The sequence below is a fragment of the Pelecanus crispus genome, chromosome 9 (genome assembly GCF_030463565.1).
Source record: "Pelecanus crispus isolate bPelCri1 chromosome 9, bPelCri1.pri, whole genome shotgun sequence".
Taxonomy (NCBI): Eukaryota; Metazoa; Chordata; class Aves; order Pelecaniformes; family Pelecanidae; genus Pelecanus; species Pelecanus crispus.
The window spans coordinates 1,683,814-1,755,192 of record NC_134651.1 but is presented as its reverse complement, the minus strand read 5'-3'; the positions used below and the strand labels follow the sequence as shown (position 1 = coordinate 1,755,192).

Here is a 71,379-nt window from a genome sequence, read left to right as displayed (position 1 = left end):
TTCTGTGGTTGGGCTTCTCTACAAGTGATCATACAGGAGAATTCAAGATGAAGGTTCTGGAAAGGATAATCGATCTGTTAGAGCCTGGTTAGTTGGTTGGTTGTTTTTTTTAACCAGAAGTAGCCAATAACCTCTGTTTGCTCACCACTCTAATCAGATGTTGGAAACTAGACACGGAATTAAAGTAGTTCCTTTCTAATGTAGGTATATGACATTCACAGTGCTGGATTAGCAACTAATTTTGGATTGCTGACTACACTCTTGCATGAGCATGCAGTATTAAAATAGGCTTTACTGCTTCCTTTGTGTTGGTGGCTGCTTGCAGTGAGTTCTTTTGTGTCTGCATTTACCGTTCTGATGAATAACCTGTAGTAAAATCTCAGCTTCTGATTTTTTTGGGTTTTATTTTAAGTATACAACAGTCAACTTGCTAGGAGTAAGCCTGAAATATCTGGGAGTCAACTCAAAAAAAATCACTTGCTGGCTTGCTCCAGAGATGGGAGGTGGTATGCTTTTTTGAAAGAGCTTGCAAAGATCTTTCAGTAACAAACTCTTCCAGAGATATTTAAATTACCACCTGTGATAATCTGGAGCCATTTTGCATGAGACCCTCTGAAAAAGAATTCTAAACTCTGGTCACAATTTACATAAGGAATAGTTGAGGAGTGGGCTATTTTGGCCTTTGTGCTAAATAACACTGACCATGTGTGCATTTATTGTGAATATTTTTCCCTCGTTTTAGGGTAAAAAGTTGCCATACAGTCTTGGAGCAGATGCTGAGGAAGGAGAAGTTTCAGATGAGGATAGCGCTGATGAAATTGAAGATGACTGCAAACTAAAGCCCTGCTATGTACGTGCATATACACAGTTCCCAGAACTGTTACATCACTACATTTCTTACATGCGTACTCCATGATCCTACTTACAGTTGTTAGCAGATTAGATTTTTTAACTTTGATTTCTAAGTCAGGTCCTTAAGATACAGAGTTACGTAATTCCACATTTAGATATGGAATTGCATTGTTTGGAAATGCACGCTTTGTCATTTAAAACCTATAAATAACACATTTAAGTACTTTAGATACACAGGACTGAAAACATTGATGCCAGCACTATAAGCATGCCGGACTTTTTTCAGATACAAATGTGTAGTACTCAAAGCAGTGGCATGATGGAATTGCTACACAATTTCTAGATATGAAAGGAGACATAAATATGAAAAAAAATTGAAGTGTAAAACAGCGTTTTCAATCCTTCTGTTTCTTATTTTTTGACACTGAAGATTGCTTCCTGCTCCCTTTATTTCTTACCTCCACATTTATTTTTCAGCTGTTAATTTTAACAACGCTTTTCTTTTTTTTTTTTTTTTTTTTCTAAAAACTGAAACTGGTGTGCAATGCTAATACATGTTATCCAGCAGGTGCTTTTTTACAGTCAGGAGGCAGCCTCGCTTCACCAGTTCAAACTTTTGAACAAAATAAATACTATCTAGGGAGATGCAGAAAGAATAGATCAAATTCAAATTAATATTTAGCAACTATAGTGTTTATCTCTACTTTTGAATGTAGTCTGGGGACTTTGCCTTGTTGCCATATGGAAACACCTATCTGTAGTTCTCATTAACTGGTTTTGGTTTGCATATTGGGCTTGTAATTTGTCTGTATCATTTGTGCCTGCTGTTAGCAACTGAAGGTTTTTCAGAATAGCTTGGGATTTGCTTTACAGGTAGGAGCAGTCCCCATCTGAACTGGTTCAGAGGAAGCGTATGTTTATGCCTGTTCTTCCCCTACCCTCGTGCTGCTAAAATGCTAGTGTCAGCAAGATCTTTTTGAGATTCAAGTACACCACACAGAAGGGCTGATTTGATTTGATTTGATTTCCCCCTGCCCCCTAAAATAAGCAAACCCCCTTTATGCTACTGGACAAAATCATGATTAATTCATTTCTTAAGTATTTAGAGGTTAGATTGCACTTGGATTTCATTCAACCCCTATGTTCCACAAGATAGTCTCATATAGAAGTACAGCCTTGCAGTGAACTCTTGAAGCATAGGATAAAATCAGCCTGCTCAGTGACTCAGAATGTTGTATTTCTGTTAGTATTTACTACGGAATTGGAAATAGTTGGCATTAACTAATTTATGAGGAAGCTTGAAGACTCCCAATCCCATAAATCTTTACGAATATGATTGAAGTACAGGTACAAACGTCCACAGGTGTAAGATCAGGAGGAAAAGTGTATATTGAATGAACATAACTCTAATTATGGGTATAGTAAGATGAGATAAGATTGCTCAAGCAGCTCTGTTATATATGTTATAATGCCTGAGCCATTGTTACGCGCTGTTCAATAGGAGCGGTCTGTGTAATCCACATGTGCTTCACAACACGGCTTGAGCACGTCTGATGAGATGATGCTTTCGTCAACAGAAAGACCTAAGACAAAATTTGGCAATCCTTAAAGCCAGTGCAAAACACAGTACATCTTTGGGGCTAGAGAGGGAACATGCTAGGCCAGAACAGTTGCTTTCCTCTCCTGTCTCTGGAGAGGTCTCACACCCCACGGACAGAGGAACGCTAGCTGCATGCTGTTGTTTTTTAAGATCCATTTTTATTTTAAGCGCCTTATGTAAGAGACTAGTTTGTGTCCATATAGTCCGTACGACTGTTGTTAACAGTAATTGCTTCCTCTGTCTTGCCATTTGGAGCAGGAATCTAATGATGCTTAGGTTGTCTGATATTTTGGAGGAAGTGTGTAAGTGCATTAGCTAGAATTCATGCCATCGCCTGAAGAGAAGGTCAGACTTGTGACTGTTTTGAAAGAAAGACCTAACACCGGGGCCAGGTTCTGGGGTGATCTACGTGATGGACCGTGCTTTGGTGAGGCAGGGTAAATTGTATGTCAGGACGACTAAAGAGAAAAAAAGAAAATGGAAATGGCAGTAAAAGCCACCAACAGAAAAGGCAAAATGAGGCAGGATTATGCAAGAAGCTTTTTCTTGCACAGAGAAAGGAAATGTTGGGAGCGCTGCCTGGCCTGAAGCGTGCGTAATGCTCCCTCAGGCTGTCCCAGGGGTGATGGACGTAACAATCTACTTTAACTGGATTTCCTAATGTCTTTCAGAGTAATGGTGCGACTGAGCACCAGGTGGAATCTTTTATAAGAACAAAACTGGAATCTCTGATAAAAGAATCCCAAATCAGAGACAAAGAAGATCCTGACAGCTTCACTGTGAGAGCACTGCTAAAGGCAACTCATGAGGGTTTAAATGTTAACCTAAAACAGGTACATGGGTTTTTCCTCTTTGCATGTTCTGTTGAATATTAGATAATGCAACGTGTATCACACATTTTTCTGATGAGAAAGCTGATAACTTGTGAACAACTTCTGAGAGTTTGTTTTATCCATATGAAAACTTGGAACTATTATTATCTAATGAGAGAATGTGAATGGTCAAATGTGAAGAGTATGTTGTTTCAATATGTTCTAATCTGGTTTATTCCTTGTAAGACTTGGAAGCAACTAATTCAGTAAGTAGCAATATTGCAAGCATGTGTCAAGCAATTTGGTTTGTGTCCACGTTATTGGGGAAGGATCCTTTTTCTGTTGCCTTAGTCCTACCAAGACTGGCCGTGATAACTGAAAGCGCTGTCTGCCTGTAATGCTGACGGCTGTTTTGTACGGCACTAAAGCACAGGATTCTGCTCCTACTGCCCTAAGCAAGGTTCTGTTTTTTCATGCCCAGACTGTTTTATATCAAGAACGGTATGTTTCTTTTTCCTTTTTGACATCAAACTATTTTTGTAAAACAGTAAAATGTATCGTAATTTTGAGTACCTCAATAGACAGGACCTTGAATGCATGCTTACCACGCTTTCACCTCAACCAGACGCAAACCCCAGTTATGTTAAATTACAGAGTGAATTGTTCTGGGGGGGATGTGCCTACTCTGTAACCGGTGTAGTCTTAAAAAAGTCAAGTACATGTAGCTCTGCTTTCTGCACATCTTCCCACTCCGTAGGGTTTATGTAGTTCTTGTCAATCCCTTTCTCCAAGGCTGGACCTGTGAGAGTTTTGCCTGAAGCCAGGCTTGACTACAGAAAACATATTCTACTTGTGCTGATGCTTGAGAAACCTGGTCAAAGCTGCATTGTGGTGGGAAGAGGCTGTAACAATGCAAAGGACGGAGCCGTCTGACCCAACAGAGAAGGGTTATTTTCAGACTGTGGCTTTGCAGTCTAAGAACAGAGTCAGCTTGCCTGTTCCCTTTGGCCTTCATGAGGTCGGAAAAGTGGGATTTCAGAGAGCAAACTCCCCGTGTTAGTAAATATGATCAGATATGAGCAATTTCAGTATTATTTTGAGTTAGAATAATTATATTTGGTTTGTTCTCTGGTGCCTGGAAAAATGGTTGACCCCTAGCTGGCATTGGAGGGGGCAGGGAGTTTCGTTTAAAGAACACAAATTTCCATAAGGTGTTTGTGTTGGATATGATGGCTGAGATTACCCATTACATGTCATTGACAGGACCAGAATACTGAAAATACTTCAGTAACGCAACTGCGTTATTCAAACATCTGTCAGTAATATAAAGTGATAGAATTTTCTAATTGACTTATTTTACATCGTTAAGGGACATTTAGAGATCTCTTTCCTTGCTGCAACAGTCCTGTGTGAAGACTGATTATATGTCACTGTTGTTTTCAAGGGTCTTAAAGTAATACAGAGCTGAACAAATAGTAAGTTAAAACAACTGGAAAATTAACTTTTATCAACCGTTGACCTAGATGGGAGAAAACTAAATTGTTAAACATTGTGATGGTTTGTCAATTCTCATTATCTAGCTTTGTTTGGTGGTGGTGTAAAGCTCTTTTCTAGTAGTTACTGTGTAATTGATGTACCAGAAAGGGGTCTGTTGGGAAATTTTTCTACTTTTTTGCTGGTTGAATCTCATTTTCCTTCACTTCGTCACTGATGTGCCTTTCATTTTCCCAAAGACTTGCTGTTATTGGGGGTGGGGGAGAAATTAACAATGCAAGTTTATGTACTCATCTCCGATGATTATCAAGTGGGGGTTTTTGTGGGGAGGAAGGCAGGCAATGTGTATGGCACTGTCAGTCAGGCCTGATACTAGTTTGGATTTGCTGTTGGAACTGTCAACTCTCACTTATGTGAGGGAGACAAGTACTTTGTCTGCTAAGGTTTCCTTAGACATTTTACAGAGACTTTCAGCCTGAGCTAGGAACAAATCTTTGAACGTAGATACAGAGGTTATTGACTTTCTTGGATCTGAAGAAACCATCTAGTGCCTTTATCATTATGATAGCCAGAAGTGAATTCCAACCCAGCACTGAACAGGGAATAACTCGAGTTCATAGGACTTGCTGAAACACTGGGGAACATTCTGCAGCACCTTTAGGTCTTTGTTTTGCTCTTTAGAAGATGAAGGGATGTGCTTTTCTGACAGAAAAAGCTAGACGCTGCCAGGAATTATCAAACTGATGTCTAGGGGCATGGTTATAAATGTGAAACTTGGACTTCAGGCTGCCTATGAAAAGTCCAAATTTATCTGTAGGGGAGATTTCCCCCCCCCCCCCCCCCCCCCCCTTTCCTTTGTGGCTATTTTCAAGTACACTTTCAAATGTTCTTGTGTTTTGTTGCCTGTTTTTGCTAGACTGTTTTTTCTACATGGTTGGTTTTTGTCTTGAGTGTTAGTGTTAATATTTTTCCTTACTGTTAGAGGATTGCTAAGATATCAAGTATATAAAGAAATGAGAAAAGTCTTGTAATGAGATTTTGGATTTCAATTTGTGTTCACAGATCAGTGTATTGTGTTTAGACTTTAACTCACTTTCATTCTCATGTGCAATCGCTATACTTTTGTAATAGTGAATCAGGGTGAGGTACTTAAAGTTGAAACTTATATAAGTTTCAACTTGTCTTAGGTTGAAACTATGTCTTTGAGATACTGTAGCAGACTCCTTAAAGATACTTCTGAAAGTATCTAGTCACACTTTTTATTGCACTCTCTCTGCACAGAACCTGGACACAAAAGAAGGTGGAAAGAAGTCTCATAGTCGATCATTAATGAGCAACTTCGGTAAACACAAGGTAAGTAAAACAAGAGACTCAGCCTGATGTTCTGGATCTGACAGCACTCTGGAGACACTGGTTATGTTTTATTGCTTGAGACAAGCATGGTGTGTGTGGGGGCAGTGAGGAAAGACTACATGATTACGCTTGGTATATTTATTGCTGTTCAGAAGAATATAACTGCTAGCAGTATGGAGAACCCTTTAAAGATGATCACGCAAACTCCAAAAAAATCTTGCCTGACCAAAAAGATCATCTTTACTAATGATGTGGAATTGCTGATTTTCTGACCAAACTTGCAGCAGCAGAAGAGCACTGTAGACAAATGCCTTGCTGTATGCTTGTTTTCAAACCTCTGTCCACGCAGTTGACAATGTTCCGTTCACGGTCCAGTTTTACCCTGTTTCATACCCTGACAGCGCCAGGCAGAGCGTGCTCTTACTGTCTTTCCACTTGCTTTGAGGGGCTGCTGTGACTGAGTACTGGCTCTGGGCTTTGTAAAAATGTGTTCTTTTCTGATCTCTTCATGGTTTCGCCTATAGTATTTATATTTTTGTGTAGGTGCTAGGTCAAATTATCTGCTTCGCTAGGTCTTCGCTGTGGTGGCTCTATTGAACCAAGCAAGATCTAATATAATTCAAATGAGTGTGAGGTTTCGTTTCACAGCTGGATAGATAGCAGCCACCAAAAGGGACAGTGTGCCCATGTTTCCTCCCGTTCCCATATCCTGATAAATGTGTTCCTGTCATCCGCCTCCCCTATTCCCACACTCCCACAGTGCCTCAAGGCTTGGATTTATTGAACGTGTAGCTTCAGCATGAGCCGATTCAACTGAAAGCTTCCTTCCTCCCAGAGTCAATTAGCAAATACCAAGTAAATCAGCAGATAGGCTTGTCGTGAGACACGCATACGGCAGGTCTGCAGCCGAGTGACTGCCACCAGCGGCTTCCTCTGCCCCCAGCCTGCTAGACACCTCCATTCCTCTTCAGTGCTGTCCATGGTGAAAGCTGCAGCCGAGCAGGGAGCACGTTCTGTAATTTATAATCTGAGCAGCAGCTTAGGAAAACCAGCAATTATTAAATACTTCATAGAACTTAATCAGCCACCAGCTCATCTGTCCTGAAGCCAGCTAGGAGCCATCAAAAATTCTCTAGGCAGACAACACTAAGAGTCATATTTGCACTTCGATTATAAGCTTATATCAGTTTAAAGTGGCCATATTCCTTTCAGCAGCTTTAGCTAAGTGCACGTTATTCACTCAGTATGTGTTGAGATCTGTTTGTGTTGTGCATGATGGTGGACACTTCACATTGTAGCCTGTGCTCACTGATGGGAAAACAAATGCTGTGGAATGAGATGTCACAGACAAAAGTCAGCTACTAAAAACTGCTGGTTATGCCGAGGGCTGGAAAGTATGTCAATAATTTAATTACTTCAACTAGTTATCCTACTGGATATAGCAGGTTGGAAAGCCCATTCATTTCATCTCTGCTGAAAAAAAAAAATTGAGAGAGTATATATAGATTTTTTTTTTTTTTTTTTTAACTAAATAATAATTGTATTGTAGACTGAGGCAACAGGGATGTCCAGTAACTTCCCCCTTATGCCTTTCCAGCTAGAGAGATGCCTGGGAAGGATGGTTACTATTGATATTTTTGCAGGTATGGAATTATCCACCCAGGGATATTGACTTGAGATGTTTTCAGCCAGCTCTTGTGCCAGATGTATCCATGTATAAACTCTTTAAAAACTGCCAGTGGAGGGACGAAGACACTAAGGCTGGCAATTCCTGCAAGTTAAGGGCAGGAAACGTCCACAGTGCAGACCTTTGGATTCCAAAACTGAACTATGCAAATGATTTCCAGTATCTTTATTTCAGCACTGAACACAGCAAACTAAATTATGTACAAATTGGTGTATTGCAGCAGGAGAAAAGAAATCTGTGCTAAATTAGCATCTAGCCATATGAGCAAAAGGATAAGGAGCTCTCAGTTATATTGTTAATTACCTCTTGGTGAGAAGGGAATTAAAGAAACTCACTTGAAGCTACAGTTAGTGTCACAAAAGATATAGTATTGTTGAAACTGGAAACTAAATAATAGGTGCTTATGAAAAAAAAGGTGCTTTTGAGATTTTAATCTTTTTATCATAGCTATTTACTGTATCCTGTAATAAATTAGAATAATTTGAATGCTTGTATGTGTGGGTCAAAAGGCAGCAGAAAGATGATGTTTGAAAATTTTGCCCAGACTCTGTTCTCAACTCCATGAATGAATGTGTTAAATTTTCTAAATTGCGGGGGGGAGCATAGGTAGGTGGAAGCAATACACTGTACATTTAGCTCCTACTGTGTGGTGCTGTTTATTAAATGATGTGATCCATTAGAATATCAGCAGGACCAGCGCCAGTGTACTGGAGACAGTGGAGCAATGTTGTCCCCTCACGTCAAGAGGGAGCAGGGGAGGGAAGCTGCAGAATACGCAGTGGCCTGCAATGAATTGGCCAGTTTGCAGAAATAATTTATCTTCAGGCTTGTATTTGCTAGCCAGCAGATAAACCTGCTCCCTGGCTGCAGGCTTGGATCCTTGGAGTCAGATGGAGTGAGACCAGGGCACAGATGCTTTGTGCTGGCTTTCCTTCTCCATGTGTGGAAACACCTGGCGTACCACCCAGGGTTTTCTGCTGTCAAGCCCCCAGGCATCATTCTGCACCCTTATAGACACTGGTCCTGTGCTGTAAACCTGCTGCAGCTCCCCGACTCACCTGACATTAATCACAGTAATGTGAATTTTTAGAAGCACCCCATAAGCTGACACAGTTGTGCTCAATTCTTTCCCAACAGAAAGCTGTGAAGGCAGCATCCAAATACCATAGTGCATCAGATGATGAAGAAAGCCAGCAAAACTCTTCTGGGAAGGAAACCGGGCAGCTCCACAGGTGAGCTATGAATCACCATAGTTTTACAGCTCACTTAAAGCTAGAGGCATGTTACTACTACCAATATTTCTGTGTCACTGCCTCAGGGAAGTCTGTTCTTAAGAGCAGGTCACCTGTGACACTGCTGTTGGGGTATATATTTTGCTGTGACTGCTGGAGCCCGATATTTTGATTGTGTAGGTTTTCACAGGTTGCAAACAGCAATTACCCTTAAACTGAAAAGAAGTGTGATAGTAATACTCTTCTAATGGAAAAATGCCAATCTACATTTTGCATGCTGTAAATAGTGCTCAAAGAAAACTGTTTAGGCTAAATGAGGGTACATCACAGCCCAGCCAACTTTATTAGATCTGAGAACGCAAAGAAAAAGCAATCAAAAAAAGTGCCATTGAGAATGCATTTGTTGTCACTGAAGTGCTCCTGTTTCAGACACAGCTCAAAGCTGTCTGCCTTGTTTTTGTTGAGAAGAGTCATGGTGTAGCTATTTCATTATGTTTTAAATGAAAAAATTTCATTTGTGTGGTGTGACTATAGAGGTACAAGGGGAACAGTCATCTTGGAGCCCTCTCTAAGGAGGTTTGCCGCATGTGGTTCCTTGTTCACAGTTCTTTATTTCTTTATTCATGAGAAGAATAGAAAGGGGGATTGAAATAGGCTTTAAATATTGAAAAATTACAGATTTGTCTTATCTATTAAATATAACTCAGCAGACTGGCTCGTCGAAGAAAAACGGTGAAGCTGTGCCGAGCTCTGTCTGACCTAGTGGTGTACACGAATTCTGTGGCAGCCCAGGATATAGTAGATGACGGTAAGGCTGCTGGCACGAGACTTACACATGCCTTTTTTACTTTTCTGTTTGGATAGGGAACATGTCTGTGTTCTCAAGGTTTCCCTTGTTTTTCAAAGATGTTTTAAAAGCAGAGTAGTTAGTTACCTGTCCCATTTACTTAAATATGGAGAAAGAGTAAAGCACCACCTTTTCCTTCCTGAAGAAATATCCTTTCCCTTGGTTTCTTATGACATTCATGTTTTAGTAGCAATTTTAAAAATGAAGCTTTTTCAGGAGAGCCCTTTTCTAGTTTCACAGTTTTATGGAATTTGTCATCTTCTTGTAACGTTATCAATTTTAAGTAGCTTTTAGTAACATGATAGATTTGAATGGTGATAAACAGATGTGTTGCCTGTTCAGAAAGCGTGCAGTTGTTTCACTAAACGTGTTAGACGCAAAATGGAAATCAAGAAAGTTGCAGAGGGATTTGTGGGAAAGGTCACCAAATGTATGTGAACAAACTGTGTGTGAAATTCTGTAATTACTATAAAATTAATTCCTAATTTAATAGAATTTAATGGGACAAAATAAGGAGGGTGAAAGCAGTGTGGAGAAACAGAGTCCAAGAAATCCTACATGAACATAGTCTTGTAGAGTTTCAGTCTCATTCTGAGCTGAGGGACAGCTCAGCTTTTTCCACAGGTTGACGTGCAGTTAGGTGGTACTGCCGAACCCATCTGGTGGCTCCTGGCCCTCTGGAAAGGAGGGCCTGCTCATCACAGCACAGTACCGCAGCTGCCTTTCATCTAGATCTTGTGCTTTCCTGATCCTAACTGAAGAGATGGGCATGGAGAGATGGTACAGTTGAGTTGGTCTAAGTGCTCCCTCGAAGTTGGGCGCTCTTGCCTAGGAAACTCTTCTGGTCAGTTGTTTTCCCAGAGGGCAGAGATGATCAAAGGGGGTCTGCCTAAGGGCATAAAATGCTGAGAGGGAAGACTTAGAAAAGATTTCTTGGATTATTTAGAGAAAGGATGAGTTTGCAGAAAGCTCTGTGAGAGAGAAATGGGTTGCGTGCAGCTATTAATGTGTTACAAGTGCAAAATCAGAGCCCTGCTGAGCCCGTCTTGCCCCCAGCTGTAAGCTCTTCAGTAAGATAGTTTTGGTCATGCTGCCATTGGTAGATTTCTCTATAGATTCTTTATAGCAATCATGTCTGGGGTTCTGCAGGAGAAAAGGCCCTAGCAATTAGTGTAAGCTCTTGCTTGGCTTTCCTTGTAAGTCTGGAACCTTGAGGGTAGAACAAAAGACCCTGCTGGAAGGGGAAACTGGTGCCCTGCAGTTACGTAATGTTCATGATTTGCATGTGACAAGACAATCTATCATTGTAACTTTGGACTAAGTCTAATGTTCCCCTTGATTAATACCAGTGCAGCTGAGGTCTGAGTTCAGGCCCCTGTCTCCTGGGATTGCTTTGTAACTTGTTTGTTGATTTAACAATACGCGCAGGTTCAACAGGGAATGTGCTATCATTCAGTGAAACAAGAGCCCACCAAGCAGTGCAGCAGAAGGCTGAACAGTTTATGCTTTACAACCAGAAACAACTTACAAGGGTCTATCCGTCAGCCTATCGGATTGACTCCAGCAATTTCAATCCTTTACCTTACTGGAATGTTGGTTGCCAGTTAGGTAGGTGTTGCATGACTAACTTACTTGCCACTTCTTGTGTGTGTGCTAAGTAAATATCTTACACCTAAGTCTTCTCTTTCAACAGTGGCACTAAACTACCAATCTGAGGGACGTGTGATGCAATTAAATGAGGCAAAATTTAGGGTAAACGGCAACTGTGGTTATGTCCTCAAACCTCAGCAGATGTGCAAAGGTAATGTCCCACTATACATTTATTACTGTAAGCATCAAGCCTTTCAGAAAATGTCTTTGTGGTGAAGTTGCCAAGACACAAGAAAGAAAAATCAGAACATACGTAGAATCTTTCATATTTCCATAAATTCATAAGCTTATTTTTACTTCAGCATTCATATATTTTTTGTCCTCAAAAAATGGCGTCTAACTCTCAGACTGTGTAAGTACCAGCATACAATCTCTTGCTGTTATCATAGATATATTTTGAGGGCTCCATCTTAATGTGTGTTTAAAAAAAGAAAAGGGCATCCTAGGATAGCCAACTGCAAGCAAGAAGAACAGGGTATGTAGTGGCCCAGGACCAGGTATCCAGGACTTGGTCCAGCTCTCAAGCAAGTCAGTGGAATTTTGTTCTCTTTAAAACAAATAGGTTCAGTCCTCAAAATGCTGTTCGAACAGGAGCCAGTGGTTTTCAGTGTTATGCAATGGCAATCCTTCCATATTTTGAGGACTTGGGATCTGATTGTGCCGCTGTATCTCTAAGTAATTTTCTTAATGTGGCCGTAAGAGGTAGTGGCATTGATTGAAAAGTACTTGAGAGAAATGGGAGAAGGACTTTGGGTAATTGAAGCAGGTACTGCTGCTGCAGGAAGCAGCTTACTCAAACCTAGTTGCTTGTTCTTGTTAACATCTAGGCAGCTGTGCAAGAAACATGATCAGAGTGGTGATCTGGGCTATAAGTGTTGGTTTTTTTGAAGCTACTACTTTACAGAAGAAAGGGGTTTTTTTTTCACATGAGTCTTAATCTTGCAAAACCGTACTATTAGAGGGGTTCTTTCTGTCTCTGAATCATGTAAATAAGGGCTGCTCAGCTCAGTAAAGGTTGTAAGAAAGTGGAATGGAATTTTAAAATTCATTAACAGCTGCTCCATACTCTGTGAGTTGCTTGCTAATGACTGGATTTTGGCTATATGTATGCATCTTGGAGGGTCATATTTAATCTGTGTATCTTTTTCCTTACACTTCTCATCCCTTGCCATCTTTTAGGCACATTCAACCCCTACTCTGCTGATCCACTTCCTGCCAGTCCTAAGAAGCAGCTTATTCTGAAAATCATCAGTGGACAGCAGCTACCTAAGCCTCCTGACTCAATGTTAGGAGACAGAGGAGAGGTAAGAGACTGATACCAGCAAATGCTTCCGTGAGAGGTCCTGGAGTGACATGGCAGTGTGTGACTCAAAGAAACTTCCTCCTTATTTAAATACACCAATAAACTTCAGATATTATCAAGCTTTTGGTCACTAAATGCTACATTTTTCCACAGAGTCTGTATCCCACACATGATGTTTAAGAACTAACTTGTTTCGTTAGTTAGTTCTTGTTTCGTATTTTGAGGGTGACTTCACCCTGGCCAAAGCTCTTGAGACTACAAACCATACGTCAGCTTACACTTCATAAAGCCATTTCCCGTGGTTGTGCTACATGAAAATTCATGAGAATCAAAGGCTTTGAATTCTTATATGAATTTAAATGACGTCTCTGCATGCATTTCCTTAAAAGTTGACCTTCACTTGTATCATTGGCTTGCTCTTACAATACTTTGTTTTTTAAAAATAGATAATAGATCCCTTTGTTGAGGTGGAAATTATTGGGTTACCTGTTGACTGCTGCAAAGATCAAACCAGGGTGGTTGATGACAATGGTAAGATAATCTAGCTGATTTCCTCTACTTAGAGTAAAATATTAAGTAATTATAAATGATTCATTAGCTGTGATTACTTCCCAAATTGCAAGGCTTTTTACCTGATGAAATCAAATTATTGTATTTTAATAAACAAATTCTGCTTTCTAGACAGAATTTCTGGTGTAGGGAGACAGACAAGCAAGAGGTGAAGGACAAGAACTGTTCAACACAGTATCTTTCTCCTGGATTGTTCTTAAATCTCCTTTATGCAGAAGTTCCAAATATTTTTATTTATTTATATAAAATACATGTATAACTTCAAATGAAATGAAAGCAGTTCATGTCCTAGGCAGTTTTACTGCCACCTCAGCCTTCATGGGAAGGAGATGAATAACAGAGTGGGATAGTCTGTTGCAGCAGGAGAGGTGGCCATCACTTCTTGGAGGCAGTTGCAAAACCATGGGGAAAAAAAGCAAGTAGTTGCTCTTTGTTTTGGACTATCTTTAACCTACCATAGTTTTGCAAAACAGCAGCTTGCCTTGGTTACCCCTGCCAGCTACCCAACCAGAACCGTTTTGTTTGTAAAAGCAGTCCAAGAGACAGATGTCTCACTTTTAATTACTTACATAATGGAGATTGAGAGCATCTAGATCTAGATGAGCAATAAGCAATGAGTATTCATTCGTGTATTGGGTCTGGTTGTTTCTTGCGCCTCTTGCTATGCATCATGAAAATTGAGGCTAGTCTCCCAAAATTTCTGCTTGTTTTACAGGGTTTAATCCTGTTTGGGAGGAAACACTCACTTTTACCATCCACATGCCTGAAATAGCTTTGGTGCGATTTCTGGTTTGGGACCATGACCCTATAGGGCGAGACTTTGTTGGACAAAGAACTCTGGCCTTTAGCAGCCTTGTGCCTGGTTAGTACCGCTTCTTTTCCTTTCCTTGAGATCTACCTGAAGAACAAACACCTTTGAACTTAAAATTGAAGATGAGGTTATCAACATAAGATATATGCCTATATCTCTGAGACTTCATGTATGAGCTTGGAGAATTCTCCAGGTATCTTAGGGTGGTATATTCACCATTACTTGAAGGAGTTTTGGGTATCTGTGCTTTTGGAAATTGCTGCTGGTGTCTTATTTATAACTTGGAGGCAATTTCATAGAATCTTAGAATCGTTTAGGTTGGAAAAGACCTTTAAGATCATCCAGTCCAACCATTGACCTAACATTACCAAGTCCACACTAAACCAGTTAAGGGTAGACTAGACTAAACCATGTCCTAAACTAAACTAAGCCATTTGTGCTTGGGGGCTTGGAAAACCTGTGAGATCATAAGATAACTTTTACTAAAGGCATAAGGTGGCTTACTGTATTTATTTCACTTTTATAGACAGTCATTGCCAGTTGCGTATAAAATGCAAACTGTTGATTCTTTGTGGTGCAATATATTTGTTTTACTAGGTTATCGTCATGTCTATTTAGAAGGACTCACAGAAGCATCCATATTTGTTCATATAACCATTAATGAGATCTATGGAAAGGTAGGTATATCTAGAAATTTAACGTCTCTTATGACTTTTTTGTTTTAATTCTTCTGATAAAAATGGATTTAAATGTACCACAGAACCTTACAGGATTTGTGTGGTTTCTAAATGACTCTTACAGCTTAGGTTCACGGCATTTTGTACATTGGATTAGCAGTACCTAACTAATAAGTAATCATGATCAGTAATAAAGCTTAAACAAATTATTCAGATCATACAGCAATGAAAAAGCACAATGTCTGATTCTCTCTTGCCCTCAACTTGATCTCCTCATTTATACTCATATCTGTGTAGGTATCTACATACACTGCTAAGCATCAGCATGCTGCAATTCCTTATCCGTAGTGTTTTCTCTGAGGAGCACTGAGCCAGGGCACCTGTTCACAGCACACCCATGTCCAGTAAAACCCTTGGTTCTCTCCGGCTGAGATCCCGCAGTAACAGCGCAGACACGCTTCTGTCGGAGCGCTCAGGAAGCAGAAGGATGTAGCTCATAGCGTGGGGGGGGTTCCTTGCAGGTGATCAGCAAGGAAAGCATAACATACCGGTATTCTAGTCTTGGCACACGGGTACTTATGAATGTTCTTACTGTTAGCACCTAATAATTATTGCGTCTAGATACAGTAAGTACATTTCTTCAGTGTGTTAAATTAATTTTATTTTAGAAGTAAATGTTGAGAACTGTAGCTGCACCAGAACATGGTATTTGACAAGCTATTTTTAGAAGCTAATTTAAGCTTTAAACCTTTTAGGTTGTAGTGCGTACATGTTGATTTTCTGCAAGATTACTAATTTTAAAATGTTTTTAAAACGAAAGTAAAAGCACAGTGCTTTTTCTCTGCATTTCTGCTTCAACTGCCTTCATGAGCAGCTTACAAGAGGTTTCTGGAGATAACTACCACAAAGAAATTAAGGCCGTATTCAACAGGATGCTAAAATAAATAGCCCTTTGTAGTGATTTTAAAAAAAGTAAAAACACACCAAAAGCCACAAACAAAAAAACCCCACCTTTATGAAGGGTATAGGTTGAAAAGAACAGTTAGTCCTCAATCTTTCTCCCTTCTGAGATGGTTTCAGAGAATGCCATGTCAAATACGTAAAACCACAGTTCTGTGAGCAGCCGAGGAAAGCTCCGTGGAACAGAGATAGAAGGTAACATAGACAAGGCCCAGGGGCTGAGGTTTGGTATAGTCCAGATCCTCACCTAACTCCACTACCTTTATCCTCGCTGATCCTGTTAGGTCACTGAATGATCTAATGGTGGCTCTGTAAACCACGCAGATGTCTCTCGCTCTTGGCACCCTTGTCTCGGTGCAGGGACCAGTGTTCCAAGGTACTCGTCTGCTCTTGCCTCCACAAGTGTTCCTCCCGCCAGGGAGGGCAGTGGCGAGGCAGTGGAGGGCACGGCACAGACCGTACCAGACCGGTGCATGCTCTGGGTGCAAAAAGAAGCTTTTAGTATTCAAGGTAGACTTTGTTGCTCTTAAATTAGTGTAGGAAGAAAAGCAGTAGTAAACAACTTGGAATGCATCTCCATGTATACCTAGATCTGTACACATCTGGGTACATGTGTGAAATCACATGCGGTTTTGGTGAGAGTCTGTAGGGGAGCCTGTTTGGCTATTGCTCTTGGCTCATGTGCTCTTCGAAGAAGAAATATACTCAAGAAAAATAGTAAAGAGTAGCTTCATAGGGAAGGCAAAAGAGGGGGGGAGAAGACCCATTGAGATCTGATCTCTGTATCACTTAGCCTGTTCATCTAACGCTTGCCTTAGTGATGGGCTGTATCACTTTTTCTAATGGAGGAACAAAGGCTGAATGCACATTTGCATCCTTGTAAGTGAGGATATGTGGTCAAGTTTCTGAGAGAGACTGACATTAGACTCATAAATAGTTTTAAATGATTTGCTGTAGAGGGGTTATATTTACAGCTGATGTACTAATACCTTATTTGCTTGTTTCACAGTGTTGAAAACATTAGCCAAATGTATTTGCATTTTTTTGCCTTTCAGTGGAGCCCTTTAATCCTCAATCCCAGTTACACAATATTGCACTTTCTAGGAGCCACAAAGGTAGACTTCATTAGCATGCACTTTGCACTTGCTGGGCACAGATTTTTCGAATGGTTCCTACTCGCATGATCTGCAGCTACCAAACTTACATCATTCTTCATTCAGACTCTGAAACATTTGAATATTGCTTTGATGAAGCCCATGCATAAAACTCCAAGTTAATGTGTAGCCTGTCACTGCAGTACACTTCTTACAGTCTTGTCATCTCTGCTTAGGAGACTTTGAGCAAACTTCTCTTGTAATTGTGGCAGGCTGCCATCCTAATGAGGAGAAATACAGGCATGCATGAATTCATGGAGACCTGTGCTGATAGTTCCTTGGTCAGAGTAGATGTGAATTGCTTGGTGTGAATTTTTGCTTTGCTGCATTTTTAACTTTGTCTTCATCACTCATAAATACTCTGAAAGCAGCCCTTTTCATTGTACTCATTATATAATGACACTAACTCACTCAAAACTGTGATTATTCTTGTCCTTTCAGAGTAAGCAGCTGATAGGACTCAGAGGGTTGTTTAACAAGAACCCTAAGCACAATTCTGCTGAAACCAGCGGGCACTATGTACGGAAGCGATCTATTGGTGATCGAATTCTCCGGCGCACAGCCAGCGCGCCAGCAAAAGGTAGAAAGAAAAGTAAGATGGGTTTTCTGGAAGCTACCGAAATTAAAGACAGTGCATCTGAACCAATAGACTTGAAAGACAAAGAAGGAGTTGTAAGGCGCACAAGCCGGAGTTTGCAAGCGCGTCCTGCTTCTATGCCCGTGGACAAATACCTTCTTGTAGGACTGCCCTGTCCAGAAGATGAAACTGCCCAAGATGCCAAAGGAAAAGAAAATGCATCTGGTAAGATGCTTCCAAAATTACTTTTGAACGTAGTAAGTTGAAATAGTCTGTTAAAGGCTTGGTTCTTCAGTCCCTATGCGAATAGCTTTATTCAACTCAAATAAGAGTTACTGGGCCAAATCGCATATGCTTAAGCTTGTAGTATTTTAACAGCTCCTTAAACTTTTTGATAAGTGACACCCTGGAAAGCTGTCTACACTCCAAACTAGGCAAATGAATTACAATAATTTCTGGAAGTGCTCTTAAAAGGACACTTGCCAAATTTCTTTTTGTAATTTAAGAACCAACCTTCAATTACACTTCATCAGTTTCTGGTTTGCTACTGTCCATTTACTTATGAAAACAGAGCTGCTGGCATGGTGGGGTTTTTCTTGCCATTTTCAAGGAGGAAGAACAGCATGCAGCATATGTGTTTGGAAATAGCATGTGTAAAGACTAATGCAGACTTTCAAATAGATGTAAAAGGGGTAAAAGTAGGTCAAGCTTTGGTTCCAACAGTCTTGATATTCTCCTCTTAACCTAGGTTACTTAATTTGATTAATTTATATGGAAAGCGTGTGTTAGGATAAAACCTTTGTCTTAAATTGTATTGTGTATCAATAATATAATTCTTAAAATAGCTTTTTTCTAAGTGTATTCAGCAATAATAGTCCTGGTTTTGAAATCCAGTTATTCCCATGGCTACAGCAAAGTTAGTGCTTGACCTACCTAATATTTGATTTCCTGGAATAATTAAGTCTAGGAAGCTTTGAATACAATGGCTGTAATTCATTAGACCTACTGTCTCCACTCTGAGCTTGTCCCTAGTCTAGCACGACTATACTGCATTTTGGGGCTGTTTTTTGTTTGTTTGGGAAGAGCATGTGCACTCATGCAGGCTGTCCCCACGAGGCTGCAGGGCGAGCCAGATCCTCAGCTTCTGGTCAGTTCTGACAGCACAGCGTTTCTGCAGTTAGTCCCGCAGGGCTCTTCCTCAGCTGGTGCAGGACAGCCAGAAGCATTGTCTGTCTTCCTTGGTAAGACCCAGAGAGCACACCGAGAGCCCCTCTTGGCCAGGGGGGTGACGGAAGTGCTGCTCGGCTCTGGATATTCTCAGCTGTGGAGCAGCAGCTTCCACCAACCACAGGAGCCACCCTACAATAGGAGAACTGGCAGGTACAGATGAGAACGTGTTGTTAGGCCACCTTTGTTCTACTTGCCCATATTAGTGGCTTTGAAAGAACAGGTAATCTGGGCATTGTCTTGTAAAAGAAGTTACTCAGGAGAAACAGCAAGCAAAATCAAACCAGTTCTTCCTCTGCCACCCTGAGAGGAAGACTGTAGACAGGAAAAAGGACATTCTTAGTAAAGGAAGTTAACTCTGAAATGCTATATTTTAAATTTAAAGATCCTTTAGGTAAGCCTGTGAAGATGATACAGCTCAGCCATTCTTTGCAATAAATTTAATCATTTCTTAGATATTTCTTCAGATGCTGCAGACAAAGACACAAAGTTCTTTTAGAAAAAACTTCCACGCTTTTTGGAGGTCAGAGGTATTCACTTAACCTTTGCAGAAAACACGGGCCCTGGTGAGATGACCTAAAAAGCTGTCACGGGGAATGAATCCTGCCCCTTCTAACTATGAGAGGACTAGATCCTCCTGTCCGTTGGAGTTTCTCTAGGCCTTGCTCCGTAACCCCTATGGAGGAGGACTGGCCATCTTAGACATAAGGAAATGAGACATGAAGAAGATGAAATTCCAGATGGAGTCCTCTCCTGTCCCTGAGGGACCTTCTCCCTTCTCTGTGCTGCCGGGCCATCCATGGCTTAGTGGTGGACATAAAGAAAAGCAGCTCAGGCCCCTTTTTTTTGTGGAAGCACTTGCCTTGAATCGCAGTAAGAAAAGGTACAACGCAGCCTCATGCACATACAGGAGTAGGCTTGGGTGTTCTCAGAAAGTAGGTTCAGCCCAAGTATTTCAGACTGGGAGGTGGCTTCACCCTCGGGGAGGTACTAGTCAGATGAGGTGTTCGTTATCACAGGATGCAGTGAAGAACGGAAGGGGCTGGCTGTCCAACAGAGACCTTTCTTGCTAAAATACTACGACCGAACATATCTCTACTGTCTCAATTGGAATTATGCCAAGTGGACAGTGTGCTGTCCTTTTTGTCCTCTGTTCTTTATAGAAAAAAAAAAATCTATAAAGAAATGTACGTCTCTTCCATCCTTATGTAGGAACACTGGAAAGCTTGGGGAGCTTCTCAGATTTTGGAGATGAGCCTTTAATACCATGTTCATCAAAAATAGCTCGTACTGTACCAGGGGGGTTCAGTCACTGTTACTGAATGATCAGGGCTTCTCTTGTTTCTTCCTAGTGTACCTGATTTCTAGCAAATGTAAGAAACAGTATATATTATGCCAAGCTTACTGCTGTAGTCCCTGCTCAATTAAAAGCTCCAAAGGAGTGAGTCATGGAGCTTGGATTTGCCATATAAAGACAAGTTAAGATTTGGTGGAGGAAATACCTAATGCGTATTTTTCATGCAATTCAAAACCTTGCTCTCTTATGAATACAGTATGCTGATAGAAGATCAAAAATTAAATCCTTAAATTGTAACATTTTACAATATCTACATGTAAAAAACCACTGTCTGGAGTCCATCTACTTGATTCTTTTTACTCGGCTCTTTTAAGCATGCATCTTGTTTCACAGTATTATGTGTTTTAACAGAGCTGTTTTGTTCTGTCTTTATTGCCATGCTTCTTTATAGTACAAATCTGAATAGGAACACAGCTGAAGGTAATACCATGTGCAAGCTATGATATGGTACCTCATTAACATTATTTGCAACAAATATTACATCACGTGCTTGATGTAATAGACATTCAAAGGAAGTTTCAATGAAGTGCCTGCAGTTGTATTTTTCCATTTATTCATATCACACAGATAATTTGTACTAAACCTGCACAACCCCATAATTAAGTTCTGTCACAACTGTACCTAATTTTGCATTCTCCATTTGTCTGTCTAAGGACAAAATAGTTGTTAATAAAAGGAACACAATATTGTCTGCAACTAATATGTTTCTTATTTAATTTAGCCAACAGTGATGACAATACAAATGAGAAGGAAACAAACTTGAACGAATCTGTTTTTACATGTTCTGAGAAAACAGGAAATACTTCAAATTCGGCATCTCAATTTAAGAAGGCAAATGACCAGAAGGAGACCACAGTTGACTCTTCAGTACCACCTCTGCAGGAGCAACCTGAAAATTTAGTTTTTGCAAGTGGTGTGGCTGAAACAAATCACCTTGTAGACTACCAGGAAAACAATCTTTCTGATGAAACTGTCCCTCTAATGCAGGGCTCTGGTTTTGAAATTTCCACAGAAAAAACAAATGACAGAAACTGTGCAGACAATAAAAAGGAAGATGACACAAAAGGTTCTAAGGAGGAGAAAAGAACTCTTGTGGGGACTTCCCTTTCTCAAAACATAGAGATGGAAGATCACAAATATGACATCATCAAGAAAAGCACTGCAGCACCTCTTTCTTTGACAGATATTTCTTCTACCATTTGCTCTGATGTTCCTGATTTGCACTCCACTTCAACCATGCAAGACAGTGACATTTCTCGCCTTATAGATGCAGTTTCTTTAGCAAATGAGAGCGAGATGGATAGCGCTGTCTCGGCTCTGATCGGACAGTTTGATGTCACAGATGACCAAACTAACCTTACCGCAGTCTCAAGCCTCCATGGCGCTAGCAGCCAGACCTTCAGTGTGATGGCTGCACACCCACACATGCTTACTGCGGGTCTTGACAGTCCCTGTAAGCACAACTTTACTACCACAAAATCCATCAAATCCCCTTTATTCTCAACTCCAGATACTACCATGTTCTCCAGCCCTGAGACGGCAGAGTATTCTGTGTATGCGATCATCCATGAGGCGACTCTTACACCAACTTGTGAATGTAAGACCCACAGTGAATTAGTCTGCAAGAAAAAGTTAAACGGTATAGAAAATAATTTGCCTAGCTGTCCTTGTCCTTCACCTCTCTCTTTGCGAAATGCAAATCCCAAAAGAAAATGTGGAACAAGCTGGGAAGCCCCCGAATCTGCCAGTTCTTTTGCTTCCAATAGCCTCATCTTTGCGGAGACACTTGTTGACCCTCCCACTGGTGAAAATTCAGAAAGCAGCAGCCTTGTAGAAGTAGATGGGGATTCTCCAGATCTCTTGGTAACTGCGTGTGAGTACAAAAGGGAAGACATGAGCCAGTTGGCTTCCCCTTTGAAACTGAGGCAAAAGCAGGACACTGGGCATGGTGGTGAGAGGACCTCTGGGAATAGCGCAACTGTTGAGCTCTGTGCCGCTGCCCCGGACTGCTCGGATAACTTTAGGACTGCAGGGAATCAGCTCCCTTTTCCAACATGTGAAAACAGCTTTTTGTATCATCGTCATTCAGATAAGCAAAAAAATGTAATGTGTACCTCTGAGAGATCCCAGCTCAACATACACTCACCGGTGCTCAAAAATGCCTTGGCTTTCCCACCTCCGTCAGCCATCAAGCAGACTAGCCCTTGCAAATCCAAGAGTCTCGGTGACTTGACATCAGAGGATATTTCCTGCAATTTTGAAAGTAAGTATCAATACATAAGTAGAAGCTTTATCTCATCAGGCATGAGAGATAAGAAACTTGCTGCTATGAGGAATATGAGACCACATTCTACAGATGCTCTGACGGAACAGCTGAGGAAGCTGGTGTCCCTGGACCAGGAGGACAGCCGTCAAACGCTGTACTCCAGGCAGATTGACGACGACTGCCCAAAGGCACTGGTCAGAAAACTCTCATCCAGAAGCCAGAGCAGAGTGCGGAATATCGCCAGCCGTGCCAAGGAGAGGCAGGAGGCTGCCAGCAAGCAAAAATCTTCTAACACAGGTAGCATAGCAGGTGTCGTCCTTCGGAACAAGCCCTCAGCATCTCCTCACGTTATCAACAGGCACTCAACAGGCTCGTACATAGCCAGGTACCTGAATGGCTTCCCTGGGGAGGACGCGGAGGGACGAGGAATACCGGAGGGCGCCTGCGCCGCTTTGCACTACGGCTGTAGCGACCAGTTGTACGCACACAATTCTGTTGTGCAGCTGGAACCCAGTAGTGATGATAAGCCTGAAATTTATTTCCTGCTGAGACTGTAGATTGTATAAATGTACGTCTTCAATATTTACAAACTATTTCATTGAAATGAAGGATTTTTAGCAAGAAACACTGTTTTGAGGGTTTAAATTATTTAGAAATGCAATTTCAAGCTAGTGATTCAGTCACGATTTAACGTGCCCTTTCCTGTCAGAGCTTGTGTAAATAGAAACCGTGTTCCATCCTTATGTATGTATTACTTTGATTTAGAAATTATAAAGTGAAGTAGTCTGGGGACTATCTGCATGCAGTAAGCAGTTGTAGCGTTTTGTATTTGTAATGCATGTCATCTTTAAGTCGAGCACATCTGTGCTCAAAAGCCTGACACTGCAATGAATACAATAGTATTCTGTTTTCCTGATGTCCTATCCTGCTGGCTGGAAAAACATTTTTAGTGATCACTTTTGGCCTTTTGTGCAAATTCTGCTAAGCATAGTGCTTTCTGTTACTGGTAACATCCTTGGGGTTGGGCTGCTGAACTAGGACTCATTCTGCCCAACAAGCAGCAGTCTCAGAATGAGACCCTTCGTTAGCATCACTGTTTTCACTCTGACTTGTGCTTAATTGTTAATTTTACATGTTTCCATGTATGAACTATGATTCTACAGCAAACGATTTGTAGAATTAGGGTTAGTCCAAATTTGTGAGTAATGTGTAGGTTTGTCTTCTGCCCGCTCTGTGAAGTATAGTAACAGTTGTCTTCCTTCTTGGTCACAGGACAGAGTGGAATGTGGGAATAATTCTGCATTTATGAGTGGAAAACACTTAATTTCTGCATATTTTGTTATGTGTTTTTGCTGTTGGTTGTATGTGTAGCTTCAGTACAGTAGCAGATCTGTTTTCTGTATATTTGTAATTTTATTGCTAAATTGTTGACAGTCAGTGGAATATTTAAAGCTGACATGATAGAGTACCTATTTTGACTGTCCATCTTCATCTTTTTCTATGAATGCTGAAAGTGAATTGAGTGAGTAATCTCAAACACCTGAAGCTTCCCTGTAGGGAACAACATAGCTTTATTTTGGTTTCAAGATATTCTTTGCCTTTGCTGTAAGTTTTTTTCTTATATGTAAAAGACATACCTTTTTCCTCTTGCTTTTGTAATGCAGAGTATTATTATTCTTGAAAACATCATTAAAATAGATTTTTTAAGCACTTGGTTACATGTTTACTGAAACTGTAGCAAATACAATTATGCTTAAACTAACAGTGGTGATTGCAGACATCTGTCTTGTCATGAGCTTGCAATAAGGGATTAGAAGGGGAAAAAAAGTCCGTCATTTCACATGATGGTAATAGTTCTTAGCTAGAAATGTGCAGCTGAGCTCTTTCTCTTTTCTGGATAGGAAGCCATGTTTACTGAGTATGTCTAACTGCCTGCATATTCCCATTTTGTTCCACTAAGGGTGTAACAGATGCAACTGGCTGTTGTTTCGATCGCTTGGGAGAGAACAGTGTATTTTCGAAATAAAAAGCATTTTTTCATGGAGGAACAGAACCAGATACTGGATTAATCCTTTGAGCTTTGGACCTGAATTTCTATCTCGGTATTTGTGACACAATTTGGAAGGTGTGGTTGAAGTCATCTCTAACTTCAGGGAAATTCAGAAGCTCCGTGCCTTGCCGTGTCGGAACAGGCCAGTACTTCTTGAGAAAGAGATGGTTTCAGCTTTCGACTTGCCTGTAGCTTGTCTGCTGTGGTAGTTTAGGGACAGTTTCCAAGTGGAAGAGTGGATGTGTGCAAGCTGTGACCCGCTCTGCTGAATGCTGCGTGCCACAGAAGCTCACATGGTGTATCCAGATACATTTATTTGTATTAGTAGAACCTCTACATTCTTTAGAAATAACTGCCATTAAAAGTGCCTTGTAATTAAGCAAATGATACAATCATTTGCAGGAGATGAAAAAACTAATTTTGACTTGAAGGTTGTTTCTAGCTTTAATTGGAATTAATTTAGAAAAGTTGTATGGTGTGTGCAGGAGGTCAGAATAGAGTATTGCAGTGGTCTCTCATGACTTACTTTCCTCTTAATTTTAGGAGTTGATTCAGATGCGGCCAGTTCTTCGTGTGAAAGTGAAATTTGAATAGTGAAATAGGGCAGGATTTCTGTAGTGTAGACTCAAGCCAAAGGAAGATCTGGCTGAGTAGTCTTTCCTGTCTCACTCAGCTTAGTGTTGTTTTTTCTGTCTCACTGAGACTCAGATTATATTTTGTTTGCACAAGTTTCTTTTTGGTGGTGTAGCATTGGGGTGTGCCAACACCTTCTAACTTCTCAGTGTTGGAATACTCTGAGCCTTGAAGAACTTGAGCCAGAGTATTCAAGATGCTCAAAGGTCTTGTGATCTAGCACAGGTGAGAAGGCAAAGAGTACTTACGTCAACTGCCATTAATTTCTGTTCTTGAGCAATCTGTAGGGCAGTTTGTGGGCCTGGACATGGAAAACTGGTAAGAAAGACTATTTTTATGTCTGTTTGCAAAGGTGATATGAGAGAGAAGTTTTCAGTCTGCAGAACTTTACTTTTGATAGGTTGCATTCAGAAATGGATTTGGTCTTCAGTGGATGAAGTATGCATGAAAGCACAAGTGGTGAGTGTAGGAGCATGATGATACCTGTGTTACCAGCTATGTCTGCACAGAGAAGCTTGATGATGTGTTGAAGTATTTTGAATATTGGAAGCAAGCATTCTGTATAAAATGTTTGAATTGGAGAGGGGTCTAAGCCAAAGTCAGAGACATTATCTCTTGCTTTTATGTTCATAATTATAAAAGAAAAAAAGATTAGTAGTAAACATAAAGAACTAAAAAGTCAATGGTACTGTTTTGTGCATATAATACACTTGGATTAAATTTAGTATTTTGTATTAAAGCAAGTGCACTGGGTGTCTTTACAAGATAACCATTTGACCATCTCTCTCTTAATTTACTAGAAATGGAGAGCATTCGGACTCTGGAAGGAAGACCTTGAGATCCAGAGGAGCAGAGTCCATCCTACTTGCAGAATAGGCAGGTGAAGAATACTCCCCAGGACTGACCTGCCTTCTGTTTTCCTGCCAGCTGGCATAGGGTCCAGCCCAGGAGCAATGCTGTTTCTCTTTGGGTACCAGGTCAGAAAGCGTGCCTAATCCCCAGAGACACCGGGGCTATTCCGATGCTTACTCTTAAGTATCTGGTTAAGGCCTTCATAGAATTAGGAACCGTTCTATCAGCAGATGTCAAAGACGCTTGAAACCTCAAGTTAAATTTCTGTTCCTCTTCCAGATGAGTGTGTGCATAAACAACAATTTATCCTTTGCTTAAAAGTATCCATATTGCTTCTGAATCTGGAACTTACAAATAGTAGAAATGTAGGGCAAGGACAAAAGATGGAACAGAAAGTTAAAGACATCGTCTATCTGATAAACTATAAGCTAGTACTTTTTTGTGTGCTAAGTGGGAGGTTAAGATGTATTGGAGATGGGCAGACATCACTCCAGTGAAGTCACTTGGTGTAAACCCGTTATTTTAAAGGAGATCTGCTGCGTTCTGTACCAGGTTATATTCTTGCTTCCGATGGATTTTATATCTAGTCAAGATTTCTCTTATATCTTCAGTTTTTAGTTTAACTCGGTGAGCTTCATTTTCTTTCATGAAATGGAAGGGATATAAGCAAAAGTACATTCCTGTGGTGATGAGAACTGTACTTAGTGTATAATACCAGGCTGTTGCAGGCAGCGTCTCATTTCAAAGTACGGGGCCAAACACATCTCTGGTATTACTAAAAGCTCTGATCAGGGCAGCTATACTAGGGATAAATTTGCCTTACTAGATAGGAACTTTTTGGCATGTTAAAGCAGTGTGTTTTGGTTAAATACCACCCACTTTCTCTATGAAATTCTGATCCTTGGCATAAACTTGAAGATATGGCATACTTGGTCCGTGCGTGCCTCTGGGAATCGCTGCTGCTGCTGTGTGTGCACCAGAAGGCAGCTGTGTGAGAGTGGCCGGGCTCGCTGCCTGCTGCACGACGGGCGGGGGATCTGCCTAATTCTGCAGCTGCCAACTTCCAGAAGGAAACGGGCAGCCTCTTTGGGATACTTTTACGAGCCTGGAAGCATGCTGCCAATCCAGCCGCTCCAGTGGCGATGTTCCCGTCATGAAGATGGCCTGGCGCATCTGAAAAGTGCTGATCCTCTCGTATCTGGAGGACGATGTGATGTCACGGGTGGGTATTAGTGGTACGAGTCCAGAACCGGGGTGATGTGACATAGTCATGGTCTAATGTGGTGATGCTCTCAGAATTATAGAAAGCAGTTTGTCTCACTGTGAATTTGTGCTGCAGAAATGATTGCCGTGTCGGAGAAAATCTAACCCAGAGGTGATATGCTTTATACAGAGATGCTAAAATGTGATGCTGAATAACAGTTGGAATGGGTCAATTTTGGAAAATTAAGAATGCTTGCTTCAGTAGCCTTGCGTATTGGACAATAAAATGCAGGGACACTATTGAGAAAGCTAAGCACTTTCTGACCTTGTCTCGGTCTTTAAACCTCTGTGAGCAGCTGGTGCATAGATTACAAGCAGCATGGTATAGAGCCAGGATTTTTAGATGTATGGATAGAACAGACCAGCAGTCTGCGATGCAGACATTCATAAGGCCATTCATCCTTTAGTCCTTCCCCAAAATTAATTAAACCATGTATGAACAAGGCCACAGCTTTTTGAAAATCCATCTAGTAAAGCCTTTTTTGGTACAGAATCTGTTGCAAACTTCAGCTTATTCCAATGCTGATTACTCTCAATGCTTAAAAACAAATATTTCTGGTTGATGTTTGTCTAGCTTTACTTTCCCACATGGAATTATGTTTTATCTGACTGCTCAGTTGAAAGGGCTCTTACCACACAAGCTTCTCTCTCATAAACATGAAGTCACAGCCTTCTCTTTGACATCTTACATGGATCAAACCCCTGAAGTCTCTCAGTTTAAAATATTTTGTTCATTCCTGGAGGTCTCCTGTGAAGGTCATAAAGTTTCCAGCACCGTTGAAGACCCGCAGGCACCAGAACCAGTTGCAGCATGTCAGGGGCAGTTATGTCAGGGGAAAGCATGGAGATAACGTGATTTGTACCAGATTGTGTTTATATTCATAATGTGAGGGCATTTAATCTTTTTTTTGGCTGCAATATTGCAGTTGAAGCATCTGTTCAGTGGATATCTATCATGTTGCCCAACTGGTTTTTTTAATTTTTTAGGGGGTGGAGGTCTACTTTTGTAAATATAATTTGCATTTTTCTCCTCCTGAGATTCATCAAGATGTGTATTTTTCCTTGCTACCATCTCTACCTTGCTGTCCAGCTCAGAAATGTGCTGTTTATTATTTCACGTTGCTCAAATTTTTGTGCCTTCTGTAAACCTTAATCATTACCAATTTAACACATTTTTTTTTTCAGGTCATTGATACAGCACAGGGCCAATGTCTAAGCCTTACAGGACTCAATACAAATGCTTTTGCTCACCACTGATTCACTGTCTGTGGCTCCATTTGGACATCCGGCTGCTAACCAGCTTTGTGCTCTTCTAGCAAGTGTCATAATGATCATGTACCATTCAAGTCTCTTGATGAAAATATCATGAAGCATCTGATTAAATGCTTTATGGAAGACTAAACACATCATCGTCATCACTCCTACCTGTATGGACTAAAGTGTTATAATTCATAAAAAATAAGAAGTCCAGTAACTCTAGTTTCTTTAATCCCATTTTGTTTTGAGTTAATTACATTACCCTCCTTTAAATCTTTCTAAATAAATATTTCCTTATTTTTTTTTAAATTACTTACAAAAATTGGGCAAAGTAATGAATCAGTCTCTTACGCAAGAGTTATCTCTCTTGTTGCATATACTCTTTTACATATTAGTTTTATTTTGGCCCTGTGCAACTTCCTGAACAGTTGAAAATTCAAAAATTAACTATTGGGGCATCTCCCTCAGCCAACTATTTTTAAACTCTTGGATGCAAGTGCCTGTTGATTTGAATATGTTTTCATTTGCTGTTTTTTTCTGTCATTTTCCCTAATTCTGAACAGAATAATTGATTGCTGTGAGCTCTTTTAGACAATGACAGCTTTTGTGTATGTCTGTTCTTAAAAAATCAATCAAATGGCCAGGGCCAAGGTTTCTTTTGCACAGTGAAGGAGGGAGCCATAAGTAAATTGCATGAATGGCTAAATGCTGTTGGAAACTTTGACTGTGTTAAGATTATGCGTTTGCTGAAAGGGGTGTTATTTATCTCTTCTGCAAAAGAGTGAGTGACCCGTATGAAGATGAAAAGCCGGTGTGCTGAGAACAATGCAAATGATAACTCTTTTGATTATTTCATACTCTTATTTCAGAAGCTCGATCGTGAAGTAACAGAACACAAACCCAAACAAAGGTATTATTCAGTTCAGATTCTTTCTCTTGAAAGAAAAAAAGAAAGCCTTTTAATAGATTCCTAATATCTGTAGTATTTTGTTTCCTATACCTTCAGTAGCAATTGAAAATGGATTTTTTTTTTTCCTCTAAAACTTTCTTTTCAAGCTGTCTTCCATCCTAACTGCATGTAGGTATAAATTAGCTGGAAGAAACAATTTGTTTTCTTCACTAAGGATCTGTACTATTCCTGTATGTCTTGCCAAGTATTTTTAAAAGCAAGAATATGTTATGAATGCTGAAGGTGTTTTTACCCTTTCTCATCTAATGCATATATTTATTGCCTGGCAGGAAAAATCAGAAGAGGTGAATAAGAAATTATTTTCACCTAGTAAAGGCTGGTGGTTCACATCCTGGGGTAGCAGGCCTAAATTACTTTTCTAGTCTATGAAATGATGCATAAATTAATCTGTTCAAGAATCTGCAGAGAACAGTTACTAGCAGCAAAAATGAGATTGGAAGATTACTTTTAAGAATTTTTTTTTTTTCTAATTCAAAAGCAAAAAGGGTTTCTATTTTATCTTTATGTGATTGTTTACTGGAATATCTACTGCCCCTGCTTTTAAGAGCAGTACAAAATACTCCTAGTGTTAGGGATCCAATTTCACATTCTTCACTCTTGGCGGAGGAGCCCATGTTCTGATGGAAATGCACTGCAAAGAGGTAAAAAGATCTGCTAGCAAGTTTTTCTGTTTCTTCTATTCATCCTAACAGGCTGAGGAGGTGTTTATTGCCCAGTCAGATTCACCAGTGATGTATCAAAGAAGCAGCAAAGTAGCAGCCAGAGGAGCGCTTTATGTGTGGGCATTCACTTTAGGCATTAGAATGTGAAACAGAAGTAAATATGTTGAACAATATTTTTGAAAGCATTTCTTTCATTTTGGCCTGTCGTGCTGCATTTCAGCAGTGCTGAGGTGGTGTGATGTGACTGATGAGGTTGATCAGATGAGGTGATAAATCACGCTCATCGTTCAGCAGTAACATTTTAATTCTGTATTTTCGAGATCAGGTTTTGTAAAGTCTGCCTTCACAGCTCTGAGAGGATGGCAAAGCTGCCCAGTGCTCAAGGTGGGGTTACTGCTGGCCAGAGAAGCCTCAGCTTTTCCAAGATAGTTAAAGAACAAACCAAACCATAACGCAGCAAACCCTCAGTTTTTCTTCACTGCAGTTCTTGTATCAGCTGCTGCGAAGTTTCCTGCTGTGAGGGGCAAGCACGGGGTGATGTGTGGATGCTGTTTGGATGTGAACGAGCCCAGGGCTGGTTTTGTTGCTCTCCCCTTGCCGAAGGGGCACCCCCAGGGCTGGTTTTGTTGCTCTCCCCTTGCAGAAGGGGCACCCCCGGGGCTGGTTTTGTTGCTCTCCCCTTGCAGAAGGGGCACCCCCAGGGCTGGTTTTGTTGCTCTCCCCTTGCCGAAGGGGCACCCCCGGGGCTGGTTTTGTTGCTCTCCCCTTGCCGAAGGGGCACCCCCAGGGCTGGTTTTGTTGCTCTCCCCTTGCCGAAGGGGCACCCCCAGGGCTGGTTTTGTTGCTCTCCCCTTGCAGAAGGGGCACCCCCGGGGCTGGTTTTGTTGCTCTCCCCTTGCAGAAGGGGCACCCCCAGGGCTGGTTTTGTTGCTCTCCCCTTGCCGAAGGGGCACCCCCGGGGCTGGTTTTGTTGCTCTCCCCTTGCCGAAGGGGCACCCCCAGGGCTGGTTTTGTTGCTCTCCCCTTGCCGAAGGGGCACCCCCAAGGCTGGTTTTGTTGCTCTCCCCTTGCAGAAGGGGCACCCCCAGGGCTGGTTTTGTTGCTCTCCCCTTGCAGAAGGGGCACCCCCGGGGCTGGTTTTGTTGCTCTCCCCTTGCAGAAGGGGCACCCCCAGGGCTGGTTTTGTTGCTCTCCCCTTGCAGAAGGGGCACCCCCAGGGCTGGTTTTGTTGCTCTCCCCTTGCCGAAGGGGCACCCCCAGGGCTGGTTTTGTTGCTCTCCCCTTGCAGAAGGGGCACCCCCGGGGCTGGTTTTGTTGCTCTCCCCTTGCAGAAGGGGCACCCCCGGGGCTGGTTTTGTTGCTCTCCCCTTGCAGAAGGGGCACTGGTCGGTAGCAGCCTCTCTCTGCCCATGTCCGTCACCGTCATCGCCGAGAGCCGGTGCTGCAGGTTTCCTGAGCGTGCCCCATGGCTCTGGGGCACAGCGTGGGCTATGGGGCGGAAGCAGAGCACGTGGGGGGCACACCAGCAGCCGAGGAGGTATCCGTACATCCCAGGCTCCGCTGCGTGCCGGAGCCCAGCTTGAGGCAGGTCACATCCCGGGGCTCAGGTACCTACTTCATCCTCGAGTCTCTCCGATCTCACCCTGAACAGGCATCTGTGCAAATTTTACTACCTACAGGATCATAAATCCTTCTAGTAAGAAATCATTTTGTATCCTAAAATGTTTTGGTCTGAGAGCTTTCTTCATTAGTTTCCCATTCTCATCTTAAATAAAATTAAGTTGTAAAAGAATAAAACATTTCATTTTTTAAAAAGTGAAAGCCATAGAAAAAACAGCCAGAATTTCCCCTAGAAGCATGTTGGGTCAGTTTTATTCTCGGACTGATGCTCATTTGGATTTGTTTTGATAAGATTTTAATGCTATTCCTATTTGCAGCAGGGAAACCAGTGTTCAGGACCCTCAGTCCACAAATACGAGACAGTGTAGCAAAGTGATTATGCTGATTACAGATCTGGTTAGACATGCAGAAGGAGAAATAAATGGAATTTCTATCAGAGATTATCTGTTAAAGTCCCGTGTTGACTGAGACAGAAATAAATGAAAATGGGCAGTGCCTGCACTGGCCTAGTTGAACATGGATATTTTTTTTTTTTAATTATAAAAAGGCATAGTTGAATTGTGTTCTTGAATTTAGTATCTGGTATAGCTGTGGACCAAATGTGAGAATTTGCAGTCTGAATCACCTCGCCTTCTCTTGCTGTCTCTTCACACGTACTTTCGTGTCAGATGTCCAAGTGTGTGTTTGTAGATGTAAGAATGGGTCATGGAAGGGAAGGGAGGGCAACTGTAGCTGTTGCAGTGGCTTTATTAGTCCTTTGCTTCAGGAACAGTTATTTTTTTTAATATGTAAACCCTTTGCAGCAGAGACTTGTCTTTCAGTATGACTTGACTCAATCACTGCTGCAGCCCTAACAGTATTTCTAGGGTCCGGATCCAGCTGGAGGGGTACGGCCAGCCTCTTCCACAAGTGGAGTTGCACTGATTGAATGCCTGCCTTTGCTGCTTTGGTTTACGTATACGTGTGCACAGCGAAGACGTAGGGGTAAGGAACGGTGAAAATGGTCTACGGGACTTTGAGATTCTGAATTGACTAAATTTGTACAAGTTGCTTTGCTGAGCGCTTGCAAATAAATATAAATTCTGTTTATCCTGGTGGGTGCATTTGAAAGCAGTGTGAACTTCCATTTCAGACTTTGTAATGACATGGGAACAGTTCCTTCATGTTCAAACCAGTCAGATCTTATCCCGGCGCGCAGGGAGCATGGCTGTGTACAAAACGACACAACGAGTGTGAACTCTGGTGTTGTAACAGCCCAAAACTTTGGGTCTAGGTCAATGCAGTGGTCTGGAACATCTCTCCGCTCCACGAGCGGTGCGACGTGCTTCCCGGAGCCCGCGCCACTGATGGTCCAGGGCACCTCGCTGGTTCCCGCTTGCGCGGTGCAGTGGTGCAGGAGAGCAGAGGGTTTCAGGAGGAAAGCCCCCCAACTCGGACAAAACATTCATGCATGGGACTTTGTGTGGTTTCTCTATCACGCCCGGTGCTCGGGATAAAGCACTCGATTAGATCGGCTCCGTCGCCTTGGTGTGACAGTTATTTCCCTGAAGCTCTGTTGTTCCCGATTCATGCAGTGTTCTGTAATGGCATTAGTTGGGTGGTTAATTTAAGTACATCTGGATATAGACTTAACTTTGTCAGTAAAGTCAGACAGTATTTATGCGATCCCGTTTTAAGGAATAATAGTCTTAAGGAAGTGCATTTTTAAGGGAAACAGATGTCTTGAAGCGGATGATTAATTCACGCTTAGTTTTCAAGCACTCAATTTGACTTACAGGCTTTTTAAAGTGGATTCTTTCTTTTAATTTAGTGCTTCACATCTTAAGCATTTATAGTCAAAATCTTACTTCAGCTAAAGATGTATTAGTCTAAAGTGACACTTCTAAATTCAGTGAAGTTCTGAAAATTAACACTGCTGAGAAAACAGAATGTAGAGTGCTACAGAGTGTCTGCAAGTCGTGTTAATTTGCCTTTTTTATTTTCAGCACTACTAATATGGCATTGGCTCTGTCGGACATGAGGGAAGCTTCTAGCAGCTTCTCACAGAAGCCACCCCGTAGTCACCCCGCGCCCCCCAACCTTGCTGCACAAACCCAGTACAACCTGCGCTCCCACTTTTTTCCTATAGTTTGAGTGAGAACGTAGTTACGCATCGCACTTGCATAAAATGAGGCTTTTGCATTAATCAGCTGCACTCCTAGCCCTGGAAGATGATAATTACAATTTTCTGGTTTGATCTGTGTAGTCAGTGGGTAAAGGTTCAGCCCGCTTGTGTGCGTATTGACCTCAGGGGGAGACCCTTCAGCTCTGGCCGTTGTTGCAGGGTGCGTAAGGAGACTGTTTTTAATCAGGTACTCATTAGCTTTCTAAAGCTGGAGTGCAGAGCTGGTAGTTACAGTGCTGGCTCTCTTGGTCCTGCACACACGCACAAAGTGCACGGTGTTTGAGGGTATTCATGAGGCGTGAGCAGAGAGAACCTGTTGTCATGTTAGCTCACCAGATGAAGAAATGTATTGCCACCAGAAAAGTGTCTGCTGTTCTTCAGAGATCTTGTCCTCAACTAGAAAGGTTGAAGCAAACACAGAGAATCTGCTGATGGAATAAAAAAAACCCCAAATCTGAGAGCAGTTTGGGATAAGGCTGTCAGCATCCTTCAAAGGGTAAAGGGGACACAGACAAAAGTGTCTCAGGGCCATTTAATAAAGCCAGGCGATTAAGAGTTAAAACTGCTGCACTGATTTACCCCGTGTTTGAGCTGTGGGAACATTGGAGCCATGAGACCTTTGTTGCAGTGGGATCCTTCCCCGTCCGCAACAGTGTGAGAGAAGGTTGCGGAGGAATTCATCTTTCTGGATTTCCGTGAAGCCGTTAGCACTTTCATCAGATAAAACAAGATTTACTCATTAATACAGTTTTTGATTTGAAAGATAAATCCTGAGCAGTCTCCTTTGCCTCTGGTCTCTGTGCCAAGCACAGTACTGAGCCAGCTCTGCAGCAGGAATACTGCTAGACTTGACAGCAGGAGCGAAGGGAAAAGGCCTGATGCACACATGTCCAGTAAATTGTCCCTTTTATTTCCTTACTGAAAAGCGCTTCTTTTTTCACTCAAAAGATGTGAAAGTGTGTGTTTCTTTCGCCAGTATTTCAAGTTCATACGTTGTGAGGCCAGTAGGATGCAAGCCCTTCTCTGCTGTAGGTTTTTGCTAGGAATTGTGCAGAGGGATTCAGTCCAGTGCCAAATGGAATGGTTTCTATCTCTTTGACGGTTTTGGCAGCGCCTTCTGTTGCACTTAATAGAGATGCTAAATGCTTAGCAGGATGAATAAATACAAGCAATGGCCAACTTCTGCTTCTGAATGCGAAGCTTTAAATAAGGAATAACTTTATGTATTTTGTTTGAGCTATATAACAGTATAAATTAGACCAAAATTCTTAGTTATTGGTCACACACATCAAATATATTTTCATTTGTTTTAAAGTGAAAGAATTGTGGAGAAAGTGCTGGTATGACTTGCAGAAGACACTGCTGTAAGTGTGGCACTTCTGGGTTTCTGATCTGTTAAAGCCTTGCCAGGCTCAACGTTCAGTCCCGAGACTGCCACATGGATATATGTTCTAGAAAGGCTTACAGTTTCTGCCAAACAAACTTTGCTGTGCGATCCCGAGTAGTTCAGTAGCTAAGGAGCTGCATGTATGGAAAATCCCGTGTCAAGGGGGTCAGGTTCATATCAGACTGGCAGCCCCAGGGCTCCATCAGCTTCCAAGGTTCCTCACTGTATTCAGGGTAGGTGTTGGTGAGGTCTCCAACAATCTCTTCCTCCCTTATGACCGTAGAAGGGGGCAGCAGGAGGTGTTTGTTCTTGTCGGATGAATGAAATGAGACTAGCCTTTCATCTAGTAAAAGGAACGCATCCAATCACTGATGTGGCAGGAATAGTCCTCTATTTTTTTGCCTTCCAGAGCCAAGGCACCAAAACAAGTGCAGCAGTCAGGATGTTGGTAATACAAAGTAGTGTCGTGTAATTCTGAACAGTATGAATTTCTGCTCCAGGTATTGCTGAAGGAGGAGAGGGAGGATGACGTGTGCTTGCTGCTAAACTCCAGAGAGTTTAGGGCTGGTTCTTATCAAAGCAGGCTATGCTGGAAGATGCATGCCTGAAGAAGGGATTTCCAAGAAGTTTGTAGGTAATTATCCCTATAAAGTAAGAGAAGGATGCAATAGTGGCAAGAAAGCTGTTGTTGAGATGCTATAGACTCATAACCTCTCTAATGACTTGTAGTTACAGAGCATCTTTGGCAAAGCCTGTGCTTGCTGGGTGATCTCTAGCTGCCCGGATCTAGGCACCCAAGGGTATTCGTTCCCCTGTGTGTGCGCCCAAGCGCTCTGGAGGCAGAGTCAGACTCATCAGATAGAAATGGCGCAGGTGTGGAGAGCCAGGCTAGCCTCTGTGGGCAAAGGAGAAGGAACAAAGGATCTGAGGGAGGGGGAAAAAGGTTCCTTTGTTTCTGATAAGCATGGAGAGCAAGCTTATTAGAAGACACGCATGTGTCTCTCCAGCAGCTGGACCCCAGCGAGGGGGAGGCAGACCCTGCCAGCTCTGCCCTCTAATGAGGCTTGGCCCTGACTCGCCCACGTTCACTGTGAGGTCCCTGAAACGCGGGCCCTATGTTTTGGAATTTTATCATTTCCAGAGATGGAGCAGTGTGGAAAGGCTTAGGGGAGCTCATCTGTATTTTCCTGTACTCTCAGGCTGCTGACAGAAGGAAATTTGCTTCTGGCCTATACTTTTTAAGACGCACATTGGTTTAGAGCAACAGGTTTTTATCATTACAAGAGTGCAGCAGACTGGTACTTGGATGTAAAAAAACCCCAGTCCTAACAGAAAGCACACGATATTTTTATCACGTTACACTGACCCAAGCAGGATTACTCGGTGTGTAAGTCCGTTAAAGCCTTTATGGCTTCCTCTGTGAACTGAACTTTTAAAGCTGGAATTAAAACTCTAAGGGCAGGAGTTACGTGCTGCAGCGCGTGTGCACATTGTGCCAAAGAACAGGTTGCATCCTATCTTCATTCTTTTGTGACAGTATGTTGTCTCAATATTCTTCTAATATTCCGATATCTCATTAAACTACAAAGAAAATTTCCTGTTTTGCAGCCACAGCTCTGCTGCATCCGGATAGGTGACTGCTCTTCGACCTGCGTTGTGTCTGTGTGATGCTGGCAGCTGGGAGCTGGGTCTGGAGGAAGGGAGAGGCCGGGCTGCTCTTACACGGGTAACGACAGAGAAAGGGTGGCAGGGTTCAGCCTAGACCCAGAACCACTAAGCAATCCAAAAGGATTCGTGTTCACTTATGCCATTCCAGTAGAAGACTGGGGAGAATATTCCAAAATGTTTTAAAACTCCTTTTGGACTATCTTGAACACAATTCCTCTGAAAAACAGAGAAAGCACAAGCTGGGAGGAACACCATCTGTGTTGTTTATCAGATTTGGGGCCCTCTAAATCCCTCTATTTTGGGACTTGGCATTGCTACTCTTTTTTAAATAGAAGTTTGGTCACCTGTTGAAAACAAATGCATACTAAACCAGTTGATGCTTTTCTTCCGAAGAAAAAAAAGTTAAGCTGTTTTTTCACTTCTAAGAGACTGTTTGGTCTTGTGATTTGCTCTGAATTGCTTCTCTATATATATTTGATTCCAAATACTGATCAATGATAGTTGAAATACTTAAAAAAAAAAAAAAAAAAAAAAAAAAAAAAAGCCAGACTACCTCTAGAAAGTCCTGTTGTTTCGTTTTTTCTTATTTGTTTCTTTAAGCCGAAGAAAAAGCAGCTGCCAATACATTCAGTGACTGGCAAGTAAAGCACTGTCAGTAAGTCTGACTTGCTGTGAAATATTAGTAAACAAGCAGTTATGTTAACGGTAGCCAAGTTTAACAAGATCTCCACTTATTATCCTGTCATTTTTGTGGAAGAATATGCCATTGCTGTCAGATCCATCTGTTCAGTTGCACAGCCTGTGCATACAAATCACCTAGTCTCACACATGGGGAAAGATTTTTGAGAAATCTGAAACTGAGAAAGAAAGATGAATAGAAGATCTGTTAATACGTAGTTAGAACTCAATTTAGATAATTGACCGTCTGCCTGAGAGCAGCCAGGTTTTGTTATGTTGTGTGTAGCGGTGACAAATCTGGCTATCTGGCCCAGTGCAAACACGATTTGTTGCAGTCTGCGTAGATCAAATGTTATCTGCAGCTTGGTTCATCACCAAATGATACGGAGAGGAGGCAGCATGTGAGAAGGTATCAATTTAAACTTTTTTTTTTTTTTTCCCCCAGAAATAGACAAATTATCCTGATCACTTGCCATAAAAATCACTGCTGGTGTAGTGGGAACACCTTTCTTGGAAGCACTGGTATGAAAAATTAACAAATGCTAGAGAAAATTCAAGGTATAAATATATATCCCTAATAACAGTCTATGATTGTTTATCCTATTCCATCAAAGTGGTTGAAAAAAAGTTGTTGGGCAAGAGAACAGTTGATTGAATGGTCTCTTCAACAAAACCGAAAGGTCGCCATCAGATTCTGCTGGGGTGTGTGAAAACTAAGAGCTGGTAAGAGGTTGTGTGCCTGTTCCTCCTGCGAGGAGAGGCCTTCTCTGGAAGGATAATTGGGCAATCCGAACTGGTTATCATGATATTTCACTCATCATCAATGAATAAATAAATAAATAATGGTTTGACTAATTCTAAAACCAATTCAGTAAAGAACCAAATCCTATTGCTGCTCTCTTCCATAGTGGTGAAGCCATCTCCCGTCGCTGTCAAACCCATCTGCTTGCTTCTCGGGTACAAATGAGCTTAACAGGTATTCGAAAGCCGTGCTGAAAGGTCCGCAGTGGAATGGGATGAAGCGACAGCAGAAGCATGGTAAGATGTTGACAGAAACTGTTTAGGGTTCTAACCTGGCTCCCTGAGCAACGCTAACACCTGTATGGAACTGGGCAGAATAACTATAAATAGCTGCCAAACATACATTCATTAAAGTTTAATAAGTTGCTTGCTCAGACATTAAGGATAGATCCAGCTTTGTCACTTTTGCACAGCAAATTTATGTCAACCGTCAAACATCTTTGCTGCAGATGCTGGCAGGGACTATCAGGTATTTGCAGAACAAACTTCTGTCAGCAACTGGTTGTCATTCTGGTGCCTTTTGCAGTTTGGGATTTTTCCTTGCCTGTCAGTGCAAGTCCAAATAATGCTTTTAGCTGCTCTAAACTGAAATGCATCCTTTCATTTCCATGGGACTGGTTCAAACCTCAGTGTATTTAATAGATCTATTTGGAGATACGTGGGGGTGTTGGGTTTTGGAAGACTGAGTGAAGTCACATATTCTCTGGTGTCAAAATTTGTTTAGAATTTCTCCTCCGTTGTCTGTCATGGTGGTTCTCCTTTTTGCTATTCCACACTATAGAGGAAAAGTTGTAGAAAGTGTTTTGTAATACTTTTGTCGTGAAACAGGCTACTGAGCTAAAAAAAAACCAAAACAAACCACAAACAAAACCAACAGTTATTGAACAACTTCTGTTTGATTTTAGAAAAATAATACAGCAGGCTGTTTCCCAGTCAAATTTCCCCTTCAGCCAGCAAACATCCTGCTGGAAAAGACTATGTCTGAGGGCTTTTTTTTTTTTTTTTTTTGACACTGGCCTATCCATATGGCCTCTCCATGTGGCAGCCCTGGTGTATGTGACTTTGCACTGGTGAATTTGTGTTGTCGAGACTTAATAACACCTGTTCATCAGCAACTAGTGTTGCGAGTAGGAAAACAAAAATGATCTGCGAAAGGATTCAGCTAGCATCTTTAAGAGCCAGAGACCAAATGTCCTCTACTTGATGGTGCATGTGAAGCTACTGGCTTCTGGCAGGAGCCTTCTGGTGGCGATTCCCCGTCCACCCGGGGTGAAGCACGTCTCTCTTGCTTGTCTTCACGCCCCGGGGTGCAGCCAGAGGGGTCGAACACGCGGTAGTACGGACGAGCCTGTGTCAAACCAGCTGCGCACGTGCCCGCGGGAGTTGCGCTCTGTCCTTCCACGGTGGGAGTCTCTTCCCGTCCGTGCTTCATCATAGCTCCCGCTGCTCCAGGAGAGCTGAGAGAGCAAGCAGTTATGGGGCACAACGCCTCTCTCTCTGAAATGTTTTGGGGTTTTTTTGTTTGATTTGGTTTTTTTGTGGGTTTGGTTTTTGTGGTTTGTAGGTTTGGGTTTGTTTTAAGTCTGAGTCGGAGGCTTTGTTCTTTGCCCTTTTATAAATGAAAACAAAATTTCCTCTCTATTGGAGAAAGCTGCAGGGTGGCTTTAGCTTTCCATGGCATGTATTTTACCTACTGTTTGATCAGCCTAATAACAGATCGCAGTCTCCAGTTCTGGGTTTGACAGAGGTCTTTATTGGAGCTTTGAAACCGGTCCCTTAGCTTATGTCACTTTTTGCCCCTCAGAGAGGTGTGAATTGTCTGGGGTTTTTACCCCAGCCAAGCACAGAAGCAGCGTGCGGGCTGTCCCGGGTTTGGGGTGCCCGGGGCGGTGTTGGTGGGCGGCTGCAGGGAGGACCCAGCTGCCAGGCGGCCAGGTTGTCGATTTGAGCAAGGGCAGCAGGGAGCGCAGAGACGGCAGCAGTGCCCGGGCGGGATTCCTGCGTGCCTCTTGCGAGCAGACGGCGTTAGGGTGGGTGTGAAGTCGAAGCTGCCAGCTGCGTGGTTTGAGGCAGCCAAAGGAAGCGAATGATGTCTATTAAATCCTAGTAAGATCGGCGCATCCTTGGGAGTGTAATCCACATCCTGGGCTGCAACCTGTGTGTTGAATCCGAGCTCTGCCCAGAGCAAGGTGGGCAGTGTCCGGCATCGCCTAATCCAGAGAGGGATGGACTCAGCCCACCAGCGTGGGAAGAAGCAGAGTCACGCTCCAGCAGGCTGTCAGACTGAGAGTTTCTGAGCATTTTTATTTTTTCATTCTGGATGGGAGCATTTAAGGTAACACTTGATCATTATTCTTCAACTTTTTTGTAACTATGGAGACCAGGAGCTTCGTAAAGCAAGGCAGAAGCTCTCCAGGTGCAGTTGGAAGTAGCTCAGACATTTCTGTCTCTTTTGGCCCCGTGTTAAATATTTTAACTTTCTGGAAACTGGAAAAAAGAGTCAAAGTGGCATATGCAGAATGTTATACTTTAGGTTGAAATTCAGTGGAATGAACATAAATGAATCTGTATTTGAAAACAAAGGCTAACTCTCAAGAGCCTCTCCCGCAGCCACTGCTCTGAATACGAAAGGTGCGTGCCAATAAAATGGGCAGGTATCAGCTCTTTGGTCAGACAGGCACCCACTTCTTCTTAAAACAAAGGCAGGAGGGACCTGTACCTGGAAATGACTGTAACTGAGGATGTGGAAAAAGATGGTGAAAATGTCTTGTTTGTCATACATACTGGAATCCATGAACTGTTGGGTAGGGATAGAAAAGTCTGTATCATCTCAGTTCCCATGATTAAATGCTGCTGTTGTGATAGGACTGCAGTGTGCCGAGCCCGGTTTGAAGGCAAGAGCTTTGATGGATAAATGCAGTCAAGCCTGACTTTGTTAAAGATTCATGCATCTCGAGTTAAGAATTTTGCCAAATATACTATGTACGGCCCTGCTTTAGTTTTTTGTTAGATGATCAGCAGCTTTGTTATAGCCCTTGATTCCCTACTTACACGTTCAAGTATTAGTGAATCAAAGAGGATAATTTATTTCCTCAGTATTTGCTTTAGGGGGTTGTAGTGTGTTTAATCTTGGGATGTGGCAGCAGAGAAAAATGCTTGGTGATTTTTTTTTTTAAGTCAAACTAAAAGCAGTCATGTGTTTGTGAAACAGGCAAGGCAGTCGCTGATGAGCCCTCTCAAGAGTTGGGGATCTGGCGCTGGGTCATTTTAGTCTCCAGGGTAAGTCCCTGAGGGAGCTGAGCTGCTCTGGCCGGACGCCCCGGCAGGAACGCTCGGCTCCGGCAGTCCGGGGCTTCCCTTTCCGCAGGAAAGCTGCGGCAGGAGCCCGGCAGGTTGCTGAGGTGGCTGTGGGGAAAGCAGACCGAAGAGAAAATGTTTCCTGGATGTGGAGCAAACAGTCTCTGTGAAACAGCAGTTGAGTCTGTCCCACAAGGGAAGCCCAGAAGGATTCCTGCTCCTAGTCCTTAGCTTAATTTGTCCGGCAACTGGCTGACTCCTCAGACTGCGCTTCACTGGAGATGCGGCAGCACCTTCCCCCCGTGCCGGCCAGGAAATGAGTGATTATGTAGCAAAGCATGTTTGACTGAATTTGTACAGTAAATTTATTTTTCCTTGACAAGGTGATTTGATGGTGCATAAAAAACCTGAGAACGTGCAAGTCTGACTTGTGTGTAGAAAGATTGCTTGTGGCAACAACCCTTAACTAGTTGGGAGGGATAAGGGATCAATTCATTGCTGCAGCGATGTGTGCAGAGGTGCTCCAGAGATGCACTGGGGGAAATGCATTCGTGGCAATGAAAATCCATTCATTTCTGATGCAATGAGTTTTCACTTCTCAGGAAGACACAAATAATGAATATGATGAATAAGGATAAATTTGAATAGGATTTTTAAAGTTATTTGGAAATGATCATCAGTACCACTGCAGTGCTACAGTTCTGTAGGATTTCAGCCTACACATAATCATCTGGTTCTGAGAACTGTTACACAGGAAGTTTTAGTAGCTGTGGGAGAATTGTTTTATTTTCTGTGTTATGCAGAATCTGAATTTTATGGTAGCATAATAAATGTCAGGAATAAATAAATTACAAAGTCATGGTAGCAGTAGTGCTAGTGCCATAAAATATAAGTTAATGAAGACAGCTGTTTACACGGACTTGAGCCACACTTACTCCACAAGCATTTTAATTGCTTTTTTTATAAGGCCAAGGAACCACTGGCAGTACTCTTGAAAATAAGGCAGGGTAGCGCACTGGCTCTCCAGGCGAAGCAGCCTGATGGTACGGTTTCAAGTGTGGTCCCTTACAACGGAATAAAGACATGAGGCCCTACCACCCGTCTCTTCTCTGTGGGGAGCCGTCTGCTTCACTTCAGCAGTGTCCTCCCGAGGCAGCTCTGCTGTTTAAGGAAATGTTGACAGAGCTACCAAAACCTTTCTTTTGCTACCTTTTCGTACTTCTTCCTGCCTGATACAACCTCGGTGTGGGGGTCGAGTGCCCCATCATTGCTGGGGAGACACAAGCTGTGAGGAAGAGCTCTTGCCCCCGTCCTGAGAAGCGGCCAGGCGTGGGTTGGTGCTGTCTCACTCCTGCTTGGGACAGTCATCTCCTTTCTGAGCTGGGTAGCTAGCCAAAGCTTGCAGAAGCACGTCTAGCAGTCTATTCCCTTAAAAAATAAAAATCAGTGATGGTGTTGGCTATATTGATGCATCTGCAGTGCAATGCCGTTTCCCAGTTAACCACAATACACAAAGTAGGTGGCGAACCGTTCTTAACTCGTCGCTCTTTCATCCAGCCCTTCTGCAGAGCCCTCTCCTGCAGGGCAAGCACGGCTGCTCCTCCAGCTGCTTCTTGTCTCTGCATCTGCCTCTGTCCCCTGCTGAGCTTTGTCTTCCTTCCTTCCCACGGAACGCAGTCCCAAAGCAGCACATACCCAACCCTGCTTTGATTCGGAACGGCCTTGTCTTCCCCGCTGTTTTGGACAGAAGTGTACCTTCAGGTGGTTTCTGTAGCAGAGCACTCGGTCTCCGCATGCCCCTAAAATGTGACACGGCAGTAACTCCCCTTACCTGCCCCGATACCAGGGCGCTGGGCTCGCCCGCTGGAGCTTTTGAGAGAAGACATGAAAATTAGCCGCAGTGATGCTGCCAGCGTGGATAAAATAGGGTATACGGTGTTCAGCATCATCTTACCTCATTAGCTAATATGAGATAATGTGTAATGCGTCCCACTGCCTACTGGAACCAGGGGTGACAGCGTTCCAGGTTTTATATGCTTTCATTATTTTTTGAGATTAGATAATCAGCCTTGCAGTGTATTGGGGCGGGGGGGAGGGGTGTCCTGCTTTTGTCCCTAAAAAAGCAATGCTGCAAGTGCAGGGGCAGTCACAGGGGCAGGATGTATCAAAATGTGTAGAGGGATCATTTGAAAAAAGGCTATTAAGAATAATTTGGAAGACAAGTTGGGAAAGAGACTTCATAAGAAAGGAAATTACCTGGCTTTGTTTTGTTTTGTTTTCCTGGAGCAGCTACTGTTTATGAAATCAGTGCACACAACACTGTGTGACAGCACAAAATGGTCTAGTAAGGGGTAGTTCAGAAACAGTAGTTGCTTATATTCTGTGTAACTCCTTATACTGTTCCATACTCTTATTTCTGTTACACACTCTTATTTGTATTTAAGATACTCTTTGTGTGAGGGAGTATGAATCAGACATATAAAAGACTTTCATTTTGTAAATGGTCCAGCTGGATTTCTCTTTCCTTTGCAGTTTGATCTGTGAACATGACCTTTCTGATTTATCTGTGAGCAGTGAGACGCTGTATTTTGTCCAAGGAGCCTGGCATGCGAGAGCTGGCTTGTGCCGAGGGTATTATGCCCCATGAACATAAGTGTCAGCTGCCATAGACAGTTTTGGGATATATTGTTTGGTGAAAGACAGTCCCATAATTTAAGATCTGTATTTAGTTTAAGATCTATGCCATTACAATGATATTTTTCCCAAAAGAGAAAAAATGAGAGAAATGCCAATATGCTGATTGATTTCAGTGACTAACATGAATTATTAGAGACTCCTTGATATATGTTAAAATTGGCAGTGGAGAGTCAAGGAGACTCTTTGTAGTTCTGGTATCTCCTTCAGTGAACTTGGAATCAACTGTTAACAGCAAATGAGTTAACAACACTAATTATGCTAGAAAATAATACAGAGAGGATTAGTACAGGCCAGGAAGTAGCTGAGCAGTGTAATAGCGTCAAGCAAACTAAATCTGCCCAAACAAGCAGCCCACTAATACAGTTCACAGGCGGCATTGACATCATGCGTTAAGAGAAGGATAAGACTGGAAATTAATGGATTTAGTGGGTTTTTTGAGGACTGGCCTTGAGGTGGCAGGGGAAATTAGCAGTCTGACTTTCTGTATGCTTTTTCATTCAAAGGAGATGTTGATAGAGAGTGAAAAGGCAACTGTGTTCCTCGGATTGCTGGAAGGAAGCCTGTTTTGCTCCAGAGATCTCTTCTCTCTCTCTCTCTTTTTTTTTTTTTTTTTTTTAATGAACTTTGAGAACCGTACATCCGCCTGACAGTCAGACTTCAATGTCCTGCCTGGAGATGAGGTCGGTACCAGCAAGCCTTCAAGCCTATTGCGTGTAAGGTCTCGCTCTGCGTCCCTTCTTCGCCTTTCTGCTGCTTCTTCACCTGACACTGCCTTGTCACTGCGTGATCTGAGCTGAAGCTCTTCCACTTGGGGAGAGCAGGAGCTGCCAGGCTGCTGGTGCCCTCCTCCTTCTGTATCTGTGCAGTCCTAGCCCTGGTTTGTCCCGTGATTTGTCATAACAAACTGCGCGTACGGATGTTGAAAAGTAGCAAAAGAACTGATAAAATATGCACCCAATATAAATTCATGAGCAAGGTAATGCAATAGGATCATTCCAACACAAGGGTTATTTTCTGCTTGCCTTTTTAATTTGAAATATTCAGAACAGTTTGAGAGTTTTGACGTGTAATAAAATCCTGACCTGTTTTCCACCAAATTGCAGTTGTACATCCTTGGCTTAATAATATATTGCCATCTGGAATCGGGTCAGAGCAAATCCACATTCATTATATAACTTGAATTGGTTTATACAAGGAGAAGGGGATATAATATCTTAAGCCTTTTAAATAAGGGATAAGTGCAATACTGAGAATTTGTTAATATTATCTCATGCTAAATGTTAAAATGCATTTCCAGGTGCAGTATTTAAAGATGAGGCTGTTTATTTGATGGGATCATTTGCTTTCACGTGTCTAGGAGTTGCAATTGGTAGGGATGCCAATCCCTGTTACCCTGTGGTTGGATATTACTGTGGTCAGATGCTGTTGTGATGAGCTTGGTGGCTATACCCGGATGAACACGGGGAGAGCTCTTCCTCCCAGCCAGGAAAGGAAGCAAATAAATGATTTGCCAGAATGAATAGAAATAGTTGTGCTTTAAAGCCTAGGCTCTCCTATACTGTTCATGAAAGTTAGTCAAGAACTCCAGAAATAGCTCCTTCTATCAGTATTCCTTACTAGCCTGGAGAGGCTTGTCCAAGTTTTTCTATGTTAGGAGGAGTAAGTTCATTTATTGCCATTTTAAAGCATATTGACTACTTTGGGGAGGCTAGAGGGAACTACGTAGGTTGCCAGTGCAGTTCCAGGGTTCCCTTTCTTGAGTACTCTCCAGAAAGTTGCCATTCAGCTCGGAGGTGATTTCACACTTTATTCTGTGATCTCGGTGCAATGTAAGCTCAGCAACTGAGCTGCCTCCCTAAGTTTTTTTTCACCCTCTATGGAATGAGGCTGGGCTGTCTTACAAATGTACAGGTACATAAATCATGTCTTACACTGACATTTCAACAGCGCTTCAAGAAGCGCGTTACTGGAGCCGTGCAGAGCCGCTCGCATGCAGCGGTGTCACGCAAGCGCTGTCACGGGACGGATGAGAACACGGTTATGCTGTGCCGTGCCATCGCAGCTCGCATTGCAACCGCTCCAGCTACCGAGCCCTGGCTGCCAGCACAGCCGGCGTGACATTTTCTAGGATAATAATTTTAGGTGTCTCAGTTGTGAAGGTTTTGTTATGTCATCACTCCAATTTCAGAGTCCAGGGCATAGCATAAAGAGACCCAAACTCTCATCTTAGTGACTTGTGTATACATATATACATTATATATACATAACTTCATGCTTTTGGAGTAGTATCCCCGAAGAGACTGGGGTGCAAGGTGGCAGTACTGCAATGTGGAATGAAGTTCAGAGATTTTGCAGCAATAAGTGCTATACAAAAATTAAATTAAAAATAGATCAACTAAAAATATACTGTACGTCAACAAGTCTTGTGTACGAGCCTGAAACTTGACACATTGGCAGTCATTAGCCCCCCAAATCAATCAAGAGGCCTCGTGCCGCAGGGGCCCTGACAATGAGTAGAAGGAATAGCGCTTCTCACCTGTTGCTGCCATAAATGCAGCCCAGCCAAATAGTGACTGGAAATTGTTTCCACACGATGACATGTGGCCGCTTTGAGATGAGCTGGTGTCACAAAAGCCCCCTCTCTCTATAGCTGGCATGTAGACAGTTGTCGGGCACAGGACAAGAATAGGCTTTTAAGACTATTTTACTCTAAGCAGGGCTTTTTTTATGCTGTTATTGCCATGTGCATTGCCACACTTGAGGTCATGGCATCATTTGGCTAAAATCTGAATGTTGTGGTTCGTGCTGCCCGTGTTCTTTCCCCAAGGAGACAATCGCATCTGCAGCATATGGGCTTTTTGGATAGAATTGTTCTTGCCCAGGTACTGCTGCTGCTGCGTTGTGTTGGCAAGGACAAGAGGGTGGCATGGTTTGTGACAGTTCTTAGCTCTTGGAAGGAGTCACAGAAGTGATCATCCAGAGATTAATTTAAGCTGTGTGTGAAGGACGCTGTTAGTGGAGAGTCTCTGGGATCATATTTGATTCACCTGAGCTTATTTTAAAAGCGTATGGAGCCATATTACCAAATGCTGCACTGATTTGGCAAACTCTTCCTACCCTCCTTATTGGTGTACAATGCAACGTTACGGGACGTGGCCACCCGTCTTCATTAGATGCAGGAGGACCTGGCACCATGAGGTTCACAACCACGAGCTCAGGGGCAAAGGAGCTGCAGGAAGGGCGATCAAGGAAATGATCAGTACATTATAGACCACTAATGTAATAATTAAGAAATGTATTTTAATATACCAATACAGAAAGAGAAAGTGTAACACATGACACTGAACATTAATTGTCTCTGTTTGAATCTCACATAATATATACAGAATTTAAAGTCAATGTAATTACCCATGCTACTAATTTAATTAGCATTCATTTAGAAGAAAACATCCTTTGACATTTGGCAGCATTTAAACTTCAAGTTGCTTGTTCAGAAATAGCTACTAGGAAAAAAAAAAATCAAGTCCACTTAGTTTAATTTCAAAATATTTTTGAATTTTTCAGACACCTCCTATTTCCTTCCCATGCATATGCTCATACAAAAATAAGCATTGGGATTTTACAGTTATCATTTTGCATGAATAATTTATTTGCAGGACAGATGATAATATTAGTATTCACAGAACATACTTGAATCAATTATCAGCAGCATCAGTTTCTCTGGAGAGGAAAAGTGAATTTGTGCTTCTTCTGGGGTTTCAGTATGTTCTAAACTATTGCTGGCAGTTGGTGATGCTTCTCATTGTTCATGTAACGCGTGGAATATTTTGACTTCAACATGTTGGTGATTCTGTCTAGTAAAATTTATGACCAGTTCAGAGCATCTGCTGAACTAGCAAAGGCATTGGTGCTCAGATAAACAAGTATACTCGCAAAACCTGAACTTCTTGTTATCTGCCAATAATACCCTCTAGTATAGATTGTTATACCCCCAGAAGGGTTGTTTTCTTACACACATTGAATGCAGCCCGTATGCAATCTCTCCATGGATTTTGCTTTAAATTTAAACTTCAAGATAACTTATTAAAAGCCTATTTTTAGAGATTATTCCCCTATAAAAATCTTCAAAAATATCTTCTTTTTCTTTTTGTCCTAGCCTTTGGAATTATCTGTGTGCCCTTTCTCTTGCAGCATAATTTTAAAGCACTTAAGGCATTACAAAAGATAACATGCTCTTTATGAGGTTTAAAGATAGCTTATTTCAGTCTAGTGTAAATGAAACAAGAATAAACTGAATCTGAGGAAAGCCTTTTACTGAACTAAGAATTTCTGCATTTTGCAGCAATTAACTTAAACTAGAGCGATTAAAATGGTGAGTTTGTATGTGTAAGTAAGGCCTTGCAAAAATGACCATTGGCCTTTTATGTTTTGGATGAGGATTTTATAAACCCATCTGCCTTCACTGGCAAGGTAAAACCAAATTACTCTGCTTCTGTAGTCTGTGCCACTGCTACCACTTTTATTAGTATCATGGATATTTAGTTGATTGTATATAAATGTATAGAACAAAGTAGAATAACCTATTTAAAAAAAAATATATATTTTTTTGGTAGGAGAAGCGTATTCAGATCTCGTTCCCTCACCAGATGTGTAGTCTTCTGCAGGATCTTGCTGCCCCTCGGGCTGAGATGCAGAACTGGGAAACAGAGAAGGGTGCTGGAGCAGAGCCTGCGGAAGGGCTGCCGGCGCAGCCTGGCGAGGGAGAGGAGCCGCGGGTCGTTGCAGGGCTGGAGCTGCGGGGTGCAGCGCAGAACACGTGCAGTCCTCGCTCAGCGCAGTGAGTGTCTTAAGCCTCCGTTGGCTGAAGCAACTGCTAATTGGTTATCTTAGTAACACTAAGTTACCTCTGTGTTAAATTGATCGTTAAAAGGTTGGTGTTGCAAGGAAAGCACGCAAAGTGCTATCATTGTGTGTATCCCCTATGTACAACCATGTGCAACCTTTACTCTGAGTGCGCTAGTAAAAAAGCATACATAAATGGATTAAAAATAGCAAAAAATAACACCAATTTTGGCAAAATTTTCCTGGTGACATCATTTGGCATTTGGGGTGTGTTATAAAACATGCTGATTCTTTGAGGAAAGACAGGTGAGTTCCGTCATTTATTCTTTGCTCCATAAAAACACGGGAGGGGTTAAGAGAAGTGGTGTAACAGAAACTTAGATCATGGAAACATTTCCCAGGGCAGGGCTGTTGCAGAAAGAGCTGTCTTCCAAATGTTGATTAAATTGGGATCTTTTCTCACGTGGTGATTATTTTAAATCATTTTCTGATATCTGTGACTATGATACATCATTGAGGGAATGGAAGAGAAACCATTCCTCGAGTGTTTAAGAAACAAAACCTTGCTAAGAGTGTATGTCTGTGTGTATAGGTGGATGGGAGAGGAAGGGAGAACTGGCTCTTTATTTTCCTTCTGTAAGCTCCGTATCCTAAGAGGAGAGGTTTGTGTCCAAAAAGCCAGGACAAAATAATATATCTCTTATGTAAATAATATGTAATGTAATTCATTATGGAAATACCTCATTTGTATTTTTTATCATGCAAATCTATTTTTTCCAGACACACTGCACGGCTGAGACGCCTCGCTGGCCTGGCTGGCCGGGACTGCAGGAATTGGTTGCCATCTGCTGGCAACCACCCAGCCCAGCCCGGAGCCGGAGTGCGCAGGCTGATGCAGGGTGACTCGGGCAAGAGAGGTTTTGTGTAGTGGGACCTGACTCCTGAAGTCCTGGAGAAGATGGATGACTTAGACTGAACTGTTGGGATCACAGTAACCCGAGCAGTAACAAATACCACGAATTTTGCGTACCATGGACAAAGCGAGGTGAGATGATGTGGGTGGGTGTGTGGCTCCTGCTTAGGAAACAGCCTGAACCTGTTGCAATGGCCAGATTTAACTAGCGCATACGATCTGTGGCTGCTCTGGAGAAGAGGAGGCTAATTGGACAGGGTTGACCCCTGGTTTTGAGATTCAGTAACGGAATTGGCTTCTGAAAGCAAAATCCAGCAAATTCTGGGAGGTCTGTCTGGGGCAAAATACATTCTCAGTAAAGAACCTACAGAAATGAGAAAGGTGGGGAGGATTAAAGTCAAACAAACACCATAATTTGTGTTTCTCCCTGTAGATACTGCTCCCAGTTACTCAAGTGATCTGAACAGTAGCCAAAATGCCAGCGCTCCGTCACTTTTCAGCATCCTTGGCTTGCGCACGCCGGTACCGCAGGCTGAGGGCAGCGAGGTTCCGGTGCCCCGCTTCGTTTCCTGTAACTGTAGTAGGATTCATTTGAACAGGGGCGAAGACGTCCCAGACTGAGGAAACACTCGGCTTTTTCAAAGCCCCAAAACACTAAATATATCTTTCCTGGGAAAGGTTTTAAGTACAGCATATTTAGATTCTTAAAAAAAAAAAAAACCCACACCTTTTTCTGTGGATATAGCTCCAGAGCCTCAGTTGGCTGATGCAGTAGAGCATCCTCTGGGTTCCCTGTAAATCTGAAGTTGCCCCGTCTGTCGCAAGAGGGTACTGCAGCACAAGCGTAGGAGCTGCTCTTCACGCTACCTTTTCTTCAAGGGCTTGGCGTTTACAGTGCATATCTATCTAGTAAAGCTGGCTGTGTTCTTCCAAATGAGATACAGTTTTTTAAGCTGTGCATGGAAGTGTCAATTTTTTGATGTTTTTGAGAACTTTATTTCTGGTTGGATAAAACTTGGTAACATTTTAATGGCTTTTCAAGGCTTGCAAAGCTTCTTTGAATTAAGTGGTTTGTTCTGGTAATTTTTATAATGTGTATTTTCCCCAGCACAGAGGATTCATTTAAAAAGGAAAATACAAGCTATAGAAAAGGAAAAGAACAAAGATCCATCTCACGTTCTCCCACAAGTAGATGGACTGCAAAAGGAGGGGTCATCTCCACAGAGGTACAGAATCATGGCAAACTTATGCCAGAGTCACCTGGAAAAGGAGGGAGAAAAGGGCTTGACTAGTTGTCTACAAAACGCAGTGGAACGCTGGACCAGTCCCTCCAGGAGGACAGTGTCGCATCTGGCATCGCGGTCATGCGGATTCAGCTCACGTTCAGAAGTGGTAAGCTTGCAGCGTGCAGAGCTCTCGACTGCTGATATAAATGCTGTTTCCTTACAGCTGAGTCTCAGCTGGTAGAGTTTGGTGTATCTCTGCTGGCCTCAGTATGTTTTTGCTTTATCAGAAGTTGTTTTCTTCTGCTCTTGAATTTTGTCCCCTTTCACTAACTGCCAACCTTGTTCAGGCTTGCTTTTTCCAGTTTTTAAGAAAAGGGAGTCCTCATATCTACAGATAATAGCAAAAAATCCGTGGGTATTTCTCCTGGGGAAGGTGCAGTTTAGGGTAGGTGGCTTTAGGGTACAAATTCCAGGGCTGACTTATACTCAGTTGTGTTGTAGCTTTCTAATACATGGGAAAATGTAGAATAAAAGATTCTGAAGAAATCCTTCATTTTGTTCAAAAGACGACACTGAAATCATCTTGCTCCCTTTTATCCAGTGTTTATGGTTAACTGGAATGATCAGATCAAGAAGTAAATTATTTAAATCTTAGATAAACACAGCATTTTAGAAAGTCTTTCACAATTTATGTTAATGAATATATCCTTTTTTCTTTAGCCAGTTTGTGTTTTGCCATTGTATTCCTTGCTGGCATGATCTAATGTTCTTTCGGAGGACACAGTAAGATCAAATAAAAATGTTTTCAGTCTGTGTATGACTTTGCTCAGCACATGAGCTGAAATCATACAAGCCAGCATTTGTTTTTGAATGCAGTATCTTCAGTCTAGTAGTTGTTTTCAACCAGGAAATTCAGGGCTGAACCAAGAACTGGAACACCCATCACAGCTGAGCAGCTCAGTTATTTGTTTTTCAGGAGTTAGAACAAGAGAACAACCAAAAGTGTAATTTAATATCCAGCTGTTCCCGTCTCTTTGTCTGGGTACGGCCAGGGCATCATCAACCCAAGCGCTTCAGAATAACGAGAATAACAAGGTACCCCTTGCTGGAGGGTCCCACATTGCTCCTGGCCTCCTGCACTGCTGCCTTCCCACCTCATCCACCCTCTGAAGGAAGCTTATCCTGCCCGTTTGAGTCTGAAATGGTAAAAATGTATCCTGAGCACTAAACTTTAAACTTCATCTTCATGGAACAGATCCTCCTAGAAGCTGTGCTAAGGCACAAGGAGGACGGGGAGGTGACTCGAGACAGCCAGCACGGCTTCACCAAGGGCGAGTCCTGCCTGACCAACCCAGTGGCTTTCTGTGAAGGAGTGACTGCATCCGGGGACAAGGGAAAAGCACTGGACGTCATCTGTCTGGACTTCTGTAAGGCCTCTGACGCAGTCCCCCCCAACATGCTCTCTCTAAATTGGAGAGAGATGGATTTGATGGCTGGACTGTTTGGAGATGAGGAATTGGTTGGATGGTTGCACCCAGAGGGTAGCAGTCAACAGCTCAATGTCCAGATGGAGATCGGTGATGAGTGGAGTCCCGCAGGGGTCCGTACTGGGACCAGTGCTGTTTAACATCTTCATCAATGACACAGCGGCATCGAGTGCACCTGCAGCAAGTTTGCAGGTGACACCAAGCTGAGGGGTGTGGCTGACACACCCGAGGGATGGGATGACATCCAGAGGGACCTGGACAAGCTCGAGAAGTGGGCGCACGTGAACCTCATGAGGTTCAACAAGGCCAAGTGCAAGGTCCTGCACCTGGGACGGGGCAACCCCCGGTATCAGCACAGGTTGGGGGATGAAGGGATGGAGAGCAGCCCTGCGGAGAAAGGCTTGGGGTGCTGGGGGTGAAAAGCTGGACATGAGCCGGCAATGTGCGCTGGCAGCCCAGAAAGCCAACCCCATCCTGGGCTGCATCCCCAGCAGCGGGGCGAGGGAGGGGATTCTGCCCCTCTGCTCCGCTCTGGTGAGACCCCACCTGGAGTACTACCTGGAGCAGGTCCAGAGGAGGCCACAGAAATGATCTGAGGGCCGGAGCACTTCTGCAATGAGGACAGGCTGAGAGAGTTGGGGTTGTTCAGCCTGGAGAGAAGGCTGCAGGGAGACCTTATTGCAGCCTTTCAGTACTTAGAGGGGGGCTTATAAGAAAGATGGGGACAAACTTTTTAGCAAGGCCTGTCGTGATAGGACAAGGAGTAATGGTTTTAAACTAAAAGGGGGGAGATTTAGACTGGATATAAGGAACAATTTTTTTACACTGAGGGTGGTGAAGCACTGGCACAGGTTGCCCAGAGAGGTGGGAGATGCCCCATCCCTGGGAACATCCCAGGCCAGGCTGGACGGGGCTGTGAGCACCCTGGGCTGGTTAAAGCTGTCCCTGGCACTGCAGGGGCTGGGCTGGGTGGGCTCTAAAGGGCCCTTCCCACCCAAATCATTCTATGGTTCTAAGAACAGTTGTTCATCCCATTCACTTTGCTCCACCTCTGCCCCTGTGCCCCAGGCAGTGCTGGGGAAGGGGACAGCTCTTGCGCGTGCCCTGTTTTGCTGGCCTGAGCAGGGACAGCGTTATGTGTTTGGGTTTCTCCAAGCCAGTCAGGCACGGAGTTCCTCATTTCTGCTCTGTCCTTGCAACCATCAATTAATTGCTAGTCTTTAGGATGAGAACTGGAAAGAATTTTCCAAAACCAGTGCAAATGGCATTGTGTGCCTTGTTTTCTTTTTACCTGCTACCCTACCTGCAGCAGATCTGGAGCCAGAGGAAGCTTTTCAGGCCAGTATCAGTGGAAGGCTGGAAGATGTAGGGTCTTGAACACAGTTGGCTCCTTGAAGATAGGTTATGGCCACAAGTACTGCAAAACAGTACGGGGTCTGTCCTTGTGTTGGGAGCGGCTTGGGGCTCCTCTCAGCTTTTTGCCAGCAGAATGGAGCAGTGGCAGAAGTTTTGACTCTGGCACCTGCCCGCTGCCGAACGCACCTCCCTGCACCGAGGCCTCTTCCTTAAGCTGTTTGCTGCATACAGGGTGCACTACAGGTTAATTTTTCTTATCAAAGAAACAGAATGGAGTAATTATTAACTTCGTTTTTGTGATAGCAGAAAAATCACATGGAAAATGCAGCATGGTAAGGCTGGAATTTTAACTTGTGCTTAGCAGCTCGGTCAAGAAGTTAAGATTCAGCGCAAATCCGAGCAACACATTAGATGCCTTTAAACTGTGAGGAAAACGCCAATTTTTCTTCAGCTGTCACAGCAAAAGCCACACCAACAGGTTACACTAATGTATAAATCGTAAAATGCATCCTCCAGAAAGCCGACATTTCTCAAGTCATAAATCCCGTGGTGATTTGTGGTGTATGATGGATTTGGTTTCCTTCCTGAATAATAATCACTGGAGAGGAATAAATTCAGTGAAGTTTTTATATGAAATATCTGAAACTTGTCCTGTCGCTGACCCTGAGCTTGGGCAGCTTTGGTTGCCGAGCTATTCCTGGGAGGTGTTGGGTTTCCCGCGTGCCCTTCGGTTCAGCAGCAGGCGAAGGTGCTCGGCGCTTGGTCAGACAGCGCTCCAGAGCTGCTTTCTGTCTCCAAATATCTGCGGTGAAGTATGCCCGGCTCTTTGTTCAGGTGCTGCCATCCCCACCACGTGCCGCGGGGCGGGCAGTTGTCCGTGGCCTGGGCGGGCTGTGCAGAACAGGCTGGAAACCCTAGTCAGGATTCGGCGCGCGTCGAGACCTCGGCCACTGAAGTGGCAGCTTCGAAATCAGGCGTCACCTTGCATGCCATGGGTTTGTAGCGCGGCTCGCCTTCCAGTCATGTAACACTCGGTACTAAGAAATCCAGCTGAGACAGCTTCTCATAAATTATGTGTCAGGCAGATTTATTCACAGCAATTATCCCTGTGCCAGCCAGAAAGGTATTTACCAATCACTCAGCAGCCATTGAAATGAAACTATACAAAGACAAAACCCACATCGTTATCAGCATCATTTTTAGACACCAGTGGGGAACTAATCCAGAAATAACATTGCATGTGTAGATGTCTACACTGATAGTGCTGTTTCTCCGTTATATTTACAGCTTTTTTAATCAGATATCTCAGCATTCAGCTGAAGTGTTCTGCCAAGAGAAATGATGCGTATACCTCGAGCCCTAGGAAATAGTGTGTGGAATTAAATATTTAGTAGCTTAATAAATGGAGTTTTTCAGGTGTTCAGTTATCAAATAAATCAACAATCAGTCTTTATTTTCATGATGTAAGTATGAGTGGAAGTAATCTAGCAATTTTTAAGGGAGCTTTCAGATGCTAAGATTGGTGTGACTAATAAAATGCATCTCATTAGACAAATTTTCCACACATACATCTATTTTGCGAGTGCAATAATCTGATACTTTCTCACGTTCGTCTGCAGGTCACAAGAGAGTATGGCAAAGTAATAAAACAATTCAAGGCATATAAGCATGGCTTTTGATTTACTAGTAAAGCAGGGGCGTTTGGAGGAAGAAGCTCAATTGAAAGAAAGAAATGTGATTTTAAAAAAAATTAGTATCCATATTCTGAAGCTATAAAGATTTTATTACTTGGAGCATTCCTTTTGTGAAGATGAGTTGTTATGTCCCTCTAATATAATCTAATAATATAATAATCTAGTAATATAATAATCTAATACAAAGCAGTGTAGCCTACAGTTATGTATACAAATCATATAGGATTTGTAAAACAGAGAGCATTTCTTTGCCAGTCTACTGAATGCTGCATGTAGACTTTCAGATGTTAGAAGTATGGCTAACAAATATAAATTTGACATTCTAGTATTTGGTACTGGTGAAATGATGAAGATTAGAATGTGCTCCAAACGTATTAGCTAGGTAAACAATAAACATTGCCGATTTTCTTGGCAAAATGGGTGGTATTTTAATGAGGGGTTCTGACAGCTGCTTCCCAAATATCAGACACTACATCACTCGGATTCAGCAGAAGCAGCGTAGCAAATGCATCCACGGTGTTGTTATCAAGCAGTGGATATTTGCTTTCTCTGCTGTATTCCCAGCATTCCTCAGAGGGGACTGTGCTATAAAGAAATCCTGTCCGTGATACAAAAGGGGAAGAGTTTGCCTCTTACTGAGGTGATAACATGATTATTTATAGCTAAACCTTTCCCTAACGTATTGTCTAAGAAAGCAGCACCGAGTCAGGGAGAAGAAACCCGAAGCTCACGAAGCAGAGGTGTTCGTCTGCGGCTCCGTGATCTCCGAACAAACACCGCCTGTATTTCTGCTTACCGTAACACCCCGTGTGTGCAAACACAGGGCACAGGTGGGCTGAGAGGTGCGGACATGCTGCAGTTTCTGATGTTTGATCTGTGCCCGTTATTGCTGCAGGAAAACAAGTTACCAGCAGCATGTTGTGGCAATGTATCCGTCGGCCTCGTGGCCCCGGTGTTAGGTTAGCCAGCTGGAAAGCTCTTATATAGAATCATGGAATCACAGAGTGCTTTGGGTGGGCAGGGCCCTTCAGAGCCCCCCCAGCCCAGCCCCTGCAGTGCCAGGGACAGCTTTAACCAGCCCAGGGTGCTCACAGCCCCGTCCAGCCTGGCCTGGGATGTTCCCAGGGATGGGGCATCTCCCACCGCCTCTCTGGGCAACCTGTGCCACTGCCTCACCGCCCTCACTGTAAAACATTCCTTCCTTATATCCACTCTAAATCTCCTCTCCTTTAGTTTAAACCTATTACTCCTTGTCCTGTCACGACAGGCCTTGCTAAAGCTTGCCCCCCCCTTCCTGCAGCCCCTCTCAGCACTGCCAGGCCGCACTCAGGCCTCCCCGCAGCCCCCTCCTCTCCAGGCTGAGCACCCCCAGCCCCCCCAGCCTGGCCCCGCAGCAGAGGGGCTCCGGCCCTCGGGGCATTTCTGTGGCCTCCCCTGGCCCCGCTCCAGCAGCTCCGTGTCCTGTGCTGAGGGCCCCGAGCTGGGCGCAGGGCTGCAGGGGGGTCTGCCCAGAGCGGGGCAGGGGGCCAGAATCCCCTCCCTCGCCCCGCTGCCCACGCTGCTGGGGATGCAGCCCAGGATGGGGTTGGCTTTCTGGGCTGCCAGCGCACATTGCCGGCTCGTGTCCAGCTTTTCACCCCCAGCACCCCAAGCCCTTCTCCGCAGGGCTGCTCTCCATCCCTGCATCCCCCAACCTGTGCTGATACCGGGGGTTGTCCCGACCCAGGTGCAGGACCTTGCACTTGGCCTTGTTGAACCTCAACTGGTGTACGTGTTAGAGCTGTACAGATACATTTCTGCTAGTGTTGGCTTGATTTTTCTTGTTTTCTTTTGGATTGGACTCTGGCTTTAATTGCCCCCTTGCCCATTCACTTCCCCTGGATGCTCAGCTGTCGGTCCCCTCCGTGCTCAAGGGCAGATGCTGCAGGTCCTGTGTTTCGTGTTGCAAAGGCGCCCGCTGACGCAGCAGCACCGACAGCTCCCCAGGTCTTCCCTGGCAGTGTTGGTGCCGAAGCGGTTAAATGGCTTGGACAAGGATGGCGTCAGGTCTTTCAAAGCATGGCAGGCTCCTTTGTATGACAGAAGGAATAGCCAAAAGATAGCGATCAATGGAATAATGCACTTTGTAATATGAGGTGGGATGCTTGTGAACACAGCGAGGGACAGTGTTCCTTCCAACCCTTCACCAAAGCTTTGGCACAAAAACAATCAAGCAGCCTGCAGAGAGAGGGTTCTCACCACTCCCCATGGCCAGCGGCATGTGCGGCCACGCTGGGAAACAGCTGGAGTTTGTGAACAACGGCATTCATAACTTCCAGCCAGCCAATGAAGCCAGCAGCAGCCTCTGCTTTTTTTTTTTTTTCACCCCCTCTTTTGGCAAAGTCCACATGGATCTGAAGAAGAGAGAATTTAATAATTTCTAAAACATCAGTACTGTTTTTTTCCCTCTTAAAATTGCTTTCTCTTCCGGAAAGGCTTACAGCCCTGCTGGCTTACTCAGTTCCTCCTAATTTTGGCCCTAATTCGCTTAAAGCACTGAAGGCATTTAAAGCATTTAAAGCGCATTCCCAGCTTTGAGCAGTTAATAGGACTGAAGTCAACGAGGCTGCTCAAAAGACTGCTTTAAGTGTGACAAATCTGAGTACCTCAGTGAACTGAAGGCTAAAAAAGAGATCTCGTTTCTGACCACAACTGACCATCCGAGTCGAACTCTGAATATTGAGTATTTCATCATCCCAGCACAAACACAGAAGAAAAAACATACACAAATTATAATGTGATTTGAAACACAAATAAAAATGAGGGAATTGTTTTTCTTATGTATTGCTCTTCAGCAGGGAAAAAAGTAGATGCTTTTTCGCCACAACATTCTCTTGAGTTTTTTTCTGAAGCATTGTGTACTCCTTGTTTTTTATATTTTGAAACTGTCCCCCTGCTTTTTTTTTGGCTGTTGGACTGAGATTTATTGTAGAATTTATGTCTGCAGTTCATTCCTCCGTTCCAAACAGAAGATGTGTTGTTTAAAATAACGTCTGTATTGTTACACTGTTCTTTGCTGCAGTTACAACTTTTATATCCTTAACCTCGTGCTTTAGGCTTGCAGAACAATACTTACTGTGCTTGCAGCTAAATGAGGGTAGTAGTTAGCAAAACTGTTGTGAGCAGCAGTGACTCTCTGTCCTTGCTTAAGGCAACTGGGCCTGGAAAGATCCCAATCCGTGAAGGTCAGATTGTCTTGTTAGGAATACATGGTTCCTGGTAGAAATTATTTCCATTAGATCAGATGTATATATATAATTAGTAGAACCAAAACAGATAGGATTCTTACAGGAACAGCTATGCAGCCAAGGAAGTTATTGTATCAGGGAGGTGAGGTTTTTTTAATAAATCTGTTACACAGAGAACAGAATCATATATCTTTTTACAACAAATTGGATCTTATCCCAAAAAGTCCGCTCTATAGCAAAGCCAGACAAAGAATGTAAAGCTCGCATTTTATTCTTGTGTCTCAAAATGATGTGATAATGCTGACTTGTGCATGGCATAATAAAATGTTATATAGCCCTGAGTTTTATTTTAAGAGTATACCCATTTTGGGTAAGCAGTAGTGAAATCACTTTCCTTACGTGGTGCTTGGGGAAAGGCAAGCATTTTTTAAGGAGAACTGTCGTGCTCAAGAAAATGCAGAGGACTGGCAAAAGCCAGGAGTGGAGACATACTAGGCATATCCAGTAGCAGAAAACTTCAGTACTCAGAAAACTTGCCATTTCGGTTATTATGTTAGCATGCCCATTTGATCAAACTGATCTCTAGAAACCAGTGGAAGTCCTTTGACTTGTTTCCCTGGGCAGAGGAACATGATCCTTCGAGGGGACTCGCTGAGCCTTTACTGTGAAGTACGCGCAGGTCTGGAGGTGCTGCAAGTGCCGTCACAACCGCTGGGAAGCCGCCAGTGGGAAATTCTAGACAGTAGCAGGCACCAGAAATTCTGCTGGGTTTAAGACGATGTTAAAATTTATGAAAAAGATGTTATCAGATGATTGCTGTTAATTGGTAGACAAGCATTTCAGGTCCCCAAAATCCTTTAAGCCACTCCTAGGGGAAGTGGGAGTCTGATCCTTCAGCCAGCAGAGTCCCTGCTGTCAGCAGAGACTCAGTGGTATGGACCTGCTGTTAGTGGGCAGACAGTAAAGCTCAATGTTTCTGTTGCATCTGCAGAACTGGAAATGATGCCTCAAAGTACCTGCTTTGAAGTGTCTCATCGTACAAGCAGAAACACAAGAACCTAAGAGACGGTGAGCACAAACTGAGGAACAGGTTGGTCAAGATATTGACTGCAGAAATTAATGAAGACTTCCTTAGGTGACATGACTTGGCTTCAGTTATTTTTCTGTAACCGTCATCTTAGAATTCATGCAAAACTCAAAAGACCAAAAAATGGGGACTGTTTATAGTATGCAACGAAACCAATCTGTACAAAGCTAAATTCATCACTGATGTAAAACAACTGTCTTCAGCAAATTTTTGTTAGAGTTGAATGCTGCTCAGTCACATTGTGTATGTTAGCGTGGTTTCTAAGATACTGGTCACAGCAATACAAATAATTGTATTTAAAATACTCCAGTGCCATTCTTTTTTTTGTTGTTGTTCATTCCAGATGAAAGTACTCTGCAGATTGACGCAAGTCGTGTGTAGCCTGGGGCCCACGGTTTCCATTCTTGTACCTAGGACAAAAAATACTATTCTTGTAAAAATAACCAGACATTTAATTGCATTTCGTATGGGTATTTTGAAGGCTGTCTCTCCCAGCTGTTTTGTAGGTGTAGCATTGGACCCGCACCTGCACCCTTCTGCTCTGCCCCTGCAGTCCCAGAGTGGGCAGGGAACCGAGACGGGATCCCTGGAAAGCAGCTCCTGTGTTCAGGAACAGACCCTTCCTTGGTAGGGACTGGGATTGCGTTTCCATTATAACCAGTTCCAGTTCTTTCAAAATTAAAAAAATGAGTTATGAACCTGCTTTAGAACAAGTGAGATCATGTTGGTATGAAAAGCCAGTATTTTTTCCACCTGGTGCTCTAGAATCTAACTTTGGCTTAATTCCTTTTCTGCAGGCTGTCTGATATAATAGCTCCAAGGAAGATGTGATCTCCACAGCCTTTGTAAGACAGGAAGCAATTCTGAAGGAAGGTGATAACTGAAATTTAATTTTTTATGTGAAATATTTAATCTTTAATCAACAAGCGCATAAGAAAGGGATAATCTCTTTTAGAAGATCTGCATAGTGTGTTGCTGAGCACTGTCTTGTCTTCTGAGAGACCATAACCAATTCCTCTGAACTACACAAACATCCAGATTAGATCTCTTCAAAACATCCTGGGCATCTGCTAGATGGAATGGCTTTTGAACAGCGATCTGTGTCCTTTTTCCATTTCGGAAACACGCAGAAAGAATCCCGGTTTCGTTTAGTATCTAGGCACAGCTCTGAAATGGGATTATGTTGCACCAGGGGAGGTTTAGATCGGACATGAGGAAACATTTCTTCACGGAAAGGGCTGTCAAGCCCTGGAACAGGCTGCCCAGGGAAGTGGTTGAGTGCCCATTCCTGGAGGCATTTAAACGACGTGTAGACGTGGCACTTGGGGACATGGTTTAGCGGTGGGCTTGGCAGTGTCAGGTTAACGGTTGGACTCGATGATCTCAAAGGTCTACTCCAACCCAAATGATTCTATGATCCTATGTATAACATTGCTGAACATTAGATAAAATGTCCTCCCGTGCCTGAAAAAAAGCATTTGGTTAGGGGCTTTTTGCTAATGTGAGGCACCTGTGTGTTCCTCTGAATGTTCTGTACAGGGCTTCATTTCCCTAATAAACTTTGAGTGGGTTTCTTACGCTTATTGGCCAAAAACTGTGGCCAGGATCACTCCAAGGGATCTTTATACGGAGCTCTCCTTTTATGTGATACAGGCTAGTGTGCAGTTTGTCCTTTTGGCTCAGATCTGGCACTCGTCTCCATGTTTTTTCTTTTCTGAATTAGAGACAGTTTGCAATAATTTATCCTATTTAGGACAAAATCATTCTCAGATTATTTTAGGAATGTTCCTCCCTTGAATTTTGTTGCCCACTACCCACAGGGGTAATGAAAACCTGTGACTGAACACTGTAACCTTTCAGAGGAAAGATGCTAAATGTACCTCGGTGCTTTGTGGCGTACAAGATACCTGGTGATGCTTAGCAAGTAACTAATAACTATAGAAATATATATACAAGTATTACTGAGTAGGACTTGGCTTGTTTTTTTGATAGGAGAGGGACGAGAGAAGATGTGGGAGACTTAAGAACGAACTGGATCCGTGTCATGCTCTAAGTATGTGGGTGCATGTAAATATTACGTGAAGTTATCGTGTGGTGATTCATGGCTGTAAAGAGACGATAAAGCAGTTTTCGCCCTTGTTTCTCTCCCTCTTAAAAAAACGACCCCTCTTTATTCTGCTTTCTCTGAAACAGATGTGCAGTTGCAGGAATAGGAAGAGGTAACCTTGAATCCCTTGAACGCCTGCCTTTTTAGACAATTGAATGCATCTAGCCAAAAAACTGGCATCAGTGAGCAAGGCAGCTGCAGCACATTCCAAATATTGCTCTATTTAAAGCATCCCAAAGCTCAGGGGAACAACTGCAGAGGCAAACCTTAAAACTTGCCAATAAAACCGGCAGAGGGGGGAATGGCAGAACCAGGTAAGGTGCATAGTTAAATGTGAATGTAACAATGTATTCTTAAAATTCATAAATCTGAGCAACGTAATGTGAAAATACTCAGCTCTTTGTGTCCTTGTATGATACACTATATAGTTTACTTTTCAGTAAGAAAGTGTAATCAGTTTAAAAGCTAATTCTCTTAACAGCAATGAGTTTAAAGTAGCTTGGGTTCCTCCCGTATTTCTGAATCCTACCAGTTCTGTTTTCTTTACATTTTTTTGTGGTTGTGATTTTAAGTTGACTAACATAATTAAACAGAACTGTGTAAAATGAGTTATGTTTGACAGTGTTTTAAATATACTGTCTGTGTAGCTGAAATCTGAGTGTAATGTTAGGTGAACATATACTAATTTAGATTGTAACTCCACAAAGCCCAAGTGGCAGAGCAATATGAAATTTTAATAATGATCTTTTCTGTATAAGCACATTTCCACTTTCTTCAAGGAGAAAAGTCATTTTATAAAAATGCATTTTATATTCATTGTCATTTTCTATTTACTTCACTGTAAGAGGTTTGGATAGTGAAACGGCTATAAGTTTAAATACGGTGTTAGCAGTTACTCAGGTAGTACTTTTCCTTGTGAAAGTAACTTTTTTATACATCTTCATAGCTATATGAAAAGTTTTTAAAGAGTTTTATCTCCCTTTTTTTGCACCATTACCACTGGTATCTAAGAAGGATAGTGAAATTCTACTAAACTCAGACACAACAGGATACTGAATGCTGTTTCTTAATTTTAGTTTTCATTGATAATCCACAGAAATTGTACTGATACTGGCATTCCACCAGGAATTAGTACTTAACCATATTTTGCATTGGAAGGATGCGTATTGTTATTTGTGTTTAAGTTTTTTTTGTCTTTGTTTTTGTTGGGTTTTTTTTAAATAAAAGCAATGTGGCCATAATCAGTCAGACAGACCAGGCTGGCGCCAGCGACGCCGGGGCAGCGGGGCTTGACTGCCTCCCGCCGGCACATGGCTCCAGCCCGGCCCCTGCACGCCTCCCTGGAAGCGTCCGGGAGCAGACGAGAAATGGTTGGGCAACCTTGCTGAAATGAATAACGGCAGGGTTCGCGTGTTTTTCAAATACGAAGCTGGCAAACGCCATCGACACAAAAGCCTGTCCACATCAGTTCTGTGGTTAAACTAGATTTCAGAGCACCACAGCCTCTACTGGCAGCGCATAAGGAACACGGAAAAACTTGTCTGTTGGGGCTGGCAGCTGGGAGACGTGCAGGAGACGTGGTCCTCTGGGCACGCACACACATTCCTTCCTCGTCTGCTGGCCAGCGCGGCGTTCGAACTGCCACCCCAGTGACGGGTTCGTGGTTTGGTTGTGTGTGTGCATGTGTAGCCTGTATGAGATAAAATACAAAGAAAACTTCCATGAAATTCTGAGGCATTTTGGCGTAGGGAACATAAGACTGCAAGTTTGAGCCTGACAGGCTCAGGCAGGGAAACATTCCCTTCTTTACCTGCCAAGCTTCTGCCTGTTTAAAGTGGGAATTTTTCCAGCTGGTATCTTGGGGTGCCCTTGCCAGTGCAGTCAGACCCAGACGTTTCAGGCGTGAAGCCAGCTCACTGAGACCACAGGCATCATCTCATGGTAGCTGGTAGGAGTTTTGACCAAGGACAGATGGTTATGGTTAAAAGGGAAACCCCAGGAAAAAAAAAGAAGATAGCGATCAGATGAAGTTTATCAGCGTATTTAGGCCATATTTAGCTTGGAAGCCTGTGCTGCTGTATCCTGTCGTCGAGGGATCCTTGGCTTCACTGTGGTGCTTGGGCATCCCGTGGTGGACAATTCCCAGGGCTTCTGACCCGCAGAAGTGCAGAGCTCGGGAGTCTGTTTATCACGTGCAGAGGAACCCTGCTGTAGCACAGCAAAAGTGCTCTGTGTTTGCTCCTCTGACCAGCCTCTCTGTTTATTTTGAGATAAATTCACATTTGAAGTAGAGAAAAATTACTATAATGGGGAAAAAAGAAAGTAATTTGTAGCTAGAACGCCAGCTTACATACACAAGTCACAGTAAGATTCCTTTACTCTTGCTGCCATCCAGAATTGGCCTTTTGATTTCAGCAGGCTCTGGCTCAAAGCCCAGAAGCCAGGGTTTGTTTCCTTGGTCTGTTTGAAAGCAGTACTTGCGACTGCAATAACCCACATTTCTCTCAGTATTCTGCTTTCACGTGCATCCATTTAAATGGCGATTATAAGGAAACCTCATGTTTTCGGGGTTTAGCTGGTTACCTGCAGGTGTCAGTAAAGATTGCTTGCTTTGCAAAACAGAATTGCTCAGCAGTGTTCTGTTCCTCTGCTGCTGGTCCCTCCCCACCCCATCTCCCCTCAGGCTGGGAAGCGGACGATGCCGGTGTTCTCTCTTCTGGCTGTTGGTGCGCCCAGCCTTGCTCCACGGCGGGGGTAATACCGATTCTCAGATTTAGACTCAGGATAGTTTTCCCTTGGACCAAATATTGGGACCTTGGAGTTTGTCACCTTCTTCTGAGGCCTTGCGAATGGGTTACCCGCTCGGGCGTCTCACCCGGCCAAGCCCGAGCCTTGTGCGTGTCTCGCACTTCAGGCTCTCCTGCTCGTGGCCTAAAATGTAGTCTTCCAAGCAGTTGCTTTACGCTAACTCAAATCTTGGAGTATCCGTCCTGTGACATATAGAAGATCAGAGCAAATGATCTCATGGTCATTTCTGTTCTTAAACTATGAAACACAAGTACTCCCAATGGCTCCCATGAAACTCTATCTCTCAGAGCCAGCTGCTTGCTGCCTCATGACAAATGCTGGGCACAGCGTTCCTGCTGACCCTTCAGGCTTTGCCTGCCTCTCTTATCTTACTGCGTTTAAACTGGATCTCATATAACAAAACACCATATTCAGTAGACACAACGGCAATCAGCAGAGCTCTCAAAACTCTCCCGTGTACCCCAGCAGGATCCAGCCCTTATTTGTAATAGGACCTTTAGAAAAAATGGCAAGTAAAGAGAAATTATTCCCAGCAGAAGTGGCTTTACCTTACAAAGTGTCAAAAGAATAACAGTCTTTAAATGAAACAGGGAAGGGACTCCCCTGTGGCAAAAGGACACCCAGTTTCAGAGCAGGATTTTAGTTTTTTGCTGTGTGGTTGCTTATCTTTTCCAATTTTGTGGCAGCACGTGCAGATTTTCTCTCTATATGTTCTCTCTTTCCCTCTCGTAGATACACCATGCAATATCACGGTGAGACGTGTTTGTGTTGTGCATAGCTTTTAAAGAGCAATGTGGAAAATCTTAAATTATTGAGCATCCCTCCAAAGTCTGTCTGCTTGATCTAAACTGTGCAAGGTGTAGTGAATAGCTTTACATTATTTATTAATCCCTTCAAAAACCTGGAAATCTTTTAACTGCAGAAAGATGTGCTTTAAAATGTAATATATTGGTAAGTAATAAGATCTCAAAGGTTGATGCGCTGCTTTCTGGCAAGCTTCTGCTATTTGCAGGAAACTGGTGGAAGGGTCTTTGATATTCTGAAGCTGTACAGAAACGTGTTTATATAAAGCGCTAGTTCTGCTTTCTGCATTGTCCTTACAGAACCGTCGTCTGCATTGGACTCCACGTCTCCATGTAATTTTTTAGCTTGGTCTAGTACTAGGGGGCAATACAGGGAAGACATCACGTTTGTGCCTGGCCCAACTCAGCCAAGCAGGCAGTACATTCACAGTGGAAACTCTTGCCTTATTTTCTTACTTGCAAGTGGGGAACACCCTTGCAGTGGATAATTATATCAGCCTTAAGTACCCCGTATCGCTGTAGTGACAGGATAGGAGAGGGCTACGTCGGGCACCGTGCGTGGAAAGCACAGGGATGAGCTGTGAGTCCCTGACGTACAGACACTGGCAAACACCCCTCTGGGGTGTGGGAACCCATACCGCATCCCCTCTTCGCAGCCCCAGGCACATTGATCTTAAACGGGTACAGTGTTAAATAGTCGCTGTATTTGTGATTTACTGTTGCCGACCTAATGTACCTATCAGGGATTGAATCCTGAATCCGCCAGGACCGCTGCTGTCAGTAAAGTCCAGTACAGATGTTCTCCTGATGACCTGTGGAGACCAAGGACAGAGCCATGCTTCTGTCTCCTCCCTGTACCCTGCTGCTTTTGGAAGTGCTAAGCCTTGTACCTATCTGATTGCAGCGACCACAGCGTGGAAATCTCTTTGGGCTTTTGCTGTGTATTCTCATTAGGAGGCCTGCCAAGATACGGTGACTCCATGTTAAAAATAGCAATCACAGATAATGCGGCCTAAGTTCGCAGGTATCTCTTTGCTCTGTGATAATCGTGGTTTTGATGTGTTTAATTGAGCGAATTCAGCGTCGATGTAATGTGGCCTTTCTGAAAAAGATCGTCTTTTCTCTTTCAGCCCAAGTCCCGCTTTCACGTCTCGTCGTCCCTATACTCCTTGCAGTCGGCTGGATAGTGGGTTGTGCGCTAATGGTTTACATTGTCTTCTCTTGATGGAAGTAAGCGACTTGTACAGGATCATATACCATCCATGCTTTCTTTGGTTTGCACTGCCACCTTCTAAAATGTAATTTTCTTTGTTTTACAGGACAGAAGAATTTACAGTTATGTCAATTAGAAGAACCTAGAAGCTAAATTGAAATTTCTAATGACTACAATATGTATAAAATGAGTTATTTTAAATATCAACGCTGTAAACATGGTGTACACGTTTTATCTACAACAAAGGTTTGAAATGCTAATTAGAGCATTAGGAAGAATCATCAAACCAATTTCCCGGTTTTCAAATGGTTTGTAATTGAGCGAGTAGTTTTTGGAGTCAAGTGGTAGGTCAGATACGTGCCTGTTCTGCAGCCTGCTTTGTTGTTGCCACCTTGAATTTAAGCAGTTTTGGAAACAGTATTCCTAGAGTTAATGATGCAGTGGTGGACAAAATGTGAGTTAAGCTCATTTGTGAAAGATGCTGTGCTGGGGAAGAAGTATCTCAATGTATATGGGAAAGTTTTAAGTGAGTTCAGACAATTTTTTTAAGTTTTGTAGTAAAAAATAAATTATTGAATTTAAAACATTCTGGTGGTACACTCTCCCTGTCCCAAGATTAGAAGTGTTAGTGTTCAAATAAATTTTCTGAAACTACATTATCTTCCTTTTTTTGAAAAGCAGACAAACAGTCATACAAGCATACTAATACATAAATCAAAAAAAGTCCTTTTATGACCTCTAAAGGTCCCTTCCAACCCAAAGCATTCTATGATTCTATGATTCTATGAAAATGGAAGGCAGACAGGGAAAGTTACCTGGAAGCAATGCATCCTAAAATGTATGACTTGGACTTTCTAAATCCTAAAATATTTGGGTTTTTTATTTAATAGTATGTAGATAAATACCAAATTAACTGCTAGTCTCTTCTGTTTACATGATGATCAGGGCCCAATTTTGTATTTTTCCATTGGCAACCAATCCAGTTCTTGCCAAATTAAATGCCGCTGGAGTCGGCGGGCACTGAACTGCATCGAGACCATGTGGAATTCCAGCCCTGTTTTCTGGCATGCTGGCAGCCCCCCTCTGCTGGCACCAGACAAAGTGCAATCCAGGGAGACTGGAGAATAAAGGTAGAATTCAAAATGAAACTAAATAACTAGTCTGGAAAAAATGCAATGCAATAGGTGAAAATTCAATTTCTACACCTTGCAGGAGCTGTTAAAAAAAGCACAAATACAGGATAGGGAACTACAGGCTGGATAGCAATTTTCAGAAAAGAGCCTGGGAATTGCCGTGTATCACAACCTGAATTCCGGTCAGCAATGTCATAATGTTGGTGTGAAAAGAGAAACATCTTGGGACGAATACCAGAAAAATAGCCTGAGAGATGCATGAAATCACGCCCCTGCTCTACCAGCAGCAGTAAGGCCTCCCCAGCCCACTGCGGCTGGCTTGGGCACCACAGGAACCAGTTGTGGGCCGATGGGAAGGAACTCGGGAGAGCAGCAAGAGGGAACTGAGGTTTGTAATGTTTAACCAGTGAGAAAACGAGCACGCTGGAGTGGTTCAGTCTGGAAAAGCGGAGGCTGAAGAAAATGTAAGTCTTAAACATGCCAGACTTTTTGAAAGAGGGAGGGAATAATCTCCTCTTGGTGATACACAGGGCAAGAAGAACTAGCAAGTGAGGTTCAGGCTGTCCTTCTGGTAAAGGCACAGAAGTACTGGAAGAAATTTTTAGGCATAATAACCAATATTATTGTTGATTACTGGAGGCCTTTGAGAACAGATGGACAGACATTCCTTGGGCATGCTGCAGGAGTACAGGTGATCCTGCCTTGCTGCCTGAGGGCAACTATTTGGCATCTCCTCATGCATGAGTCTCCAAGACTGTAAGTACTCCCATGAAATTCTGTGGGACTGTTTGCAGAGAATCATAGAATCCTGTAGGTTGGAAGAGACCTTTAAGATCATCGAGTCCAACCATTAACTGCCAAGTCCACCACTAAACCATGTCCCTAAGCACCACATCTACATGTCTTTCAAACACCTTCAGGGATGGGGACTCATCTGCTTCCCTGGGCAGCCTGTTCCAGTACTTGACAACCCTTTCAGTGAAGAAATTTTTCCTAATACCCAATCTAAACCTCCCCTGGTGCAACTTGAGGCTGTTTCCTCTCGTTCTATCGCTTGTTACTTGGTAGAAGAGACAAACTGACTGATGGTAACAACAGGCAAGTGTGACTTCCAACATGAGGCTTTTTGGCGTACAAGGAAAACATTTTAATGCTGGTTGCAGCGTTAGGAAAAGCCTGTATAACATAGAACAGGAGATGAGCTGTACGTGGTGCGTAGGTAAAGCCGAGCAAAGGCAGGCAGCAGTGCTATTAGAGCAACGAGACTGACCAGGGAAGCTAATGTTCAAATGAATGCATTGCACGTCAGTCGTCTCCTGACTATGGACTATGTAGCAGAAAGGGCTGAGCCTTCTGTCACATACTTAATGCTTTAACGTCATATGTTCTTAAAACCTCCTAGATGTTTCCTGAGTCATTAAGAGGAGGAAGAGGCATGAGAGAACCGTTTCCTTAGTTTGACCCAAGGGGCAAGTGGGCCAATTCTCTGAATTCCCCAGTTTTCATGCTCTACCATCAGCGTGCTCATGTGCAGCTACTGAGGCAGTTCAGGCTCACTTATCAAACAAGGGCAGGAACCGAGAGGATCACAGGCCTGTAGGTGGGATAGGCTGTACCACACAAGTGCTGGTAGGTATCGCCCAACATGCCAAAACTAGCATACTAAACTGTTTGCCTTGCAGTCATCTGAAGATGTTGTAGTGTTGCCTGAATCAGCCTTGGTATGGTACTCTTGCCTTTCTTTAGAAACTTGGCCTTACATGACACACCACTGAATATCAAACTTTTAAAATAGCCGCTACCAGCTAAGGAACTTCAAACTTTTTAGAAACAGGCAAGAGTTAATTTCTCATGAGGCCTGGGGAAGTATTTTTAGCCTTATTATGGGGAAAATTTCTTGGAATCTATTGTTAGGAAACAGAAACATGTATGTCCTTCAAAAAGAAAACATCAGACTTATTTAAGGTTGGGAGGTCTGTTGTACAGCATAGCATGTCTAGAATTGGGGCTCAGACTCACTGTGGCCTCCTGATTATCTTGAACTAGGGGTTTTGCCTTTTTTAATTGTAATTGCAGACAATTATATTCACCCACTAGATAATGTGCCTTGAGACCTTCCAGTGACCTGGTCACTTAAATCAGAAGTGATCATCAGATAATCTGAGCCACTGCATTTTCACAGACAGCTTTGAGCTTCTGAGCTCGAAGATTTTTATACCAAAAAGTTTCAGTTCTCAGAAGACTAAATCATTAATGTTTCAATCCCCAGTTAAAGCAGAAAACTCCCAGATTGTGGGAGGCATGTATTGAAGATCCTAGCAAGATGTATGTTTGAGGGAATGTGGAGAAAAATCTTAATGACCCTTGATGGGGTTTGATAGAGAAATAAACTATTTTTTTGACTCCTGCTCACACAATTTGTATAATTTTGAGAACGGCACATCGATCAGATGTCCTGTCTCCATCTGTGGCCAGTGTCTGCTATCCTTTAGGAAGGGAGAAAAATGCAGAAATGTATTTGGCCATAGTGCAACCATGAAAATTTCTTTGCAGCTCCAGCAGCTATTAGCAGAAGCACTGAAGTGTGATACTCAGTTTTGGGAATTGGTCTTAACACCAAGTTACTTCGCCTGTGAATGAACTGAGGGCAAAAGGGCAATCCTGTTTCATCAACTGTCCTGAAAGAGGGGATAAACCATGCAGTCTCTTGGAGAGCTGGAGATTCCCAGTCTCTGTGGCAGCTGCTGCTTCCATGCAAAGGCCTCCGGCATCACCAGCTGTCTTCTAGTCACTTCCAGAGGAGAACATCCATCGTAACGCACTCGTACACGTAGGCTATGCAAGCGAAGAGGCTAGTTTAAGCATATATTTAAGCAGATACCTTATCTCGTTTTAAGGACCAATGCCCCATTTTCTAAGAGTGAGCCCATCCAGACTGGTACCAGCTCTGCCCAAACTCCAGACAATAGGGAGGCTCTTGAAGGCAAAGGTAGGTGCACATGTAGCTCAGTTCTCCCATTTTTTAAAATCTCCCAGAAAACCCTGTGCTGAGAAA

General features: G+C 42.9%; 2 protein-coding genes across 2 annotated transcripts in view; both read left to right on the top strand.

Annotated features, from left to right (window-relative positions):
• PLCH1 (phospholipase C eta 1) overlaps window positions 1–22,986 on the top strand; it is a 72,233-nt gene extending 49,247 nt beyond the window's left edge. Inside the window, exons 10-23 of the mRNA XM_075716350.1 lie at window positions 743–850; window positions 3,124–3,285; window positions 6,040–6,111; window positions 8,936–9,030; window positions 9,738–9,838; window positions 11,306–11,485; window positions 11,571–11,678; window positions 12,707–12,831; window positions 13,277–13,361; window positions 14,116–14,262; window positions 14,809–14,888; window positions 16,904–16,963; window positions 17,444–17,804; window positions 20,885–22,986. Of these exons, the coding sequence (XP_075572465.1) occupies window positions 743–850; window positions 3,124–3,285; window positions 6,040–6,111; window positions 8,936–9,030; window positions 9,738–9,838; window positions 11,306–11,485; window positions 11,571–11,678; window positions 12,707–12,831; window positions 13,277–13,361; window positions 14,116–14,262; window positions 14,809–14,888; window positions 16,904–16,963; window positions 17,444–17,804; window positions 20,885–22,986 (3,786 nt within the window). The remainder of the gene's footprint in view (window positions 1–742; window positions 851–3,123; window positions 3,286–6,039; window positions 6,112–8,935; window positions 9,031–9,737; window positions 9,839–11,305; window positions 11,486–11,570; window positions 11,679–12,706; window positions 12,832–13,276; window positions 13,362–14,115; window positions 14,263–14,808; window positions 14,889–16,903; window positions 16,964–17,443; window positions 17,805–20,884) is intronic.
• A 39,682-nt stretch (window positions 22,987–62,668) lies between these two features.
• Window positions 62,669–67,203, top strand: STRIT1 (small transmembrane regulator of ion transport 1). Its single transcript, XM_075715954.1, has 2 exons — window positions 62,669–62,681; window positions 67,109–67,203. The coding sequence occupies exons 1-2, from the start codon at window positions 62,669–62,671 to the stop codon at window positions 67,201–67,203; spliced, it is 108 nt and encodes a 35-aa protein (XP_075572069.1).
• The last annotated feature ends 4,176 nt before the right edge of the window (window positions 67,204–71,379 follow it).